The sequence below is a fragment of the Lycium barbarum genome, chromosome 2 (genome assembly GCF_019175385.1).
Source record: "Lycium barbarum isolate Lr01 chromosome 2, ASM1917538v2, whole genome shotgun sequence".
Lineage (NCBI taxonomy): Eukaryota > Viridiplantae > Streptophyta > Magnoliopsida > Solanales > Solanaceae > Lycium > Lycium barbarum.
Genome location: NC_083338.1, coordinates 113,372,006 through 113,444,094, shown reverse-complemented (window position 1 = coordinate 113,444,094; position 72,089 = coordinate 113,372,006). Strand labels below are relative to the sequence as shown.

Below are 72,089 nucleotides of genomic sequence, written 5' to 3'. Positions count from 1 at the left end.
ATTCATCCAAACAAAGGCATTTAAAACAACTTCATGATAATATTTTTCAAGTTACACCAAAAACATAAATACTAGTCTCGTAAGGGCAATCACTTCATCATTGGAGCTGTAATGAAACCCACGAAAAGTGCCAATGAAACTATAATTACCATCCACATCTTTGTTACTTTGTCTTCCAAAGTTGACACTTTAATCACTTGAGAATGACTTATAGCCTCCAATTTGGCTACTTCTTTCCTCAAATTGGATGAATGTAATGTAATGCCCTCGTTTGGATAAATTGTTGTTATAATATATCTATTGTAAAGCCTTCTTTTGGATGAAGCAATGTCTTACTTTTGCATAAAATTATTGTGTATATTGTTCTTTTAGCAAATCAGAACTAGTTAAGAAACCTGCAACGTTATCTAAAAATAGAAGAATCGGCAATCAAAGGGAAAAGGGCCTGATTTACCCCTCTACTTTGGGAAAAGGTTCATATTTACCCCTCGTTATACTATCAGGAACAGGGGGTTAAAAATAGGGGCAAATGTTTCAACTATTGTAACGGTAGGGGTATAAATGGGCTGATAGTATAACGGGGGGTAACTATGAATCTTTTCCCAAAGTAGAGGGGTAAATCAGACCCTTTTTCCCAAAAAAAAAAAAACTAGCTAGATCAATCGCATGCCTCTCTATCCATGCATCGATATTTTAACTTTGCTTGTAGAGATCTAGTAGCTCAGTTGGTTAACTACCTAAATTTTCACTTTGTTGGTGAGGGTTAGAATACTCACGTTGTGTTCCCCCGCCCCTACCCCTATGTAATAAAAACAATATATATATATTTTTTTTAAAACTAATGTCCGCAAATTAGGTAGTAACGATATTTATCTTTTTTCCTTTTAGTGAGGGGCTTTATGCAAGCAATGGACATAGGAATAGATCTAGGATTGTTCTTTGCACTAAACAAATCAAAGAATTATGCTTGGAACCCATTAACCAAAAGAAGGTTCATTTAAGGAGCATAAGATCGTTAATTAGTGATTGTTTAGGTGACGATTCTAATTTCAGTAGGGCAAATTAGGGCATCTCCTTCCATGTGGCCGGGGCCATTTAAATATTCTCCCTTCTTTTACTATAATCTTAACGTACAATAAATCAGTATAATTCTAATTTATTTACAAGCTCGTGTATACTAAAATGTTGTAATTACATCCCAAAAATAAAGATTTAGCAAATAGGTTATATAATTAGAAACCTATAAGCAGCTACATTCCGATTATCAATTAATTTATAAGAAATTACTTTGCGCCACTTCATGTATTTTTTATCACACAGAAACCTCTATAAAAAACCCACTCACACTTCTCCTTCTGTCCATCTTCAAGCTCACACACTCTACTAACTAAGTACTATTTTCATTTTCATCCTTTTTCCTTCATATTTTTTTCAAACATGTCCGGTGTTTGGGTATTCAAGAATGGAGTTGTCCGGCTAGTGGAGAACCCCGGCGACTGCCACGGTGCAACCGGTCGCCGGAAAATGCTAGTACATCTTTCTAGTAATGAAGTAATTACATCATATGCAGTGCTTGAAAGGAAGTTGTATTCTCTTGGATGGGAGAGGTACTATGATGATCCTGACCTTCTTCAGTACCACAAAAGATCCACTGTTCATCTTATTTCTCTCCCTAAGGATTTCAACAGGTTCAAGTCCATGCACATGTATGATATTGTTGTTAAGAATCGCAATGAGTTTGAAGTTAGGGACATGTAATAATCAATTTGAGATTTCCTCAAATTAATGTTTGTTTGGTTGATTAGGTTGTTTCTTTTTTTAACTTAAGCTTTGCTTTGTGTATTTAGGTTAAAGGAGTGTTTTAGTTTCTTTAGGGTGAGGAAGCTAACTTGTTAAGTGGTGTTCTTTGTTTGTAACTTTGATGTTAAATCGTGTGTAAGAGTGAAGTAAAAAAAAAAGTTTTATGACAATGAAAACTTGGTGTGGTTTGTAAGAATGTATTTCTTTCTTTAGAAAGCTTTTATTTAAATTCGTACTATCCATTAAAATCAATTTTATATGTTAAAGTTGATCGAGCATAATATTCAAGTATATATTATCCATTTAATTTTTATAAGTTAAGACATGGTGTTGCAACCGGGTTGTTGTTGGGATTTTGGTGTAGATGAGGTTTGATTTCATGACCTTTGGGTTAGGTAATGAATAAGAAATGAAGGGACTTTGTTCCACATAGGAAGGAGGAAGAAATTTGTTGGGCACAAATAAAAAAACACTTATACTCTGGCTTAAAGAGTTGGAGAGATGGCATGTCCTCGTTTTGTTATCGTCACTCGCTCAGCTTCGATAAAATGATGTGACTGATTGATATATTTTTTGGCTGAAATGTCTTCTTCTTTTTCTTTTAATCTTTGCGCCTTATTTTAAATAAAGTATTTTCCAGTTTAATTCCTCGCGGCTCTTATTTTAAATAAAGTCAACGGCATTTTGCTGTTTATTTCCACACTCCTTTGTCTATGAATTCAGAGAATTTGCCTCATATTTGATATACTGCCAATACTCAAATTCGAACTCTACTTCCCCTTTTCTTCTGAATTATTTTCAAAATTAAAAGCAAGTGTCAAGTGTGATTTGCACCGTTCTTTGAGTTTTTTAGTCGAGATTTTGTAATTTGAAATGCCGCTTTACAAAATGTTTTGTTCTATCTTGAGAGGAATTAATCTGAAACCTTGGGGCAATAATGAGTGAGTTAAATTTCTTAAGGACACGGTGTAATCTGAGGGCTCGGGATTAATTTAACGTTACTATTCAATTACGGATTCTGCTCTATTAAATTTGGTTAAGGATACAAAAAAATAATAGTTTTGTGAGACAAATTTTAGGTTAAGATTATATTCGATGAGTGTAAAAAGTACTATAAGTCACACTAATTGACAATTCAGAATATTTAAAAGACATCTGAAAAAATAACGGTCAAAGAAAAACTCGTTTTTAACTTGAAATTCGAAAGACAAAACACATAAGTGGGATCTAGGGAGGGTCTCTTTTTTCGTAAATAGCTGCCCTTAATAGGATGTCTAGTTCGAGTACTCTTTTGGTAAGATCATTTCACCTCCTAAGTAGGTCCATCCCCAGGAATATGAATTTGGGAAAGTTACATACTAAAAAACATAGAATTAGCTATAGAATTTGTCGGTAATCCCCAGCTTGTCAAAAATAATTATAATCGCTATATATATATATATATATATATATATATATATATATACACACACACATTAATTTGTACAAAATATGTATATTATGTGTATATGTATATCAATATACAAAAAATATATATTGACCGACTATTATTTTGATGGACGGTTATACATCGTAAAATCCTCTATGATTAACCGTGCTAGTGATAAAAAATGCCCAAAAGATAAATTTGGTTATCTGGTTTTATGGATAAAAAACATTAAATGATCAAAGACGGAGGCAATAATATTAGGGGTGTACATGGACCGGGTTGGTTTCTGATTTTTTAAACACCAAACCAAACCAATTGCGTCAGGTTTTTAAATTTATACACCAAACCAAACCAATAAAATTCGGGTTTGTCAACCTTGGGTTTTCTGGGGTTATTCGGTTTTCTCGAATTTTTTGGGTTTTTTTTTTCGGAATAGTCTTGATACAAAAGATATAACTTTTACTTCAAATATTTCTTTAGTCCTAGTAAGATACAACTATATAATTAAGGTGTTTCTTAAGAAAATAACACAAAATGTGAGAAGAGTGATGATGTTGTATTAAAATATTCAACAAAAGCTAATAAAATCAGTTAAAATAAATATTGCTAATTAACAAGTCATAAAGAAAATGACCATAATCTAAAAATACTAAGTCATGCTAAAATAAGTACGGCTAAATAAGTATTAATTACATGACAAAGAAAAAAAACTTAAGTTATGTATTTTCACTCTCTAAATCAATTATGCAAAACTAAAGAATAGATATCCAACATTATTGTCATTCCTAGTGGTAAACTGAATTTCTTTTGTTAGCATTAGTGTTGAGTTGGTTTTGGCTTGGACTTTATTTGAGTTACTAACATCCATAGGATATAAAACTTATTGACATTCAAAATTCTAATTTCAAGCTTGAATAATATGATAATAGATAAAAAAACTACGAAAAAATTTAAGAAATATTTATAAATTACGTTACAAATAAATATTTTTATGTATAAAATAATTTAGAAATTGAATACAAGTAATGTCGGGTTGGTTTGGTTCGGTTTGACTTTTTTTAGTTAAAACCAAACCAAACCAATTATGGTCGGGTTTTTTTTTTCAACACCAAACCAAGTCAAATCAAACCACTAGTCGGGTTTTTTTCTCGATTTGACTCGGTTTAGCGGTTTGGTGCGATTTGTCGGTTTACTTTGTACACCCCTAGGAGGCATATATGTAATCCATGTTTAACTGGCTTGTCGTTTTGTATCATCTAGAAGGCAGAATCATATATATAGCTAGTTATAAGCTGAGGCAGGCAGAATTATTTGAAAGACATCACATAGGCAGAATTATTTGAAAGACATCACTTTGTCATGCTAAGTTTTTACAAGAGATGCTTCAATAGGGATACCAAAGCTAGTGCCAACTTTTACTTAGAATACTGCTTCATATATTCTACTAATGAGGCTTAATTTAATAGCATGAGATATCAAAAAAATCTAAACACTCCTAGATATATTCATATAGGACTGACTATATATTAATTTACGTAATATAGCTCAAATTTATTAGCTTGAAATCTGAAAAAGCAACGTCAAGATTCAAACTCCTTTTCCTGTGTTTGACTAGTAGGGCCCACTTGAGCCTTAAATTTGATTTTTGTCATTCCAAGTTCAGTCATTTTCGACAGTAGTGAATAATTTGTGTACATGCCTCGTACAAGGTAACAGAAAAGATAAAGGAAAAAGTTGAATAAAATTTTGGTGTAAAAGGGCATGACTAACAATGATTCACACCGCTCTGCATCACATATATGCAAATTTATCACTCCTCTAACTCATTTATCCGATCCAATTTATCGTAATCAATTAGTTAACATTTTGGTTAACCGTATTCTGCAACACGAAAAAAAAATCATTGACTTATCAAATTATAAAAAGCATAAAACGTAAAGATTAGGTAGGTCTGGCAAGAACGGACTAAGAGGGTCAGCTACCCAGCAAACTTTCATAATTAAATACCGTTATTGTATAGGTAGATCTGATTGTGAAAGACCTATTACTCGATAATTCATGGGTAGAGCCAAAGCGTGCGAACTATACAAGTTCACAATAACATTAATTAGTTGATTAAATATTAAATTAAAGTATAAAGTAAAGGCTCCGATTCTTCTTATATATAAGATCGTGATTGGATCCACATATGTTTGGTAAAGAGAATAATCTTATCCTTTGAGAATAATAAAAAATGTACAGTGTTCAATTTTCCCTAACCCAAAGTTCACTTGAACGCATCATTTTCACTATATAATATAAATAAATGTGTATGTGCGCGCGTGCGAGTATCTGAAAACTCTTGCAGCAACATCGATTTTAAGTTTGAATTCATATTTTGAAAGAACTCAAAATAATGATTTTATTAAGCTCAAATCGTGAATTTTTCTCCCTGCCTCATATATATATATATAGGTGCCAATTTCGACCCAAATTTTTTTAAAGGAAAAGAAATCGAACTTTGAAAAGAAAAAGGAACAAGAATGAATGATAGACAAAAATAAAGTAAAATTCTACATGTGATTAGATAGCTAATATTCTTGGAAAGACGTTAGTTATAGAATTTTCTTGGGTTCCATCTGTCTAAAATAATTGATTTGGTTTTTTCTTAGATTACTAAGGGGATGAATTGATGCTGTAAGTGGTACTCTATTTCTAGGCGCCCACCATTATTTCATGGGATTAAAAGTCTTTCCTTACCTAAAAGTGTCATTGCCCTTTGTTATTAGAAAATAAACTAATAATGTGTATTTTGCAAAGTTCGATAAGTTTGGTATGCCACGACTTCTGATGCTTTCGTGCAATATGGAATAAATGGGTCCGGAACTTTTGTAACCCAAAAATAAAATTTTGGAACCAAAATAACCCATTAACAAAAAAAAAAAAAAAAAAAAAAAAAAAAACAAAATAGGCTTCACGCATAGAATCTTTGCATAAAATGACCAAAGTGTATATTTACACTTAACTCCTTTTACGCACAGATTCTATGTGTAAAAGTACTGAAATAACACATCCCCTTCCTTCTTCCAGCCTTTATTCTTTGAAAATCACTCAAAATTAAGTTTATTTCCATACTTTGACTGAAGATTAGTCACGTTTCTAAACTCCATAATATAAATATTTTATATAGAACTTAATATCTTTTTTAGCGTACAATAATGTCGGCTCATTACATCAGGTATACATATATGTTTGGATCGTCGTTTTAGGGGTTATAAAGTGCTCTGAAGTAAGTTTGGAAACTTGTTATATTTAAGTTTTTTTTCGTACTTTGACCGAAGATTAGCCACGTTTCAAAACGTCGGAATATAAATATTTTATATAGAACTTAATATTTTTTTAGCGTACAATAATATTGTCTCATTACATTAAGTATACATATATGTTTGGATCGTCGTTTTAGGGGTTGTAAAGTGCTCAGAAATAAGTTTGGAAACTTGTTATCTTTAAGTTTAATTGTCATATTTTGTAGGGTTTTAATTAATCTAGGACGTCGCATGAGTTCTTTTTAATCGACAATAAGTACTAAAATGACTAATTATCGTTAAAAAAAAAATAATACCCAAAAATATATATAATATTAACATAAAATGTATATTTTATTTACAAATACACAATCTCCTAAGGCCTAAGGCCAACCCCACCACCCGCACTATCATCAGGATCCTCTCTCCTCCTTTTAATGACAGGATGATTTATACCATGATCATCCTTTCTTCCCTTCTTCAGGCACTGGATGAAAATATGCTTCATGTGGGAGACGGCGACGGTCGAAACCTTAGTAGACTCATTACATGCCTCAAGAGATGACTCAATCGATGAAGACTGGACCACAGGAGCAGAAGAATGAACCTGAAATAACATATAAACAATTTAATTTAGATTTATCATAAACTAAACATGAAATAACATATAAACAATTATTTAATAAATTATTTCATTGTAAAAAAACAAACCTGTGTGTCGACGGCCTCCTGAGATGGCTGGTCAGAGGGCTCCTTAACTGGCTCCTCAACGGTCTCCTGAGCGCTACCTGGAGATGTAGCTGGAGGTGGAGACGGGTCAATCTGAACAAGAGGAGACGAGTCCACAGGCGCAGAAGAATGAACCTATAATACATGTAAATAATTTAGTTTAGATTAATAAAATAATTAATTAATACATTATTTTATTGTAAAAAAACAAACTTGTGTGTCGACAGGCTCCTGAGATGGCATGTGAGAGGGCTCCTGAGCGGCCCGCAGAGCCGGAGATGCAGATGGTGCCGTAGGCCTGGCTGTAGGACGAAGAAAGTACTCATCGTTAATAATCCCCAAGTCAAAGTCCTCATGTCCGTCTCCCACATGTAGATCACTAACTGGCACCTGTGGAAATGATGACCAAGGGTCATAATGTGCAAACATCTCTAGCGTATATCCAGGTCTCTGTGAAGTGGACGCCCTGGAAGAAGAAGTCAACGGGATATCTGTAGCCGACGGAGCCTGACGGGCTATATCGTCAGGCTCATCTACTAGACCTCTGCCAGCCCGACCACCTCTGCCAGCCCAGCCACCTCTATCAGCCCTACCACCATATAGAACTCCCTCTGGTACAGGCTCTGGAACATCCTCATCGATACGATGCCATTCTTGTGCCCATATCATACTAGTGTCGGTAAGCTGAACTATCTGTGCTGCATATGCTACTATCCCGGACTCGGGGGACTCCGTAAGGGGAATGCTCTCATGGCATATCATCAGAGTCATCCGTAGCTACATATATTTGCAAATTTTAAGAATTGAATAAATTCTTAAAGTAATACATAATAAGACTATGGATTAAGTTTAAGACTAATAAACTTACCAGCGCCTCACACGCTCCTTAGAGTGATGCATATCCTCAGCCATCAAGACGCGGCATCGAGGGGTTGGCAATCAAGGTGCGAGTGATCTTCATGTTCCACGTCATGTACTCATGGACCGAAGTGCCATGTCCGACCGCCGCTAGAGTCGTCATCCTCGCGTTCCATGCATCGACTTCCTGGTGCATACGCTTCCGCCATGCCACATTGCCGATCGAACGCTCGTCCCTGGTATAGTGGGCGTGCTCCCAATGAGTAGCCGCGGGTATGTTTTGTACATGCCCAAAATGACGTAACACGCGGTCAGGCACGTGATGCTCAACAATGTCTATATGGATCAATGGACACTGTGCCATCCACATGTGCTCACCAGCCCTACAAAACGCCGCCAGCTGACCCAAAATCTGATCATACGGCGTCCATATGAAATCCTATAAAAAGAATTCAACTAGTTAACAATAAAAGACTAACAAAAACAACAAACTAACGTTAAATCAAAAAAACTTACCTCGGACGCCGTCATGCAGTCTAACTGATCCTTAAATGGGAGAATGACATGGTGCGTCTCCACACCTCAGAATAAGCCTCGCGACCATCTCCGCGCATATGGCATATCCTCATCAACATAGTCATCCGGAGGGTAAGCAGCTATGGGCTGAAAAGGTCTCAACCTAGTCCACACCCATATCTGTCATAGTCATCAAAAAATTATTTATAAAACGTAGTTTTGAAAAAATATATTTAGTGTTTTATTACACACACTTAAATATATTACCTGAAGAAGAGGGCTAAATGCAGCGACCTCAAGCCTCTCGCCCATAGAGGCTCGATCAAATCCTCTGTACATGTAAGCCAGGACAGCGGCGCCCTAACTGTAACATCTCGGCTGGTCTAGATCCTCAATATAAAGTAGATACCTCATGCTCATATCCGCACTTAACGTGTTCGGGAACATGATGCCCCCGAATATGATGAGAAGATATAAGCGAGCATGTTGGTCAACATCAGCCTGAGGCGTCGCCTCGTCAATCGGATCATGCAGATCTACGAGGCGCAAGTGAGCATAGAGGGAGGGCCGCAACAACCGACTCTGTCCACGTATATCCCTATGCTGAGGCACGAAACCAGTGAGCCTAGTTAACTCCTAGCGATACGGCAGCATCTGCGGAGGCTCCACTCTATACAATGCCTATCCATTAATCTGTAGACCATAAATCACCTCGACATCCTGCAGGGTGATAATAGCCTCGCCAGTGCAGAGATGAAATGTATGAGTCTCCGATCGCTAGCGCTCAATCATGGCCGTCACTAGAGCCCTATCGTGCACAAGCCGACTAACCCCGGTGCACCGATAAATACCGCCCCGACGTAGTATATCTACGACACGAGGATGTGGGGGGATAGCCTCTAGAATATCCCATGCTGACTCCTCCAAAACGGGTACGGACCACTCTACTATAGGATACCGGTGCATCCCATACATACTGGGACCTATGCTCATGCTGTAGATAAAGTAACCCTCTGTTGTCGAAGGGCCTCGGCTCCATGGAGGTGTCCTATCTATTTTAGGCATTTTAAATTAATCATTAATACATGAAGTAAGGATTAAAGTGGTATATTGTTTTACGCATTTTAAATTAATCATTATTTTTTAATTAATCCTTAATACATAGTATTAGTTATGTAATATTTCAATTTCTAAGGATTGAATCCTAAACTAAGGATTTTTAATTTCTAATTAGCAAATAAATAAATTAACAATTAATGATATAACTTTAATAATTAACAAATCAAAAAATTAACAATTAGCTAGCAAACAATTAATAAATAAACAATTAACTAACTAATCAAACAATTAACAAATTATTAGCATATGATTAAACAATTAACTAACTAATCAAACAATTCATAAATTATTAACAAATAAACAATTGGCTTAACAAAAACTAAATAAATAATTATCTAGTCCAACAATTGAAATAACTAATCTAACAATTAACAAATACTTAACTCGTTAATCTAACAATTAACAAATACTAAATAAACAATTAACAAATTAACAACAAATAAACAAATAATTTTTTTTTAAATGAAAAAACGGGCTGTCCATGGCAGTGGAAACAACCCCCATTTTGCGCACAAAAAAAGTGCGTAAAAGTTTTTTTTTTTTGGTCGATATCCGCGAATAATACACAATAATAATGCTTATGTTAATAATGTAATAGAAAAATCGTAGTAAAATACCTAGATTGAAGCTTTGATTTTGAGTTTTTGAATTGAATTATACGCCGCTTTATTGTGAAGAAACTTATTCATAGACTTCAATATACCAAAAATATTGACTTTCGGGTTGGAAATCAACAAGAAAACGATGTTTTTGATCGTGTGGGACCTCGGAACGCGACCTTTAATGGCTGATTTTCTTTTTCTTTTTTGAATTGGGGACCAGTGGTGGGGAAGAAGGGGACGTTTTATTTGAGGGCTTTTACGCACAGAATCTGTGCGTAAAAGAACTTAAGTATAAATTTACACTTAGGTCCTCTTACGCACAGATTCTGTGCGTGAAGCCTATTTTGTTTTTTTTTTTTATTTATTTATTTTTTATTAATGGGTTATTTTGGTTCCAAAATTTATTTTTGGGTTACAAAAGTTCCGAGCTCAGAATAAACGGATCACTTTCTGCACAGTTTGAAATATAATTTCTTAGTTAATAGAACAAAGAGGTTCATTTAAAGGAAGTATAAGAGACGATTAGAACATTAGGGCAAAGTACACGGATACTCGTTTATGACGTCGTCATTTAACTTTGAGACAACTTCATATATATAGTGTCTGAAGTTAGTCTTAATAAAGTAAAATATAACTTTATACATTATGTCTGAAATTTCATATAGCTAATGTTGAAGTTCATATGTCTGAAGTACAGGCTCTGCAAGAAAGTACAGAAATGGCAACAACTCTTTGGCAACAAAAATATTATTGTTGGCAAAATTCAATATTGTGCTACAACTTAGTTTTATTATTGGGCCCATATAAGATGAAACTTTTAAAACTGAACTTTTTTTTGTTGCCAAACAATTTACTTTCGTTGTCATATATTGACTATTGTTGCAAAAATTACTTTTGACAATAACAAAAAAGTTGCTGCACGTTGTTGCAATAACAGCCGATGGAAAAAGTGCAACAATAAAGAATGTTGTTGCCAAAAGTATCCCTTTGCAACAATAGTCAATACTATGGCAACAAAAAAAATTATTGGCAAATGTCTTCTTTCTTGTAGTGAGGAAAAAATGCCTGAGCTTCACCCATATATTGCTGCAGTTCAATCATTTTTGCCTCATTTCAAACTTTTTTTTCTTGAATTTCAATCATATATGGGTGAAGCGGCCATTTTTTAAAAACTGAGGGACCAAAATATTTTGACCGCAACTACCACGGTGAAAATTTTGATAACAGAGAAAAAAGTCTCAGTAAGATCTAGTCCTTCAAGTATCTCTTTTAATCGCCAATCTAGCCTTATACTTCTCATTAATCTTATCGTCATAGTATTTAATTTTGTAAACTCATTTTCAACCCTTATCTATAATCAGCCAAGTATTTTCTTTCCAAAACGGCCTGAAGTTTTTTTCTCGTTGCCTCTTGCTAAACTAGAATAAATGCTTCTTGGGTGTAAAATGAGTAGAGATGTCAAAACGGATAGACCCAACCCAACTCAATCCCAACGGGCTAGAGAGTTAAATGACCTAGAACGGTTGACTTTTTTTTATTGAAGTGCCTCTAAAATTGTACCTTAATCTATTCCTAAGCGGATTAGGACGGACCAGCCCTTCAATTTGTTTTTTCTTCCAAAATAGTGTCCTCTAAATGATTTTTGGTACAATCTAAATATGAAAATTTGAAATCTACAATAGAGTTCTACACCACATATTTTTTCACGAACTCACACTACAAAAACAAAGTCAATTAAAAAGAATATATACAAATTACTATCTTTATATGCTAATCCAATCACGGTCAAAAGGAATTCAACACAATAAGATTTCTAAGATTAAAAAGTAAAACACTGGTTTCTAATTTACTTCTTAGTTAGTAGTCAGTACATTTTTTTTTCATTAATTTTTGTCTTTCTATTTAAGTTACTTATGATTATTAACAATTAACTCATTCATTATTTTTTGGGGAAAGGACACAAATGGCCACTGAGCCATAAACAATCCCATGCGCTGGCCCATTTATTCCCAAACTCAAAAATTAGCCCATAAACTATTCCCATTCGGTAGCCAAAATCTGTAGCAAGCCTTTTGTGAGGACTAAAGACTTAAAAAGTCGCCACTAAAGGTTGGGTGGTCCAACAACCCCATCGCTTTAAAAAAAAAAAAAAAAGTCAGACGTTTTGTGGGCGACTAAAAGTCGCCACTAAAGGGCTGCTACAGAAAAATCATGCTTTTTAGTGGCAATTAAAAAAGTCATCACTAAAGGTTAAATATCCCAAAACATGTATAATATGTGTAAATTTAGTAAAAAATATCCCAAAAAACTCTGAGGCAATTTTTGTATATAATATGTATCATTTGTGTATAAAAGTATGTATCAGTACCTATATGTAATGTATCGAAACTGTATAAAATATGAATCACTAAGGTATGTATCATTTTTGTATATAATGTGTATCATTTGTGTATATAATGTGTATTATAGAATAGAAAATTGTATCATTTTTGTATATAATATGTATCATTTTTGTATAGAAATTGTATATATAATTCCAGCATGTGTATATAAACTATATCAGTCTTATATAGAAAATGTGTCATACGTAAAAAAAATGTACCATAGAAACCGTATCATTGTGGTATATAACATGTATCACTATTGTATATGTTAAAAATAAATATCATATTATTATTGTATAATATGTGTATAATAAATGTATAATTAATGTATAATTTATTTATAATAAATGTATGATTAATTCCAGCATATGTATATAAAATGTATAATTCTTGTATATAAAGTATATATATAATTCCAACATATGTATATATGCTGTAGCAGCCCTTTAGTGGCGACTTTTTATGGCGACTTAGTCGCCACAAAAAGTCTTTTTTTTAGCGCCTGGGCTGTTGGGCTGGCCAGCCTTGGCATTATTTTGGGCCGACCAGCCATTTTTTGGCATTATTTTGGGCCGAACGGACACCTAGTGGAATTAAGCCCGAACAGTGGTTAAATGTGGGATTAGTTTGATTGAGTGGACACAGTGCCCTTTCCCCTTATTTTTTTCTAGAGTCACGGACTGGCCTTTGGACCATTTGCACGATTGCCCTTATTTGGGGGTGGTCTTCAATTTTTACCCCTCAAATTGCTAGTGTTTTAATTCTTGTCCTTCGCCTAAAATACCCTAAGGTTTTGGGGTCGAATCCTGACTTAGTCAAAAAAACAAAAATCGCAAGGCAGAATTTCGTAGCAAAATTAGGCCTATTCAGGTAAAAGTTAAGCCTTAACTTTTATAGAATTTCAATAGAGTGAAAAAAAAAAATCTGTCTTGCAAAGTATCGCAAGGTAAACTCTACCTTAAGGGGTTTCTCAAAGCCTTGCCTTTTTTTTTTTTTTTTTTACTGAGTGTGGGATTGAACCCAGAATCTTGAGCTATTTTCGGCCACTTTTTAAAGCGAAGTACAAAAATTAAAGACTAGCAATTTGAGGGGCAAATTTAAAGACCAGCTCCTTTGAAGGGAATCCGTGCAAAAAAAAAAATGGACTGGCCTCGGCCTAGTGGCCCACGAAAGGCTTGGCTAGGGGTGTACATGGACCGGGTTGGTTCGGATTTTTAAACAACAAACCAATCCAATTGCTTCGGGTTTTTAAATTTATACACCAAACCAAACCAATAAAATTCGGATTTTTCAACCTCGGCTTTTCTTGGGTTATTCGGTTTTCTCGAGTTTTTTGATTTTGTTTTCCGAATAGTCTTGATACAAAACATATACAACTTTTACTTCAAATATTTCTTTAATCCTAATAAGATACAACTATATAATTAAGGTGTTTCTTAAGAAAATAATACAAAATGTGAGAAGAGTGATGGCATTGTATTAAAATATTCAACAAAGCTAATAAAATCGATTAAAATAAATATTGTTAATTAACAAGCCATAAAGAAAATGACCATAATCTAAAAATATTAAGTTATGCTAAAATAAGTACGGCTAATAAGTATTAATTATATGACAAAAAAAAAGTAATGTATTTTCACTCTCTAAATCAATTATGCAAAACTAAAGAATAGATATCCAACATTATTGTCATTCCTAGTGGTAAATTAAATTTCTTTTGTTAGCATTAGTGTTGAGTTGGTTTCGGTTTAGACTTTATTTGAGTTACTAACATCCATGGATATAAAACTTATAAACATTCAAAATTCTAAGTTCAAGCTTGAATAATATGATAATATATAAAAAACTACGAAAAAATTTAAGAAATATTTATAAATTACAATACAAATAAATATTTTTATGTATAAAATATTTTAAAAACTGAATACATGTAATGTCGGGTTGGTTTGGTTCGGTTTGACTTTTTTTTAGTTAAAACCAAACCAAACCAGTTATGATCGGGTTCTTTTTTTAACACCAAACCAAATCAAATCAAATCACTAGTCAAGTTTTTTTCTCGGTTTGACTCGGTTTATCAGTTTGGTGCGGTTTGTCAGTTTACTTTGTACACCCCTAAGCTTGGCTATCGAGTTGACTTCTAAATGGGCTACATAAATCTTAGCCCAACCCTACACAAATAAAGGGTTGAGTTGGGCTGGCCTCGCAAGCCAGCCCAATTTTGAAAACTGTAAAAATGAGGCTCAGTGGTAGGATTAGGTAATTATAGAGTTCAAGAAGAAGAGGGAAAAGAAGTACTAGAGCCATAAATAGAATAAGAAACATCACATATAAAATCGGAAGATGAGAAAGGAAGAGTATGAGCCTAAAAGACATTCTTAGATCATTAAGTATGGCAATGGCGCCTAAAGAACCAGAAGCAAGGAAATTAGAAGAAACAAAATCAAAAGTAGGTGCAACCACAGGAGGGTATCACAAGTATAGGAAGAAAAATTAGTTCTAGTATCATCAGGAAAAGAATAAATAACAGAAAAGAAAAGAGCAAAATGAACAAAAGAATGACAACGAAAAAAAAATATGAAGACCACAACCCTTAAAATCATGATAAGTTTGAAGTGTAAATTGTAAACTTGTAGCTAGTTTTCTTTCAATTGTGAATACTCAATAAAAATATAAGGTCTAGCTCAGATTAGAATTTGTCCTTGTGGCACTTGGAGGCCGTAAAATAAACATCCAAATGTCCTTATGTAAGAAGAAGAATGAGGACTACTACATAATAAATCATAAAGAAATTTCGTATTCAACAGTTAGGATAAGAATCTATTAATGAGGCGGGTGGCCTTGAGAACACATACTCCCCAAAAGTTGATAGGCAATTTGGATTGTAAAAGCAGTGCCCTAGAGGTTCTTATAAAAATTGTTTTTTATTCCACCACGCCATTTTTATTTTGGAGTGTGAGGACAAGAGGTTTGATGTATAATCTCAGAAGAATCGACTGTGAATAGTCCTAGACCCAAGCTCAAGGGCATTACCAATTCCGACAATATGTATACAGGTTTGAAATTGGGTTTTAATCACGCAATGAAGGCTTTCCGTAAGGAAAATATACAAGAAAAATTAACTCAATCAGCAGCCCATTTAACATTTAAACTCAATATAAACATCTTTTGTTTTTATCAACCCATTATAACCACCTTCCACATGATTTTAACTTTTATTAGCCTGTCAAATAGTTAGGAGTAAATGTAGGATTTTGATTCTAATCACAATTTTTTAGGGGTTAGGATACGTATATCTCTCCATCTCACACAATTTTCTCAATCGGTGAAATTTTACTCCAGAATTTTTTTATTCGATTTTCTCTGGTCAAGAAGGCTTCTCACAAGAGTACAAAGTCATGAAGAGAAACGAGAATAAACCTATTCCTTTGGATGCTATGGATGACAATTTCTTAGATATCACTTCTTGGTATAATTGATGTGTAAAATGGATATAAAGATTGAATATATGGTGTACAAATCACGTTTTGGTATGTAAATTGAATAAAAAGACTGTAATTTTTTTTAATCATAACAGGTGCTTTCTTGGTATATTTGATGTGTAAAATAGATATGAAGACTAAATATCTGGTGTATAAATCACCTTTTTTGGTATGATTGATGTGTAAAATGTATATAAAGACTGAGTATCTGGTGTATAATCACTTTTTAGTTATAATTGATGTAATTTTTATTAACATGAAATTGTAATTTTTATTCAACTTTGAGATTTTTATATTCCTCGTGAGGATTATTTTCATACCGGAGGATTAATTTAGTGGATAAGTGAAAAAAGGATATTTTAATACTATTTTAGGGCTATTTTATCTTAAACATGCTTCTAGGGCTACAAAAAGTAATCAACACTAATGGGCTGCTATATACGTTTTTCTCCCAAAAGTTAGGCCTTAAGGCAAAAGACAGACTTTTGCCCAAACTCTACTTGATTTTGAATCCAAAACTCTGTCTGGTGAATCCAAAACTCTGCCTTGTGATATTTTTTTTAAATTTTTTACTGAGTAGGGGTTTAAACCGGAAACCCATGAGTTTTAGGCGAAGGATAAAAATTAAAGACCTGTGCCTTTGGAGGGCATTCCGCACAAAAAAACATGTAATAGGAGTGGGAGCCCCTGAGAGAAATGAGAGCACTAAATTTTCTTACCTGAGAGAAATGAGCTCTGGCCCTTCCAGAAATAGCTTTCAATTATTTTAGAAATAGCCCCTATTAATCACTTTTTGATCATGTCTTTGAAAAATAGTCATTATCATGAAATTTTAAATTTCACAACTAAAACTCCATGACAATAGCTCAGTTACAAGTAGCTATTTTTGATGACTATTCTCCACCATTGTTAATTGAAAACGATATGGGTAATCATGTATACATCGAGTTCAAGAAGAAGAAAAATTAAGTTGTATTCCTTGTGTATATCAGTGAAGGAGAATGATATACATGGCATTAGTTTAACTTTGAACGATGAACATTCATCTCAATTTTGGAAGTTGCTGATATATATGATATAGATGGTGGTGATACAGTCTCATTAATTGGCTATCGAGATGACGATGAATATGAATGAGTGTTGGAATCAATGTTTTTTCTCAAAAAAAATGTTTATTGTATATCATTATGAATAACTTTATATATGAATATGTATATCAATGAGTAAAGAACTTTATACATACATTACTGTACATCGTTTTGAAAAAAATATTATATACAAGTGTTTATCCTAGAGTAAATATATGTATCTCTACCTCATGAAATTGGCATCAATTAAGTTTTTTATTTATATATGTTTTGTGTCTAAGTACGAACGACTTTATCTCCAGTATGTATATCAGATACTAAAAAATTATATGTATCAAAATGACTAAACTGGCCTATAAGTTTTTCTTCGTAGCTGTTTTTGTATATCATTACGAATAACCTTGTATCAAAATTGTGAAAAACTTAACAAAATAAAAATAAAATAAAAAGCAAGTGGGACGTAGGATACTGATATACTGCTTGTGAGTATCGTGAATTTGTGGTGATGGTCTGAAAAATTCATGGATATGATTTGAGAGACTTGAGGATATGATTTGGGAGAGGAAGATTTTCGGAAGAGAGAGAATGTTGTTCGAAATTTTGGAAACTATTTTAATGGGATACTTTGATGGTTCGAGAGATTTGTGAATATGATTTGAGGGATTTAGGGAGATGATTTGAGAGAACGGAAGATTTTTAGAAGAGAGAATTTATATTGATTATTGAATACAAAACTATAGCTCAAGAACGTGGTAATAGGCCATCCGTTGCCAAAAGTTTTGAACTATGGCTATTTTATGCCATTTATTTGTCCATGTTGATACCGTGAAGTTTTTGCCGATTATCTCTTTTTGGGACATTTGTTTAGTAAATAGTCCTTTTTTATTTTTCTTACGACCTATATACTTTTTAAAGACGGTCTAAAATTCCTCTTTGAACAACTGGAAATCCAATGAAAAAACGTTAGACTATGGTGGTTGAAAGTTTTGTAACTTATTTCAAACTTTAGACAATAATTTAATAATTTGTCTGAAAGGTTCAGCAATACATGAGCAAACATTAAACCCGAGACCATTGTTCTCTTGAAGAAAAACTTTCAAACGCTATATTTGCACACCTTTTAAAAATAGGAATAATATCCAAGTGGTAACCTAAAAGGGAGACGTTTGTATATATATATGATTGTATAAGTTGGGATAATATCTAAATAAGTGGCCATTTTTCCCTTCTTTGTTTGTTTTTTTTTTTTCTCGACTTTGTTGTTTAAGTTCAATGAAAATTTTATTCAAAAGACATCAAGCAAATGAAAAAGTTACAAAGAAGTTGAGCAACTTATTTATAGCAATACAGGATAAATACATTATCTATACACTGCAATTTGAGTTGGTTTCGTGTGTTTATATATGATTATACAAGGCATATACATTATATTTACATAGTATATGTATTGTTTATATATAGCTATACAAAAAAGATGCATTATCTATACACCGTGATACAGTGGGCTACATCGACTGCAAACTTGATATGTGGGGTCGTATGTATGGGTTATTTCCCTACTTTGAACTCCAACAGGAATGGGCTTGGGTGCACCATATCTCTATAAATTTTGCGTGAAAAGTGCATGGTTTGTCACAAATTGAGGGAAGATGGAAGGAGAATGCTGAGATAAAAGCCAAAAAGTATGAAATATTAGAATAATATGGTGGATGTCCAACTCCTAAAGAATCAATTCCCACTACTCTTCTCCATGATGTATAGTTAATCTCCACTACTTCTTCACCATTATGTGGTTCTTACTCCCACACCTACATGATCTCCCCCATAACTATCCCATGATGTCAATTGGTTAATGTCATTTTTAAGACATTGTTGAATATTTGCTTTAGAATTGCAAATCTTTTTACTGCAGTAATTTTATTACGTTTTACTTAGTCAACTAGTTAGACCTAGTATTTAGGAGTTGATTTCTATTTGAATTTTGAATAAATAGTATTTCCTAGTCTTTAGGAATTTTTCATTTTCAGCATATTATCTTTGCTTATCTTTGGGTTTTTGAGTTAGTATTTTCTATTATAAATTGTAGTCTTCTACTACAGTAAAAATATCGAACTTTCAATTTTGTTCATAAGCTCTCTTCTTTCTTGTACTCTACTGCATTCAACTCAAATTCTTAAAGTTTTCTTCCTCTTTATTTTCTTGTATTTTCTTTGTTTCAAAAACCAACAATTGGTATCTAGAGCCTTTTTTTCTTAAGGGACTTGTGAGTAAAGAAATGGATTCCGAAAATAGTTTTTCACGAATGGCTCCTCCTGCTTTCGATGGCGAAAATTACCGACTATGGGCTATTAGAATGGAAACTTAATTGGAGGCCCTTGATCTTTTGGAATCCGTGGAAGAGGATTATGAAATTAATCCGTTGCCAAACAATCCCACCATGGCCCAAATCAAGAGCCACAAGGAAAAGAAAACCAGGAAGTCCAAGGTGAAAGCAACTTTGTTTGTTGCTGTTTCAACAACTATTTTCACGAGAATTATGTCTCTCACATCACCAAAAGAAATTTGGGATTATTTGAAGAACGAATATGTTGGAGATGAGAGAATACGAGGGATGAAAGTATTAAATTTGATAAGAGAGTTTGAGTTACAGAAAAAGAGTCCGAGACTGTCAAAGAGTACACGAACAGATTGCTTGGCATTGTTAACAAGGTAAGATTGCTAGGCACTAAATTTAAAGATTCAAGAATTGTTGAAAAAATTCTGGTAACAGTGCCCGAAAGATATCAAATATGTATAACTACCTTGGAAAACACACAAGATCTGTCCAAGATTACCTTGGCAGAGTTGTTAAATTCTTTCCAGGCATAGGAGCAAAAGAGGCTTATGAGGCAAGATGGTATGGTTGAAGGAGCCTTAGTAGCCAGCCACAAAGCTCAAAGTAGGGGTAAAATTTTTAAAAATTACCCACCTTGTCAGCACTGTGGAAAAACAGGACATCCACCATTCAAATGTTGGAAGAGGCCAGACGCAAAGTGTAACAAGTGTAATGAACTTGGTCATGAAACAGTGATTTGCAAAAACGAATCTCAGAATCATGATGCAGATGCACGTGTCGCCGATGAAGAAGAAGACCATCTTTTTGTTTCAACGTGTATATCAAGTAAGGTTTCAACAAATTCTTGGTTGATTGATAGCGGTTGCACTAACCATATGACTTATGACAAGAGTTTGTTCAAAGAGTTAAAATCCACTGAAATATCTAAAGTTAGGATCGGAAATGGTGACCAGATTCTTGTTGAAGGGAAAGGAACTGTTGTCATTAAAACAAGTTCCGGTAATAAGACAATTTTAGATGTTCTTTATGTACAAAATATTGATCAAAACTTGTTGAGTATTTGTCAGTTGATAGAAAAAGGATTCAAAGTATCCTTTGACGATAAGCATTGTTTCATCAATGATGTTGCTAGAAAATAAATTTTAAAAATTAAGATGAGAGGTAAGAATTTCTCATTTGATCCAATGGAAAATGTTCCTGTAGAACAAGCAAAAGATCAAAGGCCGAAAAAATTGGAAGATGATACTCTAATTGAAAAAGCAGAAGCAAAAAGTGAACCTAGGCTTAAAAAAGCTTGCAATGTTCCAAAAAGAATTAAAGCAATGGAGGAGTTGTCAATGTTTTGGGAAAATAAAATTGACAAGCTTAAAGTCAAAATGCAAATGGAGCAGGAAAACATGCCAGAAAGTTTTAGCAGTCAAGTGTTGCAATCAAATACAGAAGTGAATTTAATTCACTACAAGTTGTCATACCCCATTTTAACTGGGATTTAATTAGAAGTACAACATATTGATGATTCCTATTTGTTTTATTTTAAGGAGTCGCCACCTAATTAATTTAACGGTGAATTAGGACACCTAGAGGTTAACTAAGACAAAGTTAAAACTAAACCCCAATTAATAGTCTGCTTAACCAGTATGATTCTAGGTAAGGGCTCTATATTATCCTAAAGGGAAGGGGTTAGGCATCCTTTAGAATCCGTTAACTTACGGTTATCCGGCCAACTTAGATTAATTAATTAAGATTAAATATAATGCTTAATTCTTAAGAAAAAATAGGTTATAAATATTATTGAGGTTTTAAAAGAAAACATAATGATGCTATTTAAACTGACTCGAAGAAATGCATAGTAGTCCACTTAAAAATAAAACTTATAAATGTTTGTTAAGCTTAAAATAATAATTTTTATTATAAAAGTGAGACTGGAAAAATATAATGATTTGTATAGAAGTAGAAGCTTTTAAGAGAGAACCTAGCCAATATGACATTATATCAGTATAATAGTGTAAGAAATCTAGATTTGTTTTAAAAATAGAATGCAAAGATGATGAATTTCTTTCTCTTTTACTGATTTATTTAATTATACTCGGCTAAAAATAGACGTGATTGATTCAAACTTGAAGAGTTATTTATAATATGTTTGAATTTATGTTTGTATATTAATGATGTTTTGAAATTAAGATAATAGAAAATATGATTCCTTTAATTCGAAAAATATGAATTCTGTACTATCAACTATTCTAGAAGTAAATATTATGGATACTATAAATAACTTTAATATAAAAAGAAGAAAATGGAATTTATGAAATTAATTGTTAGTTTCCCTTAAATTAACTACCCATGACTAAAACTAAGCCTACTAATTCATTAGGATTTATCTAAACCAAGAAAACAAAAACAAACAAAGAGTTAATTGCATAATACAAATTAAATGCACAAAATAGAGAAGTAGCTAATTTAAATGGGCTCAGCCCATTTTAAAAGAGCTGCTGCAATCTGTTTGTTGCTGTTGGACCTTAGCCCCGAATTTCGTTTCTTTTATTTTGCTGCAGACTGGCTGGACGTGAATGGGGTTATGTTGGGCTTTTAGCCCAACTCCGAACGCGGAAGAAGAGCGAGTCCCTCGGACTCGTATGCGGTGGTCATGCACAAAATGAAAGGAAAATGATTAGTACTAAATCAAATGACTACGGCTGAACATGTACAATGTAGATTTAAAACAGTCCAGGGGACTATGTATATTCCATGTATATTTGAGTATATTCAGAGCATATGCAAATTAACCAACACGCGTCAAGGATTGGAGACTGATAATTAAATGAATAACAACTTATCAGGAATATATATCAAATTTCAGGTCAATTTTCAACTGGTGTTTCAAATCGATTGTCATCAGTATGCATGTGACGATAACCAAAGCTCATAAAGGAGCACTGCAGACTTGAGCACTTAAAGGTTTAGGCATGAGTATATACACAGAATTCTCAATGTCAATATTAATTGATCATAGCTGAGTGCTCAGATGGGTCATATTAGATAACTTTAACATATACCTTTGATATAAACTCGTTAAACCAAGTAATTAATGCATACGTTAAGTCGATAAGCTAGCCTATGTTTATGAGCTTAAACTGACTTCATTACCATATTTCATGGACAGAACTGTAAAGAGGGAAAGGAAGTCTAACTGGTCATTAGGGAACAAAAGAAGAAGACAGTATGTTCAAGAAACATACATCCCAAGAGAATACTGGTCAAAACAGGTGACACATTAGAGTGCAAGATGGGCTTTTTACATTTTTCAAATATCAAAACAGCAGCCTACATAATCCCAACAGGTTCCAACCAGTGTTACAAATTGAACACACATAGAGGCAGAACTGTGTTCAAATGCTTTTACCCATTTTAGATGAACCTATTCCGAGATCTTTAAACACTACAACAAACACTCGAAAGAGACAGCACACAACAGCAAACAAACAAATTTGCACACTGGACTCACATTTAACAGGGGCATGAATTAGCTATTTAGACACAGATGACAATATTAGAGAAGAAAGGGAAGGTATACGTGATGAGAATAAAAACAACCAGAGTCTCAAATATTAAGCAGGGGGTCTTAATCAGATATACCACTAGATTGCTGGTGATTCCGCATATGAATTTGGACACAAGGACCAATTTAGAATGACATGTGCAAACTGGACTGGACTAGGCAAAGTCCCCTACATTATTAAAGTTTAAACTAACCATGTTTTTCATAAATTATGAGTCAACAACTCAATATAGAATCCTGATTCAGTTAACAGAACCAACACAACATCCCAAGCTACTTCCACATCAAACAAGATCTACGGACTATACTAATAACATGTTTAATCATACTGATTTCATCTTTCAACAAATCATAGGTGACTGAAACCAACTAATACTGAGCATAAACAAGTATCAATGAATCTCCGAGGATTACACTAATCTAACACAGACTTAAGCAATTAAAACACCTAATCCGAGTCCAGGCCCTAATACTTGAATACATGAGACTATAAATTCAATGACAGGATTCAGAACCAAGCATATAGAATAATAATGGGTTGAAGTCATTTGGCAGAGAGACTAAGCATATGACAGTCTGATTAAACAGGCTGTGGGCTAACCTAGCATACAACTAGATAAAATTAGCCTTTTATAGCATAACAAAGTAACTGTAGACCCAAACTACACACTACTGAATCAGAACATATCCTAGATAAGTTGTTCTGACTAACTAATGCACACAAAACACGACTGACAGATTACCTAAATCAATGCTAGCACATGATTAATCCTAGGACATACAGGCAAACAAAATGAAACTAAATCACCAGGTTAATTTAAACTTGCACATAAATCTGAAATAGTCGCAAAACCGAACTAAACAGAATTAAGCACGCTTAATACGCCAAGGATAACTACAGACAGAACTGGAATACAACTAAGCCAAACAAATCACATACACAGTTTCAACGCTAAAAAAAACAATACCAAAAATAATTGAAGGAAGGAAATTACCTTCTTCGGGTGCAGCGAAAGGGGTACGGGGTTTCGATATCCACTCGAACACCACAAATCTACTTCGAAACGCTGCGAATCCCGAATTTGTATACCCTCGAATCCAAACAGATGACAAGGGCAAAAACAGAACAAAAAATGGTGTGGATTTCGACTCGATATCAAACAATACTGCTAAAGAACTAATATTGTCTATGGGGGGAATTTCTGCGATTTCTCCGAATCCGAAAACCCTTCCTTTTTGGCATTGGAAAACTTGTATTTATAGGGTGGATTAGGTTTTTTCTCTTGAGAGGAGCTGGGATAGAGGAAGTGGAGGTGACAGAGGAAGTGGAAGTGACAGAGGAGCGTGGGGGGACAGGGTGTGGTGGAGAGGAGATGACGATGACGATGACAGAGAGGAGCGGGGGATGGTGTGACGAAGTGGGGGTGGCAGTGACAACGTGGGGAACAGGACATGGTGGAGACGAGGCGGCAGAGGGGAGTGGGGTGTCAGAGAGGTAACGTGGGGGTGATGAGGGAGAAAGGAGGGAGAAGGGGAGAAGGGAGAAAGGGGGGCGCGGCGTGAAAGAGAAGAAGAGATGAAAGGGATAGGGTACCCTAGTGGTTCATTTGTGCAAGACTCAGGTCGGGTCAAGGAGTTAATGGACTGTATATTGGGCTAAAATAGTGGACTGGTTGGGTAATTATTTGGGCTAAATTTTATGAATTGGTCCGAAAATAGTACGGGTTGGTTGGGCTACTACATTTTAAATAAAAGACCTATTTAAATAACTAGTGTTAAAATATTACTCGATATAAAATATGCAATTATTAATGCTCAGATAAAAATGACGTTGTAATAGCCGTGCAATAATATTTCGAAAATCCACAGTAAATAAAACTATTATTTAATTATGCGAAGATAAATGCGATGTGAGTGCATAAGCCGGTAAAATGTGCTGAAATGATAAAATGTGAGTTATAATAATATTAATAATAATAATAATAATAATAGTAATAATAAAAATTAGTATTGTAATAGAATAGCAAAACACCGGCATTGATAAAAGGCTAGTAATTATAGTAAAATATAATATATATATTTTAATTTTCCAAAAATATTAGAAGCGTAAATAGGTATTTCGGAGGAGAGGCGGGACAAAATTGGGTGTCAACACAAGTCCAAAGATGAATCTGCAGATTCATTCACAAGGTCACTTTCAGTTATCAAGTGTGAAGATTCCAAGATAGAAGACCAAAATTTTGCAGTTCCTAAAGCAAGGAGGAGTGTTGAATATTTGCTTTAGAACTGCAAATCTTTTTATTGCGGTAATTTATTAAGTTTTACCTAGTCAACTAGTTAGACCTAGTATTTAGGAGTTGATTTCTATTTTAATTTTGAATTAATAGTATTTCCTAGTCTTTAGGAATTTGTCATTTTCAGCAGATTATCTTTGATTATCTTTAGGTTTTTGAGTTAATATTTTCTATTATAAATTGTAGTCTTATACTACTGTAAAAATATCAAACTTTCAATTCTGTTCATAAGCTCTCTTCTTTCTTGCACTCTACTGCATTCAACTCTAATTCTTAAAGTTTTCTTCCTCTTTATTTTCCTGTATTTTCTTTGTTTCAAAAACCAACAGACATCCTTTGTAACTCTACCTCTATGTAATTGTATAAATAGAGGTATATGATGTGATATGAATACTCACTTGTAGACACTTGAAACATATTTGGATGAATAAGAAAGCTCTCATCTCCTGTCTCTCTCCTGTCTCTCTTTATCTCTTTATTGTTCTTGCTTCATCTTTTGATATATTGTACTAACTCGTTTAGAATGATTTTACAACACGTTATCAATGTAGCGGGCGTTGAGAATTCTAAGTTTAACCGGCTTGCACATACTTCATAAAAGGAGGGAGGTGACCCGGGGAAGTACGGTTGTGAATCGTACTGGAAAAGTCAGAAAAACTCGCCAAACACTTAATGGTGCTCTAAAGGATACATTTTAGAGTCGCCACCTAATTTTTAGGAAATTAGGAATACCAATTCGAAAAGGGTTCATTTAAAACTATTATTTAAAAGAAACTTAATCTACCAAAGTCTGGGTAAGGGTTCTAGTGATCCCTCGGGGAAGGTGTTAGGCACCCTGGTATTAAGGATCCGCTCAATTGTGATTTACCTACGGGTTCTAATAGTGTCTTATGATTATAAGTTTTTTTTTAGATAAAAATTGCTTAAGTCTAGATTTCCGCAATAAGGTTAGTCATTTTCATGCAAAAATACACTTTTCAAGGAAATCAACGAAGTATAGTTTTGCCTAAAATTGGGCGTAGGGTGTCGGACTAGAACACTTAAGCTAATACCCAAAGGCTCTTAGCCTAAGTAGGACTCTACGTAAGTCCACTCAAAAAATGTTTTGAAAAAAAAGCGTTTTGAATATTGAAAATAGTTTTATAAAAAATAGTTTGTAGGCATATTATATGTATATAAACCGTAATTTACTTAAAATTATCCAATTTTTATACAAGTTTAAGGCCCATTTTAAACATTTTCTATACAAGTATTTATCAAATTTTACAAGTTCTATAAGTTACAAATCAGTCTAGAAGTCTCAAATCTGCTATCAACGGTCCAGTCCACAAGGTCTTTAAAATGCCACTTTAGTCCTCAAGATTTTAGAAATCGATCAGATTCAGTCCCTTATCATCCAAACTGTCTCAATTTAGTCTTTTACTGATTTTAGCATCAATTAATTTGTGAAAGAAGTTTTATCGACTCAAATACACAGTTTTAAACATAAGGGTCCCAATCTAGAATGTTAAAACTCATATAATAACAATTTAAATGGCATAAATGTAAAGTTGAGGGACTTGGGCCGACCAAGCCCAAGAGAGAAAATAAAAATGCAATTTCGGGTCCTTAATCCAACGTATGCTCCAATTTGCGCTCCGTTTTTGTAGACTCGATCTAATGGGGTTGATGGGCCTCGTGGAAGCCCACCAACCGGTTTGGAGGGTGGAAAATACAAGAGGTATACTTAACATTAGTATTTGCTCAATAATTATAAATAATATGGAAATTAAACTACATAAGATTATTACAAAACCAAAAAATAAGAATTACAACACTTTGGGCAAAGCCTAGTAATATATAACAATAATCTGGAGCCACAGAGGCCCAAAATAGAGTACCAGACCTCAATTAGCAACCCAAAAAGATAAGAGACCAACATATACAGTTGACTGGAATAATCCAACTAGGTACCAGGCCCAGTTAATGGCCCAATATTTCCCTTTCCCCAAATAATTCTGAGTGTAGAAGCTTAATATACCAGTTATACCATCCATATACCTAAAGATACAAGGGGCAAAACCACCAAAAGAGGGGAGGGGGGGGGGGGGGGGCATACCTTCTTATACCTACCCAAACTCACATTATAGCTCCCCACTACTCAAATTCAAGCTCTTAAATTCAGATTGTATACAAAACAACCAAGACAAATCTTCAGCACACATACAATTATACATAACTCAGCTAAAAGTTTAACTGGATACAGAGAAGAAGGCAAACAACCTTAATGGTGTAGGGAAACCAGTGACACAGAACATGGCTAGCAAAGCAAGTAGTAATCTCAGGAGATCACTTTAGGTACTAAGAGTCATAAAGGGGGTTCAACTAGGTACACAAGAGGGACATTCAAGTGGTAGAACAAAGTAGAGACAAGGCTTAAGCTTTCAGGATGCCAAATATTAGAGTGAATGTCATGTAGTTGACTCATAGAACATGTAAAGTATTAAGATGGCCTAGATATATAATTGTAAACTAGCACAGATATCACAGAACTCAAATGTATTGTCATGGCATGCTGTTTGGCAATCCAGTGGCATAGAAACACCCTCCATTGTTAAAGTTTTTAGTTCAGATGAAAGTTCTGGTGTCAAATAGGATTTAGTGAACAATGAGCAGGTTTAAGGACATAAAGGTCACCTATATAAGGCAGCAAACACACAGAGGTACTTAGTATAACAAACACTTAGCCATGATAAGTCTTAACAAGGCTTAGAGTGTAGTAGACAACAGGTTGAATCAAATTTAATTGCTAAGCCCATTTTCGTTTTGTGAGTCAGCCAACAACAGTTTCAAGTGAGTCATTTTCAAGTTTTCCCTTTTTTTAAATAAGTTACAGAGGTTAAAAAATGATACAAACTTAGCTAAATAGAGGCCATTTTATTCAAACACATTCAACATTTTCAAACAAGAGTCCATTTATTCATTTTTTAAGTTATTTGAAGCCATCAAGTAACAACTAAGTATGAGACAGACATAACAAATGCACATAATGTCAAATGATCATGATACATTCTCAGAATTATCATATAAAGTGACACATTCTGAGGGTTTCAAGTTTTAGAATGAGTTAAGACACTAATTAAGGCAGAAAGGTTGTCAATCCCATGTAATTAGACCCAGATTAGTAAAAACTAAGCTAAGCAGTGTTCATTTTAGTTATATCATGCAGAGACAGTAACATAGAGGCATAGTTTTAGGCTTCAGGATTCATTTTTTAGACTTCAAATGATTACAACAAGCAAGGAAGGAGTTCAAGCTATAAGTGTTCATTTTATAAAAAGGAATTCAAGCACAGAAACGGGGATCATCAACTATTTAGCCAGGCAACAACATATAAGTTATAGAAACATGATAGGCTTCACAACCATCATAGCATTAGCCCTCCCCAACACCAATTTCCAGAAAGAACAAGGCTAAGGTAACACAAGTAGTGCCTCTAACCTATAAGTCAACTAGCAAGTCAATTTTAAACTTTTTAGATAAAACAATAGGCTTGTTCTAACCAAAAAAGGGTTCAGAAGTGTGGTTCTTTAGTAATTTTTAGAGTTGAAAGGATTCAAACAAGAGGTTTCTCACATGAATTAGGCAAGATAGTAATCTCAAAGACATAAACATCATATTATGAGCATTCCAGAATCATAGAGTCAACTACAAGGGGACTTCAACTCATTTTAAAACTTTTAAGCTAGCAGGGGTCTCATCTTACACTTTCTAGAGATCACACATGCCAATTTGAGCTCAGTCTTAGTTTTGACAAACAACATAGCATTTATGAGCTAGTTTTGAAGTAAGACACACACACAAGCCAACACATTAGGTAGAAACAACTTCAAATGGCGACTGCAGGCCACAAAGAGTCCACAACGTCAGAGTTTTTAAAAATTAAAAGCATTTATTAAGTGATTACTAGTTAACACAAGATTCCAGACACACAATCAACCTTAACTTAGGCATATTTTAGGGAAAAATAAGTTTTTGCACAGAGTTTTAAGGGTCTGAGTTACTACTAGACAGTTTGAACAAGCATAGCACTACATTGTATGACCATACAACATTAAATACATAGAGAAAAAAGTCTTTAAAGCTTATTTTATATCTATTGTAACAGTTTTTAAAGTTCAGGCAACCTTTAGACTAGATTAAACTACTCGAGACAACCTTATAAACCCCCATAAAGTATGAAGCCAGAACAAACATGGCATGATACATACTAACTTAGCACATGTTCACATTTTTTATCACAGAACAAGAACCTGTCTTCCATTTAGGCTTATATTGCCTCAGATATACATAAACAAGATTAAACAAGACATATGGACATCACATATCAATAAAACAGTAAACTTGAATACATATATATCAAATAACAGTAAAGCAAGTAAAGGTGAAAGAACAAGAAGTTACCTTTTTAGGGGGCAACCTAAAAATCAAAGAGAGATTAGAGTCCAAGTTTTAACACCAAACAAGTCCTTCAACCCTTTCTTTCAAGAATTTTCAGAGAGAAAAAAGAACAGTTTGTGTTCTCCCCCGATAGTATGTTATAAATGTAGTATATATATGTATATCAGCTACTAATATTGTACTGTATATATGTAGTATATTAGTGTACATTGCAAGGTATATTGCTATATAGAGTAATAGGCTTAATAGGTGTTTTAGGTTATCAAATTCTGGCCTCCTAACAAATGAATAGAAGCCTTCTATTTATAGGTAAATTCATATGCTTAGGGGTAGAAATGGTAAGAAACATTCCCAAAATAGATTTCCCCCCCAAAAATCCTCAAAGATTTCGAATTTAGGCATAAAAAATAGGATAAGAATTTTGCTGCATTGTATAAATAGTACTATCCCCAATTCAGATTTTGTACATGTCACACAAACAAACAAAATTCCAACCTATTCCAATTCAAAATCCCTAAGATTAAGGAACAAATAACTGAATAGTACACCTAGTCATCATATAAGACAAATAACAGCCAATTAAACGGTAACATCGTACTAAAAACATATAAGAATCCTTAAAATCATACTCAAATGGGAAAGGATTCTAGGGAATTTCCCCTAGGCTAATATTCCAATGTGGTAGGGTGCACAAGATGGTCAAGGACTCGAGGTCTTGCCCATGGCAACCCCTATCACGAATAAAGCCTGAGTAACACCCTAGAAATTTATCAATTTGGAGCCAACAAAAATATGAATTTGAGCAAACTAAACCTGGCAAACCATAGAGCACGCATAGAGGAACAAAACCCCTTAAAAGTCCGACTAAAAATGGCTACAAATCACCATGGGTTGACTGCCATGGGCGGAACCTAAATTCGCCTGAAATCGCCTCTCAAAGAGGTGAGGGGTGCGGGGTGGTGAAAATGAATATGGGGGGTGGAATGTTTATTTTTTAATAAACTTCCACCCCTTTTTTTTAAGAACCCCCCCCCCCCCCCCCCCCTCCCTTTTAAGTTTTAAAACAATTAAATTAATCCCCTTTTTTATTTAATAGACTATATATTATAAATGTATATACAACTAAGTATATTAATTATTTAGGCTAAATAAAAATTAAAACTCGTAAAGTAAAAAATGCAAGTTTTAAAACGATCCCAATATTTATATAGTTTCGGATAATATTTAAGAATGTGAAAAACGCGATCAAAAGTAAACCGTAATTCATACGACGTCTTAATTAACAATTTTCCCGAGTTAGACGGAACGGGATTTGTATTATTTATTTTTTGACTTACATTTATGAAAATAAATAACTCGTAATTTCTTGTAATTGTCAATTTTCACAGAATATGATTAAACATCAATTTTGCAATTTTCTCAGGATTTTTTTAAAATTTTAATCTTTTAAGGGCATCCTTACCCCGTCTTGGACTCGGGAAATATGAAAATCAAAATATACATTTTATGAGGTGAAAATTAGGTATCAACAATTGCCCCTTCGAAGTTCAAGGATGGCAAGGCCATTCTTGAGCTATGAATTTGACAAACCTAATTTCATTGAATAATAGAAATTACAGTCCTTTTTGCGCAATATTTCGGAAGTATGGCCGGACCCTGGTTTCTGGGCTTCCTACATATCTCAGGCTAAATGATAATTCAGGCCGTTTGTAGTTCTGACTCTATAAGGACTATAAAAATAAAGAGTTTCTTTAAGCTATCTCGGGATGTCCCAAGATAATTATAGGAATATGGCCGAGCCTCGAAATTTGAGTAGCCTACATATCCCTGGCTTTGGGAATCATGCCAATTGTAGTTCAACTCGATAGCCCGAAAAGGAATATCCCTTTATGTGGGAAACCCTTTGGCTATTTTCGGTTCAAAATCCGAACCGGAGGCGGTTTTTGAAGGGACTTGTTAGTGTTGATGCTTGAAATGATCTCCAATACCTGGTGTAGAAAGATTGACTTTCGTACACGGTTTTTGACCGGTTTCCCAAGAAAAGTTCCACGTATGCTCCGCATGTTTTGAATCCGGCTTTTGCTTCCACCTTTGGTAGCTTCTAGCTTGTTTCCAAATGCTAAGTCCTGCGTGTTAGTCTTTTGAAAATTTTAATTTTAATGTAGTCATACCTGTGTGGCATTTTGCCATTTTGTTGACATTGTAGTCATCCTCCGATATCATGTCCGTCTTTTCGCAAATGCTTATCCGTTTTCTTTCTTCTCTCCTGTAAGTATGTGTTTTTGTGTATTTTTTTAACTCTGGATAATAATCACAATACTTCGATCGGATTTTTTTTAGTCGTCTTCAGATGTTTCCATCGTTCAATGATAACTTTTGTTGGGATCTGGGTCGGGCTATACCGCATTTCTGCGAACCTAAACATCCCAGTTCGATTGTCATTTTCATAACTCGATATGTCAATCATGAAACCCATTTTTTATCGTGCGGGGCCGTTATTGTTTGTTACGACGTCCACTACCCTAAAATATTTGGCGTCACATCATGATTGCATATCGCGATGACTGTCCAAATCTGGTGTCGCACATCCCGTTATCCGCATACGGTGACCGCGGTATACTAGTTGGTCTAAAATCACCTATAGTAAAAAATACCCGAATGTAGACTGCACATCAAAGTGCAGTATCATATTCCTCTCATGATGACCGATAACCCCTGTGTCCAGAATTACAACATTTAGTCAGATTTTTCATGTTAACTACGGCATATTCAAGGGCAGAGCCTTTTCTCATGACTACCACTATCCCTGAACCATGATTACGTTAACTTGAAATAGACTGCAATAGCGACCGCAAATCTTGATGTAGAAATCACATTCGTATTTCAATGATTGCGGACATCAAGCTCGGAATTACGCTACCTATTTTTGGCTATATATATGGATGGCGACTCAGCCCCTTCGGCACGTAGTCTCTTAATCCATATCTTCATTTTGAGGAATGAAGCTTACCTCGGTGGCAAGACTTACACCTTCCTTTTTTGACTCCGGGGAAGAATACCCGCCCGTCGACAAGATTCACATCTTCCAAAAGGACTAGAATTGATTGTGAATAACGACATTCAATCCCGCTATCAATGCGTCATTTTAAATTTTTGGATTTTTGGACGTCCACTCAGCCAATGTATCAAGGCAAGCCATATGACGTCTAAGCCGGGGTCTCAATACCTTGATATAAAAGCTGTTTTTAGTGGAAACCCGGCTTCTGATACCGTGATTATATCTTCTAGTAGTCTTTAAAATTTTCTTTTTGTAAAACTTTGTGCTCTGCGAAATGAACAAACCTATTAGCGTAAAGAAAACTTTACTTGGGGAGGGTTTCGTTACCCTTTCGTATACTCGTTCATGCCGCTATTTTTTTACGCTTCTCCTTCACTTTGCTCGTCGCCATTACCCTGTTTAAAACATTCTAGCAAACGAGTTAGTGTAGAATATCCATGCTTGTTTGTTCATGCATCCACAGAAAAATTTGTCCGTTCCTATATGGTCGACCGCTCTCCTTGCGTATGGACCTCTTTTGTTCATATCTTGGTAAGAAAGGATGCTCATTTTCCTTAAAGATCTTTTATTTTCTAGCAGAGCTAAGAAAAGTTTTTGTGCGATGATTTTGTTTTTGAAAATATATGTACATATGTTTTGAAAATAATATTTTATACACGCCCTTTTAATGTCATGACATTATTTACTCAAGCAAGGTCTTCCGTCTCTTCTTCTTGATCTCAATTTGTGAAAATTTTCGAATCCTTTTTGAAAATTTTGCCCCAGTTTGTATACGTCTTTCTACCAAACTTGAGTTTTGTTACGTCGAAGGAATTTTTTAGACCCTCTAAAAATTTTTGCCCCAGCGTAAGTGTGTACTTGTCGTTTCTTTATTTTGCCGCGTTTGAGGAATTTTCGAGATCCCTCTAAAAAATTCTGCCCCCGTGTAGAAATTTACTCAGTCCGTTCCTTAGCACTGATTTATTCAAAGAGTTTTTTGAGGTCCCCTCAAGAATTCCGCCCCAGTTTCCTTGTGGGGTTGTCTTTGTCTTTTTCTCGCTAAATTATTTCTGAGGTTTCCTAGAGTTCATTGGGAATTTTGTTTGGGATGACCGAGCTCGGGAGAGCGCCTACGTATCCCGTTTCGGGAATCAGGTCGAAACGTAGTTCGGGGTAAACATATTGGAAATTTTTTTGCCAGACCAAACTCAAACGAGCGCCTACGTATCCCAAGTGGGAATCAAGTCATAACGTAGTTCGAAATACAAAATTTTAGATTTTTGGGTTAAAGCGACCGACCTTGGAAAAGAGCCTACGTATCTCTTTATAAGTATAGGGAATCAGGTCCTTGCGTAGTTCGTACATAATATTTTGGATTTGGTTTTCTAATAAGAAATGCAAAATTACACGAAAAGGGAATGCAACTAAAGAAAACCTAAACTATGGAAACTATGGATCCTCGTAGCTGTCTTTTCTTCACACGTAGTATCTTTTGATTGCATCTGAATTTATAGCTTTGGCCACTCTTGACTATCCATTTCAGCAAGAACTACAGCTAATCCTGATAGCACTTTTCGTAACATATAGGGCCTTTGCTAGTTCGGTGCGAACTTTCCTTTGTATTCTTCTTGATTAGGGAATATTTGTTTGAGTACCAATTGCCCGATTTGAAACACCCTAGCTCTGGCACGTTTGTTGAAAGCACGCGCCATTATTTGCTGGTATAGTTGACCATGGCAAACAGCAATCATCCTTTTTTCATCTTTCAGAGCCAGTTACTCATACCTTTTACGGATCCACTCTGCATCGTCCAACTCAGCTTCTTGTATTATTCGAAGTGAAGGGATTTCTACTTTGGATGGTATCACTGCTTCAGTGCGATACACCAACAGGCATGGGGTGGCTCCAGTCGAAGTCCTGGTCGTAGTGCGGTATCCCAGCAATGCATAAGGCAATTGTTCATGCAAGTCTTTATAGTTATCCATCATCTTTTGGAGTATTTTCTTGATGTTTTTGTTGGCGGCTTCTACAGCCCCATTCATTTGTGGTCGATATGCAGTTGAATTCTGGTGGGTGATCCGGAACTGCGCACACATGTCTCTCATCAAGTCGCTATTCAGGTTAGCCCCGTTATCTGTTATGATTGATTCTGGGATGCCGAATCGACATATGATGTTGTTGCACACAAAGTCTGTGACCACTTTCTTGGTTACTGATGAATAAGATGCTGCTTCTACCCACTTGGTGAAGTAGTCTATGGCGACCAAGATGAAGCAATGTTTGTTTGACGCGGCTGGGTCAATTGGTCCTATGACATCCCTGCCCCAAGCGGTGAATGGCCAAGGTGATGTCATAGCATTTAGTTCTGTAGGAAGGACCTTTATCAAGTCTCTGTGAATCTGACATTTGTGGCATTTCTGGACAAACTTGCTACAGTCATTTTCCATGGTCATCTAATAATAACATGTTCTCAAGATTTTCTTTGCTAGCATGAACCCATTCATGTGTGGTCTGCAGGTTCCGGCATACACTTCTTCAATCCATTTTGTAGCTTCGAAAGAATCAACACATCTAAGCAATCCAGGTCTGGAGTTCTTTTGTACAGGGCATCCTTGTTGAGGAAGAAACCATTTGCTAACTTCATGATAGTCCTTTTCTGATTTAAAGTGATTCTTTCGGGATATTATCCTTTCTCCAAGAACATTTTAATGTCAACATACCAAGGTTTTCCATCAGTCTCAGCTTCTACAAGAGCACAGTGGGCTGGCTGATCTTTAATTTCAACTTTGACAGGATTAATGTATCTACTGTCGGGATGCTGGATCATGGATGCTATTGTTGCTAATGCATCGGCGAATTCATTCTGAGTTCTTGGTATATGTTTGAACTTGAATTCTCGGAAACGATCTGCCAATCTTTGCACAAGTCCAACGTATGGTATGATATTTTCGTTTTTGGTAGCCCACTCTTCTCGAACTTGATGGATTAGCAAATCCGAGTCACCAATTACCTGAAGATCTATCACATCCATGTCGAGAGTTAAACGTAGACCCAAGACACATGCTTCATATTCAGCCATGTTGTTAGTGCAATTGAAACTTAACTTGGCTTCCACTGGATAACATTAGCCTGAGTCTGAAACCAAGACGGCTCCGATTCCTGATCCTTTAAAATTGACTGCTCCATTAAAGTATACTTTCCATCCCGATTCGTCTTCACCTTCCTCTCCTTCAACTGTCATTATTTCTTCATCTGGGAAGTAAGTCCATAAAAGTACTGATTGTCATCTACCGAGCTTCCTGCCAATAGGTCTGCCAATGCCTGTCCTTTCACTGCATTCTGTGCCACGTACTGGATGTCGAACTCACTTAAAAGCATTTGCCATTTGGCCAGCTTCCCTATGGGCATGGGTTGGCGAAAGATGTACCTTAGTGGATTCATTCTTAAAATCAGATTAGTCGTGTAGGTAGCCATATAATGTCTTAGCTTCTGAGATACCCAAGTTAGAGCACAACACGTCTTTTCCACCAAGAAGTATCTGGATTTGCAAGGTGTGAATTTTTTACTGATGTAATAGATGGCTCTTTCCTTCTTGCATGTCTCGTCGTTTTGTGCTAACATACATCCGAAAGCATTTTTTGATACCGACATATATAGCAGCAAAGGACTTCCCAGCCTTGGTGTGATCAAAACAAGTGGATTTGACAGATATCTTTTGATTGTGTCAAAGGCTGTCTGTCAGTCTTCCGTCCATTTGGTTGGAGCACCTTTCTTGAGAAGCTTGAGGATTGGTTCTATGATCACTGTGGACTGGGTGATGAGGCGTCCAATGTAATTCAACCTTCCTAAGAAACTCATGACCTCTTCTTTGTTCTAGGGGTGGTAGCTCTTGGATTGCTTTGATCTTTGTGGTATCTAACTCGATACCCCGACGATTGACTATGAACCCTAGTAATTTTCCAGCAGGCACTCCAAATGCACATTTTGCAGGATTCAACTTCAAATCGTACTTGCGGAGTCTGTCAAAGAATCATCGTAAATGTTCGAGGTGGTTCTCACCTACCCGGGATTTGATGACGACGTCATCCACATACATCTCAATTTCTTTGTGCATCATATCATGAAAGACGGCAGTCATTGCCCTCATGTAAGTAGCGTCGGCATTCTTGAGTCCGAAAGGCATTACTCGGTAATCATATACTCCCCACGGTGTGATGAATGCCGTCTTTTGAGCATCTGATGATAGTCTGCGTAGCAATCCACAGAAGATTGTACCTCATGCTTGGCGCAGTTATCAAAGAGTATGTGGATATTTGGGAGCGGGAAATTATCCTTTGGGCTAGCGCGGTTGAGATCAGGGTAGTCCACACAAATCCTTATCTTCCCATCTTTCTTTGGTACCGGAACTATGTTTGCTAACCATGTTGGGTATGGTGTCACCTCAACGACCCCCGACTGAATCTGTTTTTCTACTTCTTCTTTAATTCAAATGCTGACATCGGGCTTAGGCTGCCTGATTTTCTGTTTTACCGGGGCGAATCCTTCAAGGATTGGCAACCTATGGGCAACAATATTCATACTCAAACCTAGCATATCGGCGTATGACCAAGCGAAAACATTCTCATAATCTTTCAGCAGGCTCCAATACCCTTCTTTCTCAGCTTCCGTCAAGTTCTCACTTATTCTAGTCTCCCGTACCAACTCCTCACTTCCTAGATTAACTGTTTCTGTTTCCTCTAGGTTTGGTGTGGGTCTGTTCTCATATTCTTCTTCGACATCTATTAACCCCTCTGGTTCAATTGTCTCTTCTCCTTGATCATCATTTTGTTCATCGTCATTTTCACTTGCTTTGTAACATGTCATGACATTATTTGTGGCCTCTGTATTATTACTATAAAACAAAATAGCATGGTTGTTAATCATGTAAAAGCAATCTCAATTATGTATTGATATATAGTCATATTAAAATTATATATACTTATATAGGTGAAGTAAAACGATTTTGGTTTATTGCAAACTTTGAGACGTTTTAAAAAGATCAGTACAAACGACGGTCCTGGTTCGGAATGGGACATCGAACCATTTTTATTATTAAACAACACGTAAATGAAAAGGTGATAAGCCGGGCCTCAAAGCCGACTTTCGCCATTTTTCCTGAAAAATGAGCATTCTTTCTACTGCAGAGTGAACGAGGAGGTAAAAGTCCATCCACATGTTATCTCTCCTGGTTCAGCAAGGCGAATCTCTAATGCTTCAAAGCATTCTTCAATGATGGTCGTGCATTCTCCTTCCCAAAACATCGTCCTTAAACCCTCTTCTAGATCTTCGCCGTTTTGGCCCAATGGGCATGTTGTGAAGGATTGGTAGAGATGAGAGAATGGCTTTCTTATTTCAACGGAACCTCTCGGCCCATACTCTACTTCCTCTTCTTCTGCCTGACATGGCTCGTATCCAACCCTAAATCGGTATTTCCCATGTTTGATACCCACTAGTTCTTTGATTCCTTGCAAGTTCTTTCCCAGACCTTTACCTGGTTCAAACTCATTCCTTATCATAGTGGTAGCAACCATCTTGTGGACCAGAGGCATAGGGATATCTTCATCATTTCCCCTACAGTCTATCATGGTTAGCTCAACGATGTGAAAAACTGCACCCGCTAGTGATCTCTCTATGACTGGTACAAAGTTATCTCTATGACTGGTACAAAGTTATCTGGATAATTGTGGACACTTCCTTTACCGTGAATCACGACTTCCTGATCATTCCATATGAATTTGAGAGATTGATGTAACGAGGATACTACAACTCCAGCGGCATGCAACCAAGGGCGACCCAACAACAGGTTATAACTTGTTTTGATGTCCATGATGACAAACTCCACTACAAACTCTGCGGGGCCTATTTGTATGTGTAAACCTATTTCTCCAATCAGGTCACTGGTTGCACCATCATAAGCTTTTACGTTGGTCCGACTCTGTCGGATCTTGCCAATATCATACCCGAGCCGTTTCAGAGTCGTCACAGGGTATACATTCAACCCAGCTCCCCCATCAATCAGTACTTGTGGAATAACTTTGTCATGCCATTTGACTGTTATGTGCAGGGATTTATTGTGAGACTTCCCTTCCCTTGGTAATTCATCGTCAGAGAATGATAGCCTATGAGCTCGCACGACATACCCCACAATTTCGGCCAATGTTTCTCTTATAGTGTCGGCAGGTACTTGGACTTCATCCAAGGCTTTCATCAAGGCCAAGCGATGTTGGGATAAACTGAGTAGTAGTGACATTACCGATATCCTAGCAGGAGTTTTATGTAGGTGCTCGACAATCGAATAATCCTTGACCGGCATTTTCCTCCAGAAATTTTAAGCTTCTCCTTCAGCTATCGGTTTCTTCTGAGGGTTTTCGCGACGAGACGCTTCGGGCACAGGTTTTTCTGGGTATAACACTTTCCTGACCTGGTCATACCCTGAACCACAACAACTATTTCTTTATCTTTGTTGATCATCATTTGGTGCGGTGGTTTGATCACAAAGGGTTCAATCTCAATTGATCCCGATGCTTTGAGTATGAATGGCTCGTTATGAATTCGAGCGAATGTTGAGGGGTATTTGAGCACGAAAGGCTCTCTTTTGGTTGTGGCAGATATCTTATATCCCTTTGTCAAAGGGTCTATCACTTCTTCTCGCTCTTGTAATGACAATAAGGCGACAGTGCTCTCTAATCCTTCAATATCTGGACGAATTATCGCCGGTCTCTCTTGCCATTCATCACCTCTCTGTATCATGTGAATTTGGTTTCCTCCATGCTTTGGGAGCGGATTTGTGTCCACATTTGGAGGTGTTGGCTCTAAGATGAGCTCACGATTGTCAATCATGTCCTGTAATTTGTGTCTTAGGTTTATGCAATATTCACTAGCATGGCCAGCTTGGTTAGAATGATAGGCGCAAGTGATATTTGGCCTGTACCGTCGATCAGTGGGGTTAGCAGGTTTTGGTGGGACAAAGCTTATTTGCCCGACATCCCTTAGTTTGGCAAATAGACTTGTTCTTGTTATGGCAGAGGAGTGAATGCTCTCATAGGTTTTATTTGGGGTGCCTTATAGTTTGTCGGTGGAGGATGGTTCTGGAAAGTTTGGTTTTGCGGAGCTTGGTTATTAGGTGCTGGCATTCGATAATTTGGTCATAGGGTTCGGTTGCTCGGTGCTGGTATTTGATAGTTTGGTTGTGGAGCTTGGTAGTCGGGTTGTGCGTAGCACACAGTCATCGGGATATATTGGGGTGAGGTGGTTGTATAGTTGGTTGTTGGAGGTGATTGGTAGCTAATTGGATTTTTGTGGATTATCTGTTTTCCTTAGATTTTTGGACTAGTAGTTCTAGAAACATACGCTATATCTTCTTTTTTCTTTTTGCCACTCATGGCGCCGGACGCACCTGATCTGTTTAGTACACTAACAATCCTGCTAGTTTTAAGGTCATCCTCGATATCTTCCCCAATGGCGACTGTATCTGCGAAGGAACTCCCTTTCATAGTTATCATTTTGTCAAAGCAATCAGCTTCTTGGTACGTATGAATGTGGCTACTAGATCAGCTTCGGTCATAGGAGGTTGTACACGTGTCGCTTCATCTCTCTAGCGAATAGTATATTCTCGGTAGGTTTCAGTTAATTTTCGACGAATTTTCTCCAATGAGAAGCAATCAGGCACAGTTTCCATATTGAAGTGGAATCTTTCCATGAATGAACTTGCCATTTCTTCCCATGTTTTCCACCGGCTAATATCTTGAGAGATGAACCACTCCGTAGCCGTTCCTGTCAGGCTTCGACTAAACAATCTCATGAGTACGGCTTCATTTCCGCCACTTCCAACCAACTGGTCGTAGTAAGCGCTTAAGTGGGCCTTGGGATTGCCCGACCCATTAAAGTGATCAAACTTGGGAATTTTGAAGCATTCTGGCAGACTCAGGTCTGGATGTATGCACAAATCGGAGTATCTTAACACCTCTTTCTTTTTAGAGCCATGTTCTAGTTCAGCGATTTTCTTCCCCATCGCCTTCTCTATTTTATCTATTCTTGCTTCAAAGAACATTTCCATGTTCTCCAATTCTGGCGAAGAGTCAATATGGGTGACATGGTCTTGAAAAGTGACATTTGGTTGTATAGGATGGGTCACAGGAACTCCTGTTGCCCGAGGGGCTTGATAAGCATTTGTGTTTGAAAAGCTGGCGTTTGGTGGAAGGAACTCCCCACATGGGTGGTATTTCGGCCCCAGTCTGGGTTTGAGGGAAATAGTCCGGAATTGGCAAATCCAAATATGGGAAAGTGGGTGGAGGTCTCCTAGCCTCAACATTAGTAGCATTTTCTTTCTCGGCCCTCAGGCGGTCTGCTTCTTCTCTGGCTTCAGCCAATTGTTTCATCAGCAGACCAACATCCTCTTCTAAGGCATTCCAGCTATGTCAGCTGTTGGGGCTAAAGCATTTATGTTCGGTGGTGGAGTTTCAGGCATGTTTTCTTCTTGAGGGTTTAAGGACGCTGCGGCATCTTTTGATCGAGTCACTGGTGCCAGCGAATCGACCCCTGTCTATAAGAGAAAACAACTCAAAAGCTTTCAATTTAGCATTAGGTTTAAGTACAAAACACAAGATATTACGTTGTTCGCAGTTTATAGCACACAAAATCATATATTTTGTTTCAACTCCTTGATTAATTCACATTCCAGGGTATTTTGGTCTTTTTATATCTTTTGGTAATACTGATTTGCGGTAAATAGTTTGTATGGTTGATTTGCTTCTGCCCCTCCTATACTAAGGGGGATTTTAGGCTTTTATTATAAAAGGACCGAGTCTTAAATAGACTGCCTACGTATCCCACCAAAGGGAAATCAGGTCCATCCGTAGTTCAGGCATACACAGAAACGTTTTTCCTATGTTACCCGAAACTTAATTTTTCTACCCTGACCAGGCCTTATATAGGCTTTCCACATATCCCCAATAGGACATCAGGTCGGTGTGGTTCCATTTACATAAAAGGGAAAGGAATACTCTATCTTATTGAAAGCAGTAAAGGGATACTTGTGTTTTTCTACCCGGCCATACTAAGCAAGTCTTCATCGTCTTTTCCATTTTCATCTTCTATCCTTGTCTTCCTGCGACAATCCAAACATGGCCTTTATCCACGAGGCGTTCTAGTTCAAGCTTGAAATCCACACACTCCTCAATGTTGTGGCCGAGGCGGCCATGGTGATACACGCAAATTCTTTCTTCTGGGACCCTGGGTGACCCTGGCAGGTTTGTGGCACCGCCCTTATCTTCTTCACACTGCATAGTAGGGAGTGAATCCTGGCATATGACTCCTTAAATTTGGAAAAGTCGTTTCTCCAGAACCTAACCTTTGATATCCTTTCTGGGTGATTTCTTCTTTGGCCATGAGTCAGGAGAGAGTGGGGCCCCACAGTTGGCTAATTCTCCCTTGATCAATCCATTGGATAAACTTTCTTTCTAATGCTACGCACTCGTTGCTCAAAATCATACAAGGTGACAAATAACCCCTCACTCGACCAATATGGAAAAGTAATTAACACCTCCCCCCCCCCCCCCCCCCCAATCCAAAAATTGGCATTTGAAGAGTGAATAATATAATATTGGAATCCAATATCGGATATAACCATAAATTAAAATGAGTTTAGCTGTAAAATTATGTTAACAAAATGAATATTGAAACTGACTTAACTCCATATTGAAACCACTCGCCTCTCAACCATCAACTAACGTGAAACACCAGTTTAGGAATTAAATGTCAGTGACGTTCCAATAAAGCTATCATCGGGAACTAGCTCAATGCCAAAATTGGTATTCTCTCCGTTCCAAAATAAGTGTCATCTTAGTAAAAAAAAAATTGTTTCCAAATAAGCGTTGCCTTGAAATTCAAGACAAAAATTGACAAGTGTTTCCAACTATGCCTTTAGTAAACTCCACATTGTATTTATTGATTTCTTAATTGGTGTAATTCTTGCTAAGAAGACACTTATTTTGGGACAAAGGGAATACTCTTTCTGTTGATTTCTTTTAGTTCTCATTTCAGGAAACAAAACTTGTTTCAATATTCAGTTTTGCTAAATTTAGTTTGAGCTAAAACTAAAATCAGCTCTGCATTTCCAGAACTTCACTCAAAAGATGACAGCAACAAATAAGAAGAAAGATAAAGCCAGTGACATTCCAACAAAGCTACCCAATCACATAGATAATTTTACTGAATCAAAATTCTTTTATCAGTTATAGATATCTAACATGTCTACAATTTACATAGCACAGAATGCACAATTTCAAGCTAATAACCACTGCCTGCAGCAGCTCACCCCGCCCGACCCCTCAATGAAAAAAAAAAAAAAAAGACGCAAATAAAAAGACATTCAAGCTGTTCTAAACATTTTAAAGAAATTAACAAAGGAAAAAAAATGTTCTTTTTGTTTTTTTATAAAAGGTTTCAGAAAAATCTGAAACAAAGGCTTATATATGTTTTACTTTCTTCATGGCAAATTCTTCCACAGATGTGCCGGTTTGGTCCTGTTAACCTACATTTGTATGAATTTGGTCCCAACTGTGCTCATCGATATCCTAGTTGGTACAATTGAAGCCACGGCAAACTGAAAGCCAGATTATAAGAACCAGAAACAGGATGATCCCTAGCACAACCAACTTTATTTTCATATTCTGGTACCACATCTTCCGCCGTATTTGAGTCCCCTTTTTCTTGAATTCTTGGGCCTGAAAGAAAACATAAAAGGTTTGAAACACCTTACAGATGCTATTAACACTTGCTATTATTAGAAGCCATCAACCAAAACCTACCGAATCACGCAGATCTTCAGCCTTGTCGGAAAGTGTAGTCAAGTTTTCCCCTCTTTCAATAGTCTGGCAGGTTTAAATTGAGTCAGATGAATATAAGTTTCAATAGCATGACTTGTTGCTTACTCCAAAAACATAAATGCTTATAGAAGCCTGAGGCAATTGCTGAGGCGTACGAACACATTATGTTGACAGAAATAACAAATTTAACATCTGAGTTGCAGATAGTAGCAAAAGCACATTGCATCGTAGAATTAGATATATTAAGTATGCCTGAATACCAGAATCAGGCATGTCAACAACCCTCATTAATCAATTTGGGATTCAAAAAGCATCAACAATTACATAACTAATCAATCTACCGCAATAATGTTGAGCTATTAAAGGGAGTCTCCATCACTGTTAGCTGGAACTCGGAGCTCCTAGTTTCTATAGGTCTATTTTCGTTAATCAGCTTAATATATAAAACACTTTTCTACGTGTTGGGCTAAAACGGCCCAAAGATACTCTTAACATGATGTGATATTGTCTGCTTTGGGCCAAGCCCGCACGGTTTTCTCCAAAAGGCCTCACATCATTAAGAGTATCCAACTCCTTAGAAGTAGCTCCTTTTTCTTTCCAGCTACCAATGTGGTACTTTGTTCGCACATCCAACAATCTCCCCCTCGAACTAAGTTCCACATGGCTCATTACCATAACTCACGGGTCAGAGATTCAACATGTATGTGTGTCACCCACATCGTCAGAGTGTTTACGGTCACCAAAGGCCAAAGGCCGTGTATGCATCTTCAAAGCTACGGGTAAAGGTTGTAAACCGGCCCATAGACGGGCAAAGGCACTAAGCTGGGCTCCACGCCACACTCTGCCATCTTCATACTCGTCCAGCCTTGGCTTTGATACCAGTTGTTGGGCTAAAATGGCTCAAAGATACTCTTAACATGATGTGATATTGTCCGCTTTGGGCCAAGCCCGCATGGTTTTCTCCAAAAGGACTCACATCATTAACAGTATCCAACTCCTTATAAGTAGCTCATTTTTCTTTTCAGCTACCAATGTGGTACTTTGTTTGCACATCCAACACTACGAAGATGTCCTCCAAACTAGGTGGAAATTCTATTTTTCATGCACATATTGAAGAAATCTGGAACTTTCTCTTCCAGAAATATTACTGTTACAATTATTGGCACTATAAGCAGTCATCTTTGTTCAAGTTACTGTTCACGCACTTCATGGGTTGAATAGTTGTAATCTCAAGGAACACAAACTGATGTCAGAGACGGAGCAAATCCACAAGAGAACTGACTTAATAAGACAACTTATTGATGCGTACATAAAGATCAGTGCCCCGCAGATACTTTTCTCTTTCTCTTTTTTATTTGTCTGTCCCATTAGATTCATCGTGCAACCAAAATCAGAAAGAAACACATGCTTATTGCCTCATAAAACAACCATAACTAAATCACATTTAAATACGCTTCTCCTTAACGGTACATTGAAACTTAAAGAGGCTGGCAAACCGCAGGATTCACCAAACATCAGATGCTTCTCAACTAAAAAGGTAGTCTCCTAATTTTGATAATTTTGACAAGGTTTTTGGGATTCATTAAGGAACAAGGGATACTATGATTACCTGCTACTAAATAAAAAAATATTACACATATTATTAACCTATCAAAAGAAAAGAACAAAAATCTAACTTGATGACAAGTATCTAGTGTAACATAAATGGTCCATACCAACTATAAGACTTAAGATACAATTGTATCTGCACAAAGATTTGTTAGTCAAATAGGAAGTTCTTATGTTAAAGAAAATAAAAATAGGGGATAAGATAAATTCCATAGCATAGATAAAAGATGTATGGTTGACCAGGAAGGCACCTAATTAGGTGAAGTTTATGAATGCTAAGCGCAAATCGAGATGCGACTCTGAGAGCAAAATGTTACCTTTTCTCTTCTCTGTAAAGCCAATTTTTCTATTACCTATGGAACTTTAAAATTGATATGGGAACTGGTCTATGGTATCCATCAATGATTTTCAGAAGCGGCAGGTTAGTTTTGGAAGAATTAAAAGGTTTTAATTAGATACCAGTAAGTTTAAGAATATGTTTTCTAATCAGCTATCAGGTCCAAATATATTCATCCCACATTTTTGGGTGGAAATAAAAAAGGTTCATTTTTAACCACAGATCAATCACGCAATATGATGTTCATGTAGTTGCACAAAGAGGTGAAATGAAATACTTTTGTCAGGATATACTAGGCAAAATTCATCCAAGTCAAAAACAAAAAAGGGGGCATGGGAGGACAATATACACATCACTAAGAGACAAGTGAACCATATTGCAGCAGATAATATCATATACATGGCATACCTTGTCTATATTCTCCAACATAATACTTTTGACTTCAGACACTTGCGCTTTAACTTTTAATAGTTTCTCAATCTCGTCGGCATGGTCAATTATATACTGCATGTGCTCTTTCATGATGGGTCTGAAAAGTTTGACATATTTTACCCGTTATACTTCTGTGTAATAGAATACACCTGCAGTGGAATATGAGAACACATATTTTAAGCAACATACCCAAACTCTTTATTAAGACTTTTAGCCACAGCTGTATCTGCTTTACCACCACCATATCTTTTCTTAAAATCGGCTCTCACACGTTCCAAAAATGCAATAGAAATTTGCTTCCCCACAGATTCTTTGGAAACAACACAATAAGCTGCAAAAGTTAACAGGCATTAAACCAGATTGCATAACGTTCAGCTGTTGCATCAACCTATAGTATAAGACAGTTGGAGGAACTTAAGTGAAAGGAGGTCAATGAAGCAGCAAAAAGGTGATTAACATCATTTCTCTGCATGGATCAAACGAGAGCAAGCTCAAGCAAAATTACTTGGAAACACCAGACAATATGGTTTTTTGACTCTCGACACTAGAGCATATAGGTTTTTTCTTGATAGGATCACTAGACTTCTTTCGAACGGAGGATCTATCGGAAACAGTCTCTCTACCCAACAAAGGTAGGGGTAAGGTCTGCGTACGTCCTACCCTCCCCAGGCCCCACTTGTAAGACTATATTGGGTATGTTGTTATTGTTGTAGGATCACTAGACCATATAGCTAATAATATCATTTAACAATTCAAGTGGTATAGGGTCTTTGAAATCATCGGCAGAGACACCTTATCAAAAAAAGTATATTATTTGCATAGGCACTTCGGCAGCCTTCATGACGCAGTTCCAGCTTACCGAGGACATGACCTTAGATGGGAGGCTATGGAGGACTCAGATTAGGGTAGAAGGCTAGTAGGTAGTCCCACGTATTCGGTCGTATTAGTAGTTGTAGTTTTGATCTTCATTTTCTTGTCCTTTGATTCTTGCAACTATATGTTGTTTCTTGCACCATAATTATCGTATTTATCTGTGGTAGCTACTGCTTCTTTTTCTCAGAGTACTTTATCATAGCTTTTGGCGCTTTCGTTAGTTTCATTTTCGTATTGCTTTGAACTGTTTGTGCTTATCTAACCTTTTCTCGTCATGTTTTCTCTTGAGCCGAGGGTCTTTCGAAAACAGCCTCTCTATCTTCCGAGATGGGGGTAAGGTCTGCGTACACTTTACCCTTCCCGGACCCCACATTGTGGGATTTCACTGGGTATGTTGTTGTTGTTGTTGCACTTCGGCAGCCTAAAGTTTCTTTGAGATCAGACTTGGCTTCTTCAACCTTTTTAATTTTTAGATAGAAGAGCAGCCAGGGGCTCCAGTCTACACCAGAGGTATATATAGAGCCATGAATTAGTAAGACCGTCAATCATCCTTTCAATCTAAACTACAATATGGCCCAAGGTAAGCAGAAATTATCCTCCTTCCCTCTATTTGACTGTCCATTAGCTCCTATCCATCTCACTCAGCCTCTTCAAACTACAGCATACAAAATCTTGACTCGCAGCGCTCAGTAGGACTTCCACTAAGATTAGAAAGCCAAGTTCTGCCTTAATCATGTACAGCTACAATTATTAAATAGGTTCACAATTCAACCTCCTGTCATTATTTATTTGTAAATGAAAAGTAAAAACTACACTTCATTTAAGATGGAATGTGTGTCATTGATCGATTTGGAAACAAATCCTCTTCTCTAGTACTATTTAGTTTAGAATCTGGATTTCTTTTGCTTCATATAAAAAAAAATTGACTATTCAATAAACCACTAGAATCTGGATTTTTTTGCTTTGATGTGTATATAGAATATTGACTATTCAACAAACAGAAGGACAGAATATCAACCAAAGTTGTTCTTCCCCCATCAGCTAATTCTCTGACCATTTCATCTGCTGAAAAATGATTCTCACTGATCCCACATAGACATTTCTCATCCTATATCGTTTTCGTTTAGCTTATAATACTAACTTTCAAGAATTAAACCAAATTCTCAGTTTCATATTTATGGAACAACTCTTAAAACAAAATAAATGCAGATAAGTGACAGAAAATTCAAACCCGATAGCCGATGTTGCTCGGACTCTTCAAAAATATCGCTGGGTGTGCGTTGCATCCTCCAAAAGCTATACATTTTTTAAGGATCTGACATGGGTGCGGCAGTATTTTTGGAGGGTCTGAGCAACATAGTAAAAACACAATCTTGCTAAATTATCATTGTTGAGCTTCTGAAATTTCTGTTATACTCCATAAAACCAAAGATCCAATTGTCCTAAGCACAATACTCACCCTTTCTTCCAACATTTAAAAAAAAATAAAAAAATAACATGTTCACTCTAGCCCTCCAGCTTATTACAAAGCTCATAACTTGCCCTTCTTTTCGCAGCAATCTTTCAACAGCACAATTCTACCTAGAAAGCCCAATAAAGACTCCACCTTTTACTCTAAAACTCAAGATCCATTTTCAAATCCAGCTAAAACTCAACAACACAGGTCTACAAACAATGTAAAAAACAAAAGATAGGCTATAAAACTGAAAGATAAAAGGAAATTAAATGTTTACCATAACCATCTTGAACAAGGAAGTTAAAAGTATGGTGATCACAATTATAAGTGAATTTATTGTTTGAAGATGGCAATTTCTGCAAACATTGAGCTGCAATAGCAGGGAAATTTCCGGTAAACTCAGTGTATTCAGCTAGTACCATTGTACCACGAGCTACAAAGCTGTATATGAAGGATTCTTGACCCATTTTTGTTCAACTCAGTGAATTAACCAGCCCAGATTAAAGCAGATGAACGCTGGAGATTAAATCAACGGTGGAGTATTACCGGAAAGTTGAGCGGAGCTTTTCTTAGTTCGAAGTTGTATGATGATTCTATATAGTCCTAAAATAATATGGAGTATTTGATAGTAATCTTTTTTGCTTTGTCATTAAGGTGCTTTATTTTTGTCTAGAAATATAAGAATAATTCAAAGCTTAATGAGGACATGACTGATAGGACGATGGGAGAGGTTATTTTATTTTATGATTTCCGTATTTCTCATTTTTAGTTTTCTATACTATTTGTTTTTATTACTATTTTTTAATTTCTCATATTGTTGTGATTTTGCTTTATTTGAGTCAGGATCGGTCGAAAATAGTCTCTGGTAGGAGCACGATCTGCTAACATTCTACTATTTTTGGATCCACTTTATGAAAATATATTGGGTATGTTATTGTTGTTGTTATTGTTACTACTTACTTTCATGTTGTGTTTGTGTCTTTCTTGAACAGGGAGTTTATTAAAAACAATCTATGCACAAAATAGAGGTAAAGTTTGCACCCATTCAATCGGAGCCCACTTATGAAATTACAATATTGTTGTGTTAAATATAATATATATATATATATAAGAAGAATTGAAATGGGAAGGCGCCGTTGTAGTTTGAATACATCAAGAAAATGGAGTATCTCTGGATTTAATTATTTTTTCAAAGATGAGGAAAGGAGAAAAATAATATTTCAAAGATATCTAGAACTAAGTTGGGTTTGACGGAAAGAAGAAAGGTATATTACATTTGGGGAGACAGAGATTGACTTCGGCGGCTTGAATTGGTATCTTAATTTACCTACTACTTTATGAACAAGTTGAGATAATTAATTGGTTTTAGTTGGCTTTCTCTTTATTGTTTTGTTTTTCATATAGTACAAAATAACACACAAGATTCAGATAGATGTAAGTTGTCATTAACAGAACTACTTATTGAGTCTCGTAGATTATATAGTTTCTACAATCTCGTGATTAAATAAATTAATAAGAAAAAGAAAAGGCGAAAATCAATTAAATTTTAAAAATATAGGTGAGAAAAATTCAACTAATAATTAAGTACTCCTTAACTTCAAACTAGCCGGGATATGCCATATAAGTCACTTACATTCATTCAACTCTATTCAATCAAATACACGTTATTTCAATATTAAATAACGTAATTTATTTTAAAGAAAGTATGTCATCAATACTTTTCAATAAAATAAAATTTGCAAGATAACATCAAGAGGAAAAGTCTGCTGTTTATTATTTATTAGCTCTTTCCCTATCTGATTAAAAATGACAACAAAATAAGGCTTAGGGGAAAGTTAAATTACACGATTAAGTGTTGTTATTTTAAATTATCCGTATGTCACACTTATATTCACTTTATTTATTCAACTTGGCATGCATTAAAAGAGTATTATTAGTTTTAGAAATTTGGGGGATGAAATGATGCAACTGCAATGGTTACCCCCCCCCCCAACCCCCACACCCCACCCCACACTCTCAGCCGCATTTTTTTATGATGTTATGTTTTTGTGCATTGTACAAAAAGTCAGATATTTTTTGAACTTTTCATATATTATCTAAGATCAAGATCAATTTGACCATTTCCTTTATGGCTTAAAAAGAAACAAGATGTGAACTGCCTTATGACTGTTCAAGGTAGAATTTTCATAAAAGTTGTTCATACTATGATCATAGTATGATCTCCATCGGTCAAGCAGGCCCATCATCTAGTGGATCCGATTAAGCAAGCCCTGCTCTCCAGCTTCCCTCCAGACAAAAAAGTTGAATGCCTAGCGTGAAAGATTGTTTTACTAAGTAAGATAAGACAAGAAGCAAGGGCGTAGCAGTTGCGCAAAAGCGAAAGTCGGTTCTTTCATTCCTTCCTGAGAATAAATCCCCAGTAGCTCGCAGATGAGGAATTCTTCCTCTACAACCCGTAGGCACTTGTCCTGATGACTGGGTGTAGGTCGCGCACTTAAGCGCCATTCATTTTCGGAGTTAGTCGATTCAGCAGGTGAGTTGTTACACACTCCTTAGCGGATTTTGACTTCCATGACCACCATCCTGCTGTCTTAATCGACCAACAACTTTTGTGGGATCTAGGTTAGCGCACAGTTTGGCACTGTAACCCGACTTCCAGTTCATCCCGCATCGCCAGTGCTGTTTACCAAAAATGGCCCACTTGGAGCTCTTGATTCCGTGGTGCGACTCAACAAAGCAGCCGCACTGTCCTACCTATTTAAAGTTTAAAAGTTTGAGAATAGGTCGATGGAGTTGCGCCCCTGAGGCCTCTAATCATTGACTTACCTGATATTCTAGCACGTGAGCTCCAACTATCCTGAGGGAAACTTCGAAGGGAACCAGCTACTAGACGGTTCAATCAGTCTTTCGCCCTTATACCCAAGTCAGACAAACGATTTACATGTCAGTACCGCTACAGGCCTCCACTAGAGTTTCCTTTGGCTTCGCCCCGCTCAGGCATAGTTCACCATTTTTCGAGTCCCGACATGTATGCTCACACTTGAAACCTTCTCAGAAATCCCTCCTCACTCTTCTATTTATTGACAGACCATAAAAAAGACTTTTCGAAGAGCACAATCCTAGAATGGAATCATTGTAGAAGAACGTACAAGGCTTGAGAACCAGAACAGTATTATGCCTTTAAGCATGCAGATGAGTGTTTGCTGTAGTGAAATTATAGCTTGTCAACAACAAAATGATATTAAATGTGAACAATGAGTAGGTTGCATTTCCACAAATGGCCTTTTTTGGAGGTCACTCTTAAACTTCAGTTCCGCATTAGCCCAGTGAACTAAAATTCTCTTAAAAAATAATTTCATCTAACTTTTAAAATTGAAATTTAGCTCGCTTGGCTAAAGGGAAGAGAATTTTAAGAGCAACCTAAACGAAGGCCATAAGGTTCAAATAATCCAATGAGGATTTTATTACTCAAATGTGACTAAAGATGACAGTTCAAAAAAGAGGCAAACACTCAAATGAGGATTATGTTCACAGCTATGGCGCTGTATCAGGATTATGTTAAAGAAAAGGCAAATACTCAAATGTCAATCTACTTTACACTTGGGTCACATTTTTTTTTTCTTCACGGCCTTGCTATGGACTTCATCTTGTGATTGTTCTCTCTTCAACAACATAATTATCAAAGCATGATGGAGAAGTTGCACAACTTCAATATCCAGAATTAATAATGTTTTTGCCCACTACCACAGAGGCGAAGAGTGCATTGTGAAGACGGACCAAACCCTTAAGCGACCATTTGCACTGCCATCTTGAGCTGATAAAACGAGCACAGCATATTCAGAATGTACGATGATGACGATAGGCAACAAAGTCTACTGAGAGACCGATCTAGTCACCCAGTTCTTACTTCTAGGGTGAGAAAAATCTTTGAATAAGATAGGAAAATATTCCTTCCTGGATGTCATATGCTTCCATAACTCGTCGTAATTTAGTTCAGTGTCATTGTCGTCACAACCTTAATGCATTTTAGAGAATATTGAAGGTAAAAAGCTTCTTCCATAGGGAGCTGAAACCATTGCTCATTCTTTTCTGATGTTACCTTAGGCCTACCAAAACATGCACGATTGAGGAGGCCAGTTTGTTCTGCATCAGCGTTTAGAAGCACATTCACACCAGAAAGCAGTCCTCTAGAGTTTGAGCTGATGTTGCCCTTGTTTGATGCTCCATAGTTATGTGGTGAGGCTTGAGGTAGGTTTCATCTTAACTAAATATCTCATTATCCACTTTCCCTGATCATTTCTAAAAATTTCGCCATAAGCAGCCTCCCCAGTTTTTGTCTTCACGCTGCCATCAGTATTCAATTTAAACTTTCTTGCACAAGGAGGAGACCAAACAATTAATTTGATTTGTCTAGACATAGAGATTTGTTGAGGAAATACCTCAACAATGTCCCTAGCATAAGAAAAATCAAGAGGTTTGACTTACACGTGCAAAGCAGCACATAGAGATTTTTTTTTTTTTAATACATCTGCATAAACATAGTAGCATCACACCGAGATGCGTATGAATTATGATAATCATCTCAACAACTTTACTGGCAGTACTAGGTCAATGAAGAAGCTAAACATCAGCGCACTAATTAGATATCACCAAATCCTCATGATCATGTAGCATGGGCACCATGTGTTCTTGAAGCCCATATACCAAACACAAGAAACCAGAAGACAAATAGGATTGCCCAGTATCGAGCAGGGCCATATTTGATTCTTGTTAGCACAAAAAAGCGGAAGAATATTACAACTGTTAACGCACAAACACCTCCGAGAAGAATATGCAGTCCATTTTTGGCAGTTGTCTTCCCAACATGAGGAGCAATAAGCCATGCAAGAGTGATAGTAAGAAGCCCTGTAGCAAGCAGGATCCCAGTACTCTCAACAGCCCATTTGGTTGCCGTATTTTCTGCAGGAAGAGCTTCTTCTTCTGTAACAATGTTAGAGCCAGAAGCCGGTGGTTCAGTAACAACTGCAGTGGGATAGTTGTTATGGGGATTGAACCACAATGCAATCTCACTTAACCTTTGCCTTCGAATAGCTGCAATAGCATCAGGATCTACAGTTGAGTTTTCCAGAACCGGCACAGGATTAGGGACCCCATTTGCAGTCCTTTCCCTCAATGCATCATACTGCTTCAAAGAGCTCACAACTTTCTTGAAATCCGAAGTTCTAATGTTTTTTGCAAGACATCCACAAATCTCACATATGGTAGATCCATGGTTGACAAACCACTTAAGTGCACAAGCATAGTGTACCATAGCAAGATCATTTTTGCACGCACAGCCAAGCTCATTCAAGGAGTCCTGGTTCTCATCATAAGAACCCATCTCTATATCACCATTACAAACAAACACCTCTCCTTTTGGACTTATGAATTCAACTAGTGCAGATCCTTTCGTGCTACTGTTTTCGTCATTTTTCACATGTTGATGACAATCAAGCTTCACCTCTCCACTGCTACCTGGTGCCGGTGGAATAATTCCTAGAAATCCTAAAGCAGCAACTCCCACCTTGTCTGATTCAGCACAGTGGCACACTCGACAAGCTGCCTCCTTATCTAGACTGTGACGTGATATAGAAGAAGAATTTCTTGATTCTTCATTCCCAACAGATGAACCAACTTCACGAATCGCTTCACTGCTTTGGGGTAAGCACTGGTTTTCCATCGCATCAGGATTTGTGCACTTATCCAGGTTTTTCTTAATCACAACATGGGTAAATCATATGGCATGGTCCAACATTTTCAGTTAAATAGGATGCAGTCACTCCATTTATTAGAAGCAGAAACCGAACTTCCTCTGACAGAAATGTACCATAAAATATAGAAAACTCCCAGATCCTCCTTTACCAGACATATAATACTAGATCTTGAATGCAATCATGCCTCGGCCTTGAAAACCTTCATTCTCCAAATTGATATGGATTTGCAGTTGGGGAAATAAGAGCTGCCAAATTTACCACCATAAGTAAATATAAGTAAGTAAGTAAGTCTGTTACATAAATAAAAAGACCACAATTGTTGATGTGAACTTTCCCCTTACCCATGTTGACTAAAAAAAAAAAAATACAATCAGAAGCACAGAATTAGAATCATCACTTTGTTAAGCAATGAAGCAAGGAAAATACTCAAATACACGTTTTCCTTGCTTCATTGCTTAACAAAGTGATTATTCTAATTCTGTGTTTCTGATCCTATCTTTAGTCAACATGAGGAAAATACTCAAATACATAACTGTTACAAAACAAAGGCCGACCGGTGCACTAAGCTCCGGCTATGCGCGGGGTGTGGGGAAGGACCAGACCACAAGGGTCTATTGTACGCAGCCTTACCCTGCATTTCTGCAAGAGGTTGTTTTCATGGCTTGAACCCGTGACCTCCTAATCACATGACAACAACTTTACCAGTTACCCAAAGCTACCCTTCAAATACATAATTGTTACCATTTAAAAAATAAAAAATAAAACTGAAATACATAATATACTAAACAAGAAACCTTTAGTAGAGATAGATAGATTTTAAAGGTCAATCATCATTCATATACACAGCTAGCATATGGTAAAAACTAGAACCTTTCCATCACTAATGGAACTAGTTTAATATACCTACTTGATGGATCAAACTATTCTGAAAATTGTCAATAATTTGTAGATTTCATTTTTCAATTAGGTGTAGAAAAGATCTAGGTTTTAGAACTATAAAGAAAAGAACAGATCTAATATCTTTTTGCAGTAAAACATCTGACAGAACATGTACACTATTAATTAGAAGTGGATATGATACAACTGAAAGTAAATAAATGAGGAAATGGAACAAACCTTTGTGAAATCCAAAGTAGAGAGCTTCACCTGAACGTACACTAGCCGCTACAAGAAGATGTAGAGCTTTCTATGTATCGCTATTTCAATATTTTACCTAAATGGCCTTATCTTTTCTATCATTTCCAAGCTAGCTTGCCTTGAATTGGGAAGATTCGAGTATTAATGACACAGATAAAAGAAACGCTTTGGATTAGTTTATTTTAGAAGTAGGTGATAAAGATGATGTTTGGATTTATAAGTATTTTTTTAGTTTATTTACGTGTAATAGCGTGTTTGGCCAATTTTCTAAAATATAAAACTCGACCCAAGTTTAGATTTTATAAAAAAAAACTCATAAGTTGGTAAATATTTTTAACAATTACTCCCACCAACCATTTACCAACCTCATTAACTTCTATCAACCTTTATTTATGTCTACTATGTGGAAGGATTATATTAAAGAGTAGTTACATTACTATTCGTGTTAAATTTTCGTTTTTATTGAACTAAAGTTTGATCAATTGATGTTGTATTTTTTAGAAAGACCTTCTAGTAGCGTATTAATTTTTTTATGAAATATGACTTGCTCATTTGGTAAGATTGTATAAGAATTGGGAATGTTTTGATAGTTTTCACAACTTATGAGATTTTTATGTATATAATAGAAAATACAACTTAAGATATCCAAATTGCATGTCCAAACATGATTTCAAACCATGGTTTCAATCCATGTCCAAACGGCTCCTTAGAAGCATTTTTTAAAAGCTTGACCAAATATTAATCGCTGCTCAAAAGTGCTTTTTTAAATTAATTGGCAAAACACAAACAACTTTTGGCCAAAAAAACTATTTTTTAAAAAACACTTTTTAAAATATATTTAAATTTTTTAAAGCCATGGTTTGAACCCCAAATCATGCCCTTTTGGATGATTTCTGATTTGAAATCATAGTTTGAAACCATGAGATAAAATGTATGTCCAAAGGCTGGTTTCATCTCATGGTTTCAAACCACATATCCAAACGCCTACTAAGTGTATTTTTCTCAAAAGTGCTTTTGAGCAAAAACTATTTATTTAGCTTCTGAAAAATTATTTATGCTACTCCCCTGAAGTACTTATTTCCTCCCAAAATCTTGGCCAAACACCTCATTTTTTCTTAAATTAAGCACTTATTGAAAAAAAAAAAACTTTTGGGGAAAAATAAGCTTGACAAACTGGCTATAATATAGATAATGAAAGTGCTTACGAGCAGTATGTGGGATAGGACGACTAGTTGCATTAGGGAAGCAGCTACAGAGGTACTAGAAGTCTCGAGAGGTCGATGTGGTGGGCACCGAGGGGACTGATTGTCACAACCCAAACCGGAGGGCCATGACGAGAAATTGGGCCTTACTTGCCGAGCACCACTAAACATTCATCTATAAATGTTATCATAACATAGGTGGGCCATGAGATAACCTGCTAACTCACAAAGGTAATAGACTGAAATATGACAAGTTTGAAAGTACATAACTACATAAATAAGCTAGACATATTGTACGGGCAGACAAGGCTGTACAACATCTGACTGTCCATAACTGTCTACAAGTTTCTACTGGAGTACATGACATAACATGGTTGGGACATGGCCCCGCTATACCCATACATATGCATATATAACCATACTAACTCACAAGGCAACTCCGGAACAAATGGAGTGCAACAACATTGTATGTTGAGCTGATATCCTACTGGAAGAGCCGTGAACCTGTATATCAAGACCTGCGGCCATGAAACGCAGCGTCCCCAGGCAAAAAAGACGTCAATACGAATAATGTACCGAGTATGTAAGGTATGAAAGAGAGTATAATAGAGACATGAAAGTAACATGAAACATGAGAGAAAATAAACCTGTACATCTGAACTACCTCTGAGGGCCATGAGAGAAAATAAACCTGTACATCTGTATGTATGTATGTATGTATGTATGTATGTATATGCATATATAACGCCTGTCAAGCCTCTGTGGGCATCCCATCGTATCATATCGGCCTCTGTGGGCATCATCATCATCATCATCATGTGACCAGCTGATCAGGTGGTAGTGCGTATATAATGCCGTCACCTTCCCCATACCCATACATGTATATAATACATAATATACGTGTATATAACGCTTGAGGGGTCACAGTTCTGTACATGTGTGTGTGTGTGTGTGTGAACATCGTTATGTGATAGCATTTTCATCAGCGAATGACTCTATGAATCATATTAAATTTGAAAAAGTACTTAATGAAATCAACATTACTAGATCATGAATCAACATGGGACATCCCTAGCTACTAAGAGTAGAATCATTATGGAGTAGCGTTACGTTTACATTCCGTTCATAAGGATCATGCCAAAAAAAGGAAAGTTAACCTTAACATACCTCAAGTCGTCCAAGAAATCCAACAATGAGCTTATCACAACTGGCACACCAATCCTAAACAAAGGAATGCATACATAACTTAGATGGCACTAGTATATCACGTATATCAATGATAAGTCGATTCTAAAGTGAAACGGGCAGCATTTCCCCTTATCCTTAGTCACAATAATATATGCATCAACCAACAACAATCACAACCAGTTTACATAAGTTCCTTAAACTTACTTCAACAAATATTCCCAAGTTACACAACAAATAACCCAAAATATCCTTCGTAAACGGTTGTTTATATTTGTCACACCCCAATCCCGCCAGGGTGTGATGGGCACCCGACCCCATATTCGGAGCCGAGCGAATCCTCTGACCCTTATCACATACTTAATCTCTTTGGATTCTTACATCAATAAGAAATGAAAAACATAGTTAAGCCTTCAGAATCTTTCTTTCGTTGTTCTCAAATCAAACAAAATCTGTGGTCATGTGGAATCTGTAACATATTATATAAAGACACATCGGCTGGTGAAGCCGCTTTCAAGACTGACAAACTACACCCACGACTCTGTCTGCAAAGTCTCTAATTTCGGACAAGACATCATAGCATAGTACTCTGACCCGGCAACACTCCAGAGCAAATGGAGCTTGCCAACTCCGCTGGAACATCCTCTATCATAGCTTCAACTCATCTGGGTGTACCTGCGCGGCATGAAACGCAGCCCCCGAAGAAAAGGGGTCAGTACGAGCAATGTACTGAGTATGTAAGGCATGAATAATAACATATGAGGGACACATAGCATGGGTAATGACACAAAGGAAATATAGGGCATATGGTGAGATGAAAAAGAACCTGTACGTATGAATGCCTTTTGGCGGTACCATGCATGCTTAGTGCTGCGGAACGTGCAGCCCGATCCATACATATCATATTTTACTTCCTTTGAAAACATTTCTTTTCATATATATAGAAAATAGAACATATCATATCATAGCGCCGAATACGTCGGCTCCCCCACATATGTCCCGCGTCCGGGCATCCCGCGTCCGGGATGATATTACGCCAACTGACCAGGTGGCAATGCGTCTATAGCGCCTCATATCTCCCTTCCCCATATTCCCCATATACATATGCATATATCATATACATATATCATATAAGCAGCGTGCATGAGAGCCCAAAGAAAGTCATGTATCTATCGGAGTGACGTAAGGTCGGTAACCTACGATTACATTATGGAATAACCATGGTCGCTTTGTCTCACCTTGAAGGAACGATTATTATAAGTTGAGACTAGCAACGAATACCAGCGTTAAGAGGACATAGAGTAAGATCATAATCACGTTTCGAGCCAATCCGGTTTAGTATGAGAAAGTTATGGACATTTTGGTACATAAACCATTACGAACGTTTCAAAGCAATCCGAGGTTGTTTACAAAAGTTAGGGACATGAAAACTTACAAAACTCCTTTAGTAACAAAACTCTTTATGCTCATCTCGTTATCCAATCATATAATAAACTCGATCATATTGAGAGTACTCATATCAAGAAGTGCATGAGAATCATAGGCAAACTCGGAAACATATCAAATAGAGCTTCGGAAATCATAAATACGTGTCAAAATCATTTGAAGTAGTTTATAGAAATCAAGAATATTAGCCATCCTAGTGGCTCTAAGAATAAGAATTTCTTTGAAATCATACATATATGTCATCTGGTTATTTCATAAGGATCATGCCAAAAGAAAGAAAGCGTAAGCCTTACATACCTGTCCCACGTCCTATTAGTTACGCTTATTTGTCCAAGCTCGCTATCGCTAGTCTACATTCAAGAAGATTTACATAACCATTAGACTCGTCGTCATATACTTGTCTTAGTCCTTCAAATAAACTCATTTATAATCTGCCGAAATTTCGGCAGCATCTCCCCTGTAAATACACCATCCCCGAGAATCTAACTCGGCCCAAATCATCAATCAACAATCCGAGAATTCAACTCGGCCAAACTATCAACAACAATACCAACAACATCAACAATCAATTCAAGACGCATTCTAACATTAACAACCTTTGTCATACAATTTAACGATATTTCATTTATATTCAATTCAATTCACATAACATTCAAAACGACTCAATCAACATACTACTTCACCCGAAACCTCCCAATTCCAACAAGAACAATAACAACCTATTTCCTTCTTTCAAATTCAATCACAACAACCCAACTTACAATCTTCCAAACAAATGTCTCACTTCCAAATTCATGAATTCCACCAACATTTTACATTAACAACTTCATTTATACAAACATAAGAATTCATGCTAGTGTCACATTAGCTTCCACAACGACACCACAACGATTACAACTTCATTTCAAGCCATTAAATCCTCATTTTACATCATGGAATCCACAACACAACAATCAAACTACTAAATAAAATCAATTCATCACATCTCACCCACCTAGCTACTATTCGGCCAACACCCACACACATATATATTACATGAATTTCATCCATTTATTCATACAACAACATGCATAAACCACCCATAACATATGTAAAAGAGGATTGAACACATACCTTTCTCACCCAACTTCTTTACTCGGCTAGGGCTTGTGAACTACACAAATAAAGGATTTGCTTGCTCCAACAACTCCTTCATGTTAATGAGGGCCTGCAAATTAGTTGGAATACTAGAAGAAAATAATTTTTCTTGATCAATTCCATGGACTCAAATTTTTGGCACCATGTCCGAACACTACTATATTTCTCTTCTTTCTTTTTCTTCTTCTCCAAACTTCTTGTCTTGAAAGATGATTATGTCTTATTTGCCCCCACTTGTTTATATATATACTTAGCCCTTCCAATACCAAGTGGCCACCTACCCTTCTTCTTGAAGCTTCTTTAAATTAAAATAAGGATGACTAATGTCTTGCCTTATAAGCTTTGTCCATATGCATAATTTGCCCCATCAAATAAAAATGTGGGCACATGCCACACATATGCCACACGGCCATCTTGGATTTTTCATGAACTTTCTTGATTATTTTGTGAAATTCCCATTTTGCCCCTAGCCTTTCCACAATATTACCATGAACCATTTTGCGAATTTCCCTTTTTACCCTTAACCTTTCTCAATATTTCCATACTAATAAACAACTTGTACATTAAAATAATTTTGAAAATAGTCCTACCCTTAACTTACCACGACTTCCTTTAAATATCCGAATGTACAAAATACGGGCTATAACAATATTCTCTTCCTTTCCATGTCTATATAGCAAAATCATGACAACATGATAGCACCATCACCCACTACCCATTTACCATAGAATTCCAGCCATAACATGCCAACAACAACAACTAACATCTCATATGAGCCTCTTATACTTCCTATAACAATCATACAAGGATATACGTCAATCAACTCTCAAGTATACTAATATACAAGAATGGCATACACTTCCCTTCTTCTCACCTATGAAGTATAAACTCAACAATATCTTAACAACATCAACTACTATCCATATACATAGAAATCATCCTAATAACACAGCAACAACATGATCAAGATCAGTCCACAACTCAACTTATATTTCAAGGCAAGTTTAAGTTTTCCTTTCAAAATTTCCTCATCTAACAAGTAGTAGAAAGGCTAAATAATTTCATAATTGTGAAAAAAAGGTAGTAGCTTACCTCTAGAGCCCAATAGCCATCCAACATACAAGTTTCTTCCCCTTTAAGTTCTTTCCAAATCAGCCACAAGAAGTACTACTAGCATTCAATACCCAATTAGGGTTTGAAAAGCACTTTTGATCTTTGATTTCTCTTGGAAATTGGTTAGATATATTTTGGAGAGGGTTTTAGAGCTTTCATGGACTTAGGGTTATATTAAAATGAAGTGAGAAAGAGCTGAAGTCGAGATATATATAAAAAGAGAGATGCACCGCCTCAGAAATACGACCACGTATACTGGTCGTATATAATTATATGGACCGTATACATATCTGTATATTTAAATACTGTCCATATGTTTGGACCATATTTCCCAACTCAGATTTTGCCTCTTCTACATCCTTAAATACGGTCCATATTACAATATACGATTCGTATGACCTAAGATACGGTCCGTATATTTCAATCTTAAAATGAAATTTCGACGAAACATATTCTCTTCAATTCACTTATTCTCAAATCCTTCCATAACTTACTAAACATGAACTTAAACCCTCATAACCATAAGATAGGCATGTCTAATCTCGTATAACCTTGAAGATAACTCCGGTCTCCAAGACTAGGACAACTAAGATACGATGAATCTCAACATACAAAAACTACAAGGTGTAACATTGTCACGACCCCAACTTACGGCCCGTGCGGGCACCTACCATACTACTAACTAGTAGGCAAACCCTTACCAACCAAACCAATATTTAGCCAGTTTTATAAATAACAAATTCTTAATGATCACAATATTTGAAAGTAAATACTCATACGGATTCTGTTATTGATACAAGAAAACTGAAAACTCCCTGGGATCTAGTCTAGACAGGTACAAGAGCTCTTATTGCACAAGGATAAATAAAATAAATGACCCAGCCTCTGCCTGGAATGAGATGAGAGAGAGTGTAAAAAGATGCCTGGTAATCCACACGAAGAAACTTCAACTTAACCTACAACATACCTACACCCAAAAAGGATATAGCAAGAGTAGTATCAGTACACCATACGTACTGGTAAGCATCATAGGTCGACTAGGATTAGTTCATGCAACACAATATAAAGTCAATAAGATAAGCAGATAAGTCAACGACCCTTAAGACTCCCAACACCGATAAAAACTTACCTTTCTACTCCCACTTATTCGCTTCTCTTATCCCCATAGTAATTCCGGTTATCTGAATAGTCAATGAAGTCCTATTCCTTGCTCACTTAAGCCAATTAATTAAGTCTTATCTCCTCATTTACACTAACATCTAATTCCTAACTTTTAGCCGTAGAGCTTTTCTATCTAGTTCACGTACTAAGATATGATGTACCCATGGAACAAACTTACCACTTAGTAATTCATTCTTACACTTACCTTCATATTGATCACCACCTCACATAACTCAACACAATCGTAAGAGATGCACAATGCAATATAACAGACTGACAGCACACAAACATAAGGACATAAAAGTATGAAATGTAACGCAATGCAGATGCTATGCAAGGGCCCAATCACACTGTACATAAATGCTAACTGATGTCATTGCTCAGTAGTCATGACCTGCAGGGGACCCATGGTGTCTATGTACCACTCTTAGCCCTTATCCGAATCCACGAGAGATGATAGTTCTGAGGATAGATATGGAGAATGTTGGAAAAGTCTCTTCTCTTAGCGTCAAGGGTTTTTTTCTTCTTGTGAAAACCTACTAGCAGCCTTGGAGGGTCTTTTATTAAAAAAAAGGGTGAAATATAAAACTAAGTATAGAAAAACGCGCTTACTGGCCCGTGACGTCCGCTGCGACGAATGTCGCTTCGCTATAGCGGACCACCTTCTACTCCGAGCCCATAATTTTTAACTCTTTTCGAAACTGATTTTCCCACTATTAATCACTTAAACATCCCATGGGGCTTACTAATTAAGATCATAGACCTAGATTGGGCATAGGTTCGCGAAGTATTAAATAAAGTCTGGGCGAGTCGTTATACCAGATACCAATTAAACCACCGTTTGTCCCCGAACGGCGCGGGGTGGGGTAATGGTCACACTCCTAGACCTTACACCATAGGAAGCAGGATTTTAAGTTATCGTCACGAAAAGGAAAAATTACAACAAAGCTGGAAAAAGATGTAGCCCGCTACAACGGTTAGTCGACCCCTATAGCGGTACCGCTGCAGCGGTACTCGGGCAGTTTTAAAAACGTGGGGTGAATTCAGTTCACCCCATTTCATATTCATTCCCCATAACCAAAAAACTACTCCCCTCCCACGAATTTTCTCCCCCTATTCAACTACGTAAACCCCTCATCTCCCTCCCCACTCCCCTTTTAACCACTCCACCCCCTCCATTATTCATCATATTACCCTAATAGTAAGGAAAAAAGAAGAATCTCTCTATACCCCAAGGTTCATTTTATGGCAAAGGCTTGCAGATCCTTAACTATTTCAAGGTATGCACTCTCTTTCATTGTTCTATAACTTGGTTATGGCTTCGATTTTGAAATTTCCATGCTTAAGTTGCTAGATTATGGCAAAAATTTAGTCCGTGAACAGGGGTTTTGATTTCTTGGGGTAGGGAGTTCTTGGATCATGGAAGGTTATTTCGTCGTTCATATTATTCTAGCATCACTTTATACTAAAGATTTGCTTAAAATGGGGTAGTTCATACTGGGGTGGGGATGTTTGGTGGTGGTGTAATTTTTGATGTTCTTGCTCAAACTTTTGGTGCTCATTGTAGTTGGAATAGGGTGTTATAGGTTGTAAGAGTCATGCATGCTATCATAGTACTTGATCATTAACAAAAATGTGGAAACTATGGTGAAAATTTAGGTCTTCTAAAAGTTGGGTTTTTGGAGGGTTTTGTATTGGGGAAGACGGGTCCGCTGCGGTGGACCTCCCATCGCTATAGTAGTACCGCTGCGACGATGATGTGTTGCTGGGAGCGGACATCGTCTTTTGGGAGGTACCCGCTGTAGCGGGCCCCTGCTAGCTATAGCAAGCCCGCAACAGCGATGAGGCAACGCCATGGCGGAGCCTTGTCTGCTGGAGCGGCCCCTTAGTCGCAGCGGTCATTCCGCCGCCGCAGCGAAGCTGCCTGAGGTAGGATTTAAAATTCGGGTTTTTCAACTAATTCATGCATGCCCTATCAATGTTAAATCTTTGTGCCACATTATTCTAACTCGGTCTTCCCTTTTCGGGCTAACTCTCTCATTCTGCTATGGCGAATCCACAGCAGCAACAACAACAACAACAACAACAACAACAAGAATAGCAAGAACAACAACCACAACAACAACAACCACCAGCTCCTCCCGCATACGTTAGGTTCGCCTCCTATACTTGCAGGAGGCGTTACATGGAACAACAGACTAAGGGACTGCTCCACGAGCGGGCCTTCCTTATGGATCGGGTGGAGGAGCTGGCCCCTGAGTTCTATCAACTCCTACATCGCATGGGTTGGGTCCGCCAGTCGAGGAGCCGGGGAATATTAACTGCAGCTAGGTTAGGGAATTCTATGCTATGCTCCCTACCGTTGATTGGACTGCCCTAGAGCCGGAGATTACTATTAGAGGGGCCAACATAAAGGTTGGTGCTGAGGCCATCAATGTTGTTCATGGGTTGCCCAACCCTTCACAGGCTGAGATTAGGGCCAAGGACCACGAGGGAAACGGGCCGTGGTTGGTGAGGATACTAGTGAAAGAGTCCAAGAGGAGGAAGGCTACATGGGGTGTCACCCGTTATGCCATTAAGAGCCGTCACTTTAATCCAAAAGCTCGGAGGTGGCTAAACCTCGTTGCCCAACGGATTCGCCCTTTGAGCAATACTACTGATGTTGCTTACCCCCGGGCCTTTGTGTTTGCATGCATTTTGGATGGCGTGGCCGTAAATATGGGGATGCAGGTGATCGAGGAGTGGCGGAGTTTTGTGGCTAAGGCTAGCCCGAGTTTGATGTTTCCCTCCCTGATTACCCACCTATGTCGTTATGTTGGGGTGCCCTTGGAGCCTGGTGACTGCTATGTTGAGTGCAATTTCCCTTTTGAGCCATTGAAGGTTAAGGGAGCATAGGGCAGGGGCAAGAGAAGGAGGGTTGACTCGGACGATGAGGAAGACAGCGATGGCCAGCAGGGCGGTGATGGGAGTTGTCATTCACAGGTCTCGGGTACCTTAGAGCGCATGGAGGCGGATATGGCTACGGTGAAGGCGGCCATGATGGGGTTTGCACAACCTTCCATGAAGGCTGGGTCGCCTAGTGGTGCCGCTGGTGCGGGCTATTTCACTCCTGACCAGATGAAGAGTTATATGGATGCCCAGACTAGGATGGGGGACGTTGTGGATGCCTTGCAGGGCGCTTATGGATCTTTGGCTCAGGCCCTTGTGGATCTCCGGGAGGACTTAGACCGAGAGAAGAAGAAGAGCCGGGCTAAGGACAAGCTGTTCATGAGAATGTGGAAAGGCGTCAAAAGCCTTTTGAAGACACTAGTCCCGAAGGCGAAGCATCCCAAGGTAACCATCAGAGATTCCCCCCCCCCCCCCTCAGTTCTCCTTCGTTAGTGCGTCCGGGCTCGGCAGCGAGGACTCTAGCGACTAGGAGGATGGTGGTGACGAGGTGACTAGCCGAGGAGCAGCTTAGAGATCCCCCCCTCTTTTATATCTGCTTTGGTTATCCCTTGCCCTTGCAGGGCTTGTTGTTCAGAAAATTTCTTGTTTTTGGGTTTGTCTTGGAATGTTTGGATAATTTTCTTTTTGTTGTTTTGGTGCGGGTGCCTTGGTTTAAGGGCACTCGTAAGACAATTGCCCTAGTCGGGCGGATGTTTTTATGTAGGTATTTGCTTTGGAATTGGCTTCTTCTTGACTTTTGTTGACAAATTGAACAGGTTGGGAAAACAGGGGGCAGAAGGGGGGTCACTGGTCCATGGTACTGCTGCGACGGTCACTTGACCGCTACGGCGGTTGTGCTATGGCGGTCTCGCTATAGCGGGTGTTGACACCTAATTTTCACCTCATAAAACTTATATTTTAATTTTCATAATTTCCGAGTCCAAGGCGGAGTAAGGATGCCCTTAAAAAATTTAAAATTTAAAAATCCTGAGAAAATTGCAAAATTGACGTTTAATTATTATTTTCACAAAAATTAACAATTACAAGAAATTACGGGTTATTTACTTTCACAAACGTGATTTGAAAAGAAGATACACATCCCACTGCGTCTAACTCGGGAAAATTGTTAATCAAGATGACGTATGAATTACTGCTCATTTTGACCGCATTTTTCACATTTTTAAATATTCTTCGGAACTATATCAATATTGGGCTCGTTTTGAAGCTAATTTTCTAAATTTACGAGTTTTAAATTTTAAATTAGCCTAAAATAACTATTTTAGTTAGTTATACGTTGTTTATATTATTTAGTTATAGTTGATCTAAATTAAGAGGGGTGGGTTGGGGGGGGGGGGGGGGGGGGTTTCAAATTAACTTTTAAAAATCTTGAGGGGGATTTGTTTTTTTAAAAAAACGAGGATGAAAGTTTGTAATATACAAACTTTCACCCCCATTTTCATTTTTTAGGTGCCCAGCCTTACCCTTTTCTTCTTCAGGCGATCTTAAGGGAATCTCTAGGATTCCGGCTCCATGGCTGATTTCACGGCCATTCTCGCCGGATTTTTGAGGGGTTTTGTCCTAAATCATGAGTACTCGTGAATTACAGGTTTATTTCCCTTTGAATTTTACTTTTATATGCTCAATTGACTCGTTTTTCGTGGATGTTACCTGGGTTTTGCTGTGGTAGAGTTGCCATGCGCGGGACCTCGAGTCCTTAGCCATCTTGTGCACTCTATCACATGGAAGCAAACACCTATGGGGGAATTTCCCGATTTGGGTACGGTTTAAGGGTTTCTATCCTACCCTTGTACGATTTTATCGTTAAAATTTGTTGATATTTGCCCTATTTGATGAGTAGGTGTACTATTCTGTTGATTCTGAATTTTACGGGATTTTTTCTTGAATTTTTGGTACAATAAGCTGTATTTTTGTTGTATTGTGTGATATGTACCATTTCTGATTGGTCATGGTACTAATTGTGGTAATTATGTTGAAAAATTCTTTTGCCCCTTGCTAAAATTTGAATTTGTTTGAATTTAAGGTTTAAGATTTGAGTCGGAATCTGTGGAAATGATTTTATACCCTCTTTGCCCCCTAAACCCTACTCTTAATACTATATATAGAAAGTCTCATGACCAAAAGAGGGGGATTTTTTCTGGAAAAAAAAAAAGTCACGACACAAAAGAAATCCTACTAGTCTTTACCTTCCTACAAAATACTACATCATTTGAATACTACTATTATACTACATATATACTACCATTATACTATTATTACACTACATTACAAAGATTACACTGCTCTAAATTACCTACATTACTAAACATTACAAGAAACTAGGCTGTTTGTGGTTCTTTTGGTTGTTTGGCTTGAAGTGTTGATCCGATCTCCACCCTTTGATCCTTAGGTTGCCCCAACAAAAGGTAACATTCCTGTTTTTACCTTATTCAATCTATTTTTTGAAGATTTTATTTAATGAAAGTTACTTATTGAATGTTGGATGAACATATATATATATATGGATGTTGTTGTATTGTTGCTGTTAGTTGATAAGGGTTTTAAAAAATAATAACTAAAAAGAGAAGAAATGGAGTTATAATTGGTATTACTGTTCTATTGATACTCTTAGTTTTCTGGAACTTATTTGAAATTGGTTATGTATTTGGAAGTTGTTTAAATAGCCATGTTTAATACTGCTTTAATAATAAAAGGTTTAAAATAAGGAAAATAAGTAGTATAGTTCAATGTTGTGTGTTCAGTATCTATAAGATTGTTTTTGGTAAATACATTAGTGTAGAAAAGGTTTAAAGATTCTTTGGAAGATTCATTATAGGGTAACAATGCTGAAACAAGTAAATGGATGAAAGTTTGAGTTTGTAGCTTGCTTGCAATCCCCTGTTTGGTCAAAAAATGAAGGTTGAGGTGACACTTCTCTATTTAACTATTATTTGTTTGAAGAATTGCTATTTCTGAGTGCTTTTAGTCCTGTTACATGTGTTTAGCTTGCATTTGGAGTATTGGATGGTTCTTGGTGGATTTCAGCCTACTTGTTTCCCCATTTGGATTTGTTCGTTGTTATTTGCCACATATGTAATCTTGCAGGACAAGTATGTGTCTATATGTTTGTTGTAGATAGTTGAAAACTTGGCATGATGGGATTCTGTGTTAACCTGAAGATTTCTGCTACTATTTTGAGTACTCCATCGCCATCCTGTGAACTATGTGCTTTCTAATCTTTATGGTGATTTGGCTAGGTCTATTCCAAGTGGTTAATCTTAAATAAGTTAAGTCTAGTTTGATTGAGGCTTGTAAAATAGTTAAGATTCTTCATATAGCAAAAGGATAGTATAAAAGGTGAATTTTGAACTTGTCCCTTCTCTATAAACAACCTGATGGTGTATCTCACTGAGGATTGTTGAGGTTTGCTTTTGTGTATTGGTCCTATATAGCTATTGAGGTTTGATTTAAGTCTGGAAAATGGTTTTAAAAAACACAAGATGTGTTGAACATCTCTGCACTTTCTATAGTCTTGAATATTAGGGTGTTCTGGGACTCTGACTTTAGTTTTGAGTTGTTTGAACCTTTTGTTCCTCCTTTAGGCTAGTTTCCCTTTATTACTTCTTATTTACACTAAGTCTAATAAATGATATGGTAAGGAAATCCCTTTTGTGTGCCTTTATGAGTATCTAGTTCATTTGAGTGTTTTTTCTCTGAATCCTGTTAAAGTGTTTGAAAAAGAATAAATGGAACAGCTTTACCTTCTTGTGAATTTTAAACTATCAAAAATACATGGAAATTCTCTAAAAACTAGGGAGTTTGCTAAGGGAAGCTTGGCTGACCTTATTGTTTAACTTGTTTTAAGATGACTTGCATTCCTATCTTGTTTTTGTACCTGAAATTTGACTGCATTCATTCTTATTGCTCCTATCCTGATGGACAAAATGTTTGATCCATGTTTGTTTCATTTTCAGTTTGACAAGACCTTTGTCTGCGTTTAGTATGCAATTATCTTAGCTCTTGTCCATTATGTTTATCATCTATATTGAAGATCAGTCCATTCTAAGCTTAACCAAAGGCTAAAACTTATCATTTCTCACTATGACTGCATTAAAACTAACCTATTTGAGTAGTATGAAGTTTAGTCTCTTTTATTTTATTCTGTTTTGAACTCTGCTTGTCTGTGCCAATGCTTGTCACAAGTAATTACCTAAACGAAGACATACTAGCCTCTTGAGTAATTAATCCAACTTGTAAATCTGGTTCCTTGCACATTGTTTGCCCATATTGCTCATGAATATATCATTATGTGACCTAGGAGGGGTAGCATGAATCTTTCCTGATCATTTTTGTGGATACTGAGTCATCTCCCCTTGCATTTTTATTTAGTTGAATGATTGGCATGAACAACCATGTGTTCATTACTTGCATTGTTAGGCCACACTAGTTTTCTGAGAGTAGTTTGTAACTAGGTTATCCTTTAAGGTTCTAGTTTAAACTTACAGGACTGGAAACACCTAATATAATGTTAAAACTGAAATCATGCTTTAGGTGGTCTTGTTTGTGCCTAACTTGCTTGTAATACTTGCACCTGACCTTGTTGGCTTGTTGGAAATTATGTCTTTTCTAGTGAATCATCCCCTGCACCTAGGACAGTGCCATGAGCTCTCTTTTCTTTGTGTCTCAATCCTTAGAATTCTTTGAAACCTGTCATCCCCCCCTCCCCCCTACTTGAAGTTCTTTTCTACTTCTATTTTGCTTATGGCTCACAGACTATTTGTCTTGTCTCATGTTGGGCATCCGTTTATTTATGCTGATTGTTGCTGGTGACTAGTATTTTACATTTTTGAATTTCTTAAAGACTAGTGGCCCTTTCTACTCAATATGACCATTTAAATAAGTTAGGTGTGGGAATCTAAATTAAGACTAAAGTTGTTGTTTGTTTCTTAGTGATTCACCTCTCTTGTCATTTGCTTGTGAAATCTAAGATTTCTTATCATGTGTGCACCCATTCTTCTCTTCCTTCTAAATTACTGATAGTACATTGATCTTTGTGGCTTCTGAGCGAAATGAACTTGCAACTTGGGTGTAACTTGAGGGTATCTTTGTCATTCTGTAATCCTAAGTTGTCTGCTTGACTAATTTGAGATTCATCTACATGAAACTTAGTTCAAGATTGCCATAGAAATTGCTTTCAAAGACTGTCTGCATTGTTTGGTTCTGCTGATCACCTTGACTCATTATTAAACTTAAGTTTGATACCTTAAAATTTGGAAGATCATTAGTAGGCTTGGAGCTTTGATTATGTTGGGTCTTAGGCTGTTTGAGATTGAAGTTGGGAACAAAAATGGTTTTGTGGAACTTGCTCTTGCATTCTGTGCCATAACTTGCCATCCTTAATGTTCTGGACTTGTTAGAGGTTAATTTGTGACTAGATTTCTTGCTGAAATTGCTTATGTCAAATCTGGACTTAAAATGAGCTTAGAATAGTGACACTTAGAAACTAAAATACCCCCTTAAGAGTTTGTGTCCATCTTGAGGTCTTCTTGGTGAATCTGTGAAGTTTTTGTGCATGTTTCCACTGTTACTTGTTGTGTGTTCAGAGTTTCCTTATTTGACTCTTCATGTGTGTCATGAACACTTAGGACTTGCATTATAACCCCTCTACTGTATTGTGACATTGCCATGACTTGTCTTCATATATGCTAATTGACATGTATTATGCAGTAGATCATTTATTTTACCTATTATGTCCAGTGAACTTTGGTCTTGCCGAGTATTTTCCCATTAATCTGATTCCAAGTTGTGCTTATTTGGCTGTGTTTTATTAAGTTGGAGGGTACAAATCTGAGTATAAGTGCATAATGTAATGTGAGTTTTTTTTAGTGGATATAAGTGGGTATGCTCATCTTGGTGGTTTTGTCCTCTATGTCTTAGGTATACAAGAGGTATATTAAGTTGCCTATACTTAGTAAATTTCATAGAAAAGCGATGTATTCAAATGGTATATTGATGTATATCACACTCTCTATACTTAGAAGTTTTTGAGGAAATAAGGGAGTATATCAGTGGTATATCTGTGTATACCATGCTTCTACACTTAGACAAAATTGAAAGCTGAAACTGCTAGTGGGCCAATAAATGGGCTTGGTCGTGTGAAACTATTTTCAGTTGATTTGTACCTATTTTTGGGCTATTGAATCATTTAGATTCAGTCCTTTAATGATTGGGCTTAGCCCAAGATTTGTAATTTATTTTTGTCTTGACTCTGTGTAGATTAAGTTTCTTTTAAAATAATCATAAAATAATTGTTTTAAATGAACCCTTTTCGACTCGATTTTTCTAATTTCCTAAAAATTAGGTGGCGACTCTAAAATAGTTCCATTTAGAGCACCATTAAGTAGAAGTATATTTTTTCCTTTTTCCCGGTACAATTGATAACCGTACTTCCCCGAGACACTTCCCTTTTTAAATGAGGCAAGTGCAAATACGAATCGAAAAAAATATGA

At 36.7% G+C, this 72,089-nt stretch overlaps 4 protein-coding genes and 1 pseudogene across 5 annotated transcripts; 2 read left to right on the top strand and 3 right to left on the bottom strand.

The window, feature by feature from the left end:
• The first annotated feature begins 1,300 nt into the window (after positions 1-1,300).
• On the top strand, positions 1,301-2,006 carry LOC132621442 (flowering-promoting factor 1-like protein 3). Its single transcript, XM_060335716.1, has one exon. It carries the CDS (start codon positions 1,438-1,440, stop codon positions 1,756-1,758), a length of 321 nt encoding a protein of 106 aa, XP_060191699.1. The 5' UTR covers positions 1,301-1,437; the 3' UTR covers positions 1,759-2,006.
• A 17,719-nt stretch (positions 2,007-19,725) lies between these two features.
• LOC132628757 (uncharacterized) lies at positions 19,726-20,762 on the top strand. The gene is made up of 3 exons (XM_060344523.1): positions 19,726-19,997; positions 20,059-20,176; positions 20,265-20,762. The coding sequence occupies exons 1-3, from the start codon at positions 19,726-19,728 to the stop codon at positions 20,760-20,762; spliced, it is 888 nt and encodes a 295-aa protein (XP_060200506.1).
• Positions 20,763-43,162: 22,400 nt separating this feature from the next.
• Positions 43,163-49,233, bottom strand: LOC132626811 (vesicle-associated membrane protein 724). 2 transcript variants are annotated; one of them, XM_060341803.1, is made up of 5 exons: positions 48,799-49,233; positions 46,382-46,523; positions 46,169-46,289; positions 43,798-43,860; positions 43,163-43,713 (listed from the first exon to the last, which is right to left on the bottom strand). In XM_060341803.1, exons 1-5 carry the CDS (start codon positions 48,986-48,988, stop codon positions 43,564-43,566), a joined length of 666 nt encoding a protein of 221 aa, XP_060197786.1. In that variant the 5' UTR covers positions 48,989-49,233; the 3' UTR covers positions 43,163-43,563. The 2 variants fall into 2 exon arrangements, with proteins under 2 accessions (XP_060197786.1, XP_060197787.1); XM_060341804.1 differs by lacking the exon at positions 48,799-49,233 and adding an exon at positions 48,297-48,412.
• A 2,727-nt stretch (positions 49,234-51,960) lies between these two features.
• LOC132626809 (tRNA-splicing endonuclease subunit Sen2-1-like) lies at positions 51,961-52,776 on the bottom strand (annotated as a pseudogene).
• Positions 52,777-52,904: 128 nt separating this feature from the next.
• Positions 52,905-55,595, bottom strand: LOC132626808 (uncharacterized). Its single transcript, XM_060341802.1, has 2 exons — positions 55,391-55,595; positions 52,905-54,519 (listed from the first exon to the last, which is right to left on the bottom strand). Exon 2 carries the CDS (start codon positions 54,238-54,240, stop codon positions 53,185-53,187), a length of 1,056 nt encoding a protein of 351 aa, XP_060197785.1. The 5' UTR covers positions 54,241-54,519; positions 55,391-55,595; the 3' UTR covers positions 52,905-53,184.
• Positions 55,596-72,089: the final 16,494 nt, after the last annotated feature.

Excerpts from the sequence above, each read along its gene's own strand:
- LOC132626808 (XM_060341802.1), bottom strand. The coding sequence starts at position 54,240 with ATGGAAAACCAGTGCTTACCCCAAAGCAGTGAAGCGATTCGTGAAGTT.
- LOC132621442 (XM_060335716.1), top strand. The coding sequence starts at position 1,438 with ATGTCCGGTGTTTGGGTATTCAAGAATGGAGTTGTCCGGCTAGTGGAG.
- LOC132626811 (XM_060341803.1), bottom strand. The coding sequence starts at position 48,988 with ATGGGTCAAGAATCCTTCATATACAGCTTTGTAGCTCGTGGTACAATG. Across the intron at positions 46,524-48,798 it reads CCTTGTTCAAGATGGTTATG|CTTATTGTGTTGTTTCCAAA; the intron begins GTAAACATTTAA and ends TAACTTTTGCAG. Across the intron at positions 46,290-46,381 it reads AGTCTTAATAAAGAGTTTGG|ACCCATCATGAAAGAGCACA; the intron begins GTATGTTGCTTA and ends CAAACTTTTCAG.
- LOC132628757 (XM_060344523.1), top strand. The coding sequence starts at position 19,726 with ATGGCCCAAATCAAGAGCCACAAGGAAAAGAAAACCAGGAAGTCCAAG. Across the intron at positions 19,998-20,058 it reads TGCTTGGCATTGTTAACAAG|TGCCCGAAAGATATCAAATA; the intron begins GTAAGATTGCTA and ends TTCTGGTAACAG. Across the intron at positions 20,177-20,264 it reads GAGCAAAAGAGGCTTATGAG|CACTGTGGAAAAACAGGACA; the intron begins GCAAGATGGTAT and ends CCACCTTGTCAG.